General features: G+C 39.2%; 2 pseudogenes; one reads left to right on the forward strand and one right to left on the reverse strand.

Moving 5' to 3' along the window:
* Positions 1 to 3,881: 3,881 nt before the first annotated feature.
* Positions 3,882 to 22,620, reverse strand: LOC139178376 (craniofacial development protein 2-like; annotated as a pseudogene).
* Positions 22,621 to 22,949: 329 nt separating this feature from the next.
* LOC139178344 (craniofacial development protein 2-like) lies at positions 22,950 to 23,757 on the forward strand (annotated as a pseudogene).
* Positions 23,758 to 57,878: the final 34,121 nt, after the last annotated feature.

Here is a 57,878-nt window from a genome sequence, read left to right on the forward strand (position 1 = left end):
TATCTGATTTATAATATTGTTTTAGCTTTAGACATACAGCAAAGTGATTTAGCTGTATGTGCATGCGTGTGTGTTTATATATTCTTTTTAAAATTCTTTTTCATTAGGGAGTATTACAGGGTATTGCATTTAGTTTCCTGTGAGAAACAGTAAATCATTGTTATTTATCTATTTTATATTTGGTAGTGTATGAGGAGCGCAGGGAGCTGCGACGGCACACATAGTGCGGCTGAGAGGAGCTACCCCACATCTGAGGTCAGAGGCAGAAGCTGGGAGGACCCCATGCCCAAGGGGCGGCAGCCAAGAGGAGTTATCCCGCATCCGAGATCAGGGGCCACAGCCGAGAGTGCCAGGCTGTGACAGCACAGGAGCAGCCGAGAGGAGGTACTCCGTGTCCGAGGTCAGGAGCCATGGCCGGGAGGAGCTACCCCATCTCCAAGGAGCAGTGGCTGTGTGGGGAGGGCCTAGAGGAGCTACTCCACGTTCAAGGTCAGGAGGGGAAGCAGTGAGGACATAACCCTCGTCCAAGGTAAGGAGCAGCGGCTGCGCTTTGCTGGACCAGCTGTGAAGAGATACCCCATGTCCAAGGTAAGAGAAACCCAAGTAAGATGGTAAGTGTTGCAAGAGGGCATCAGAGGGCAGACACACTGAAACCAAAATGACAGAAAACTAGTCAATCTAATCAGACTAGGACCAGAGCCTTGTCTAACGCAATGAAACTAAGCCATGCCCTGTGTAGCCACCCAAGATGGGCGGGCATGGTGGAGAGGTATGACACGATGTGGACCACTGGAGAAAGGAAAGGCAAACCACTTCAGTATTCTTGCCTTGAGAATGCCATGAACAGTATGAAAAGGAAAAATGAGGGATACTGAAAGAGGAACTCCCCAGGTCAGTAGGGGCCCAGTATGCTACAGGAGATCAGTGGAGAAATAACTCCAGAAAGAATGAAGGGATGAAGCCAAAGCAAAAACAATACCCAGTTGTGGATGTGACTGGTGATAGAAGCAAGGTCCAATGCTGTAAAGAGCAATATTGCATAGAAACCTGGGATGACAGGTCCATGAATCAAGGCAAATTGGAAGTGGTCAAGCGAGATGGCAAGAGTGAACATTGACATTCTAGGAATCAGCGAACTAAAATGGACTGGAATGGGTGAATTTAACTCAGATGACCATTATATCTATTTCTGTGGGCAGGAATCCCTTAGAAGAAATGGAGTAGCATCATGGTCAAAAAAAAAGTCCATAATGCAGTACTTGGATGCAATCTCAAAAATGACAGGATGATCTCTGTTCATTTCCAAGGGAAACCATTCAATATCACAGTAATGCAAGTCTATGCCCCAACCAGTAATGTTGAAGAAGCTGAAGTTGAACGGTAATATGAAGACCTACAAGGCCTTTTAGAACTAACACCCCAAAAAGATGTCCTTTTCATTATGGGGGACTGGAATGCAAAAGCAGGAAATCAAGAAATACCTGGAGTAACAGGCAAATTTGGCCTTGGAATATGGAATGAAGCAGGGCAAAGACTAATAGAGTTCTGCCAAGAGAACACACTGGTCATAGCAACACCCACTTCCAACAACACAAGAGAAGACTCTACACATGGACATTACCAGATGGTCAACACCGAAATCAGATTGATTATATTCTTTCCAGCCAAAGATGGATAAGCTCTATACAGTTAACAAAAACAAGACCAGGAGCAGACTGTGGCTCAGATCATGAACTCCTTATTGCCAAATTCAGACATAAATTGAAGAAAGTAGGGAAAACCACTAGACCATTCAGGCATGACCTAAATCAAATCCCGTATGATGATACAGTGGAAGTGAGAAATAGATTTAAGGGTCGAGATCTGATAGATAGAGTGCCTGATGAACTATGGACGGAGGTTTGTGACATTGTACAGGAGACAGGGATCAAGACCATCCCCATGGAAAAGAAATGCAAAAAAACAAAATGGCTCTCTGAGGAGGCCTTACAAATAGCAGTGAAAAGAAGAGAAGTGAAAAGCAAAGGAGAAAAGGAAAGATATAAGCACGTGAATGCAGAGTTCCAAAGAATAGTAAGAAGAGATAAGAAAGCCTTCCTCAGCGATCAATGCAAGGAAATAGAGGGAAACAACAGAATGGGAAAGACTAGAGATCTCTTCAAGAAAATTAGAGATACCAAGGGAATATTTCATGCAAAGATGGGCTCGATAAAAGACAGAAATAGTATGGACCTAACAGAAGCAGAAGATATTAAGAAGAGGTGGCAAGAATACACAGAAGAACTGTACAAAAAAGATCCTCATGACAAAGATAATCACAATGGTGTGATCACTCACCTAGAGCCAGATATCCTGGAATGTGAAGTCAAGTGGGCCTTAGAAAGCATCACTACAAACAAAGCTAGTGGAGGTGATGGGATTCCAGTTGAGCTCTTTCAAATCTTGGAAGATGATGCTGTGAAAGTGCTGCACTCAATATGCCAGCCAAATTGGAAAACTCAGCAGCGGCCACAGGACTGGAAAAGGTCAGTTTTCATTCCAATCCCAAAGAAAGGCAATGCCAGAGAATGCTCAAACTACTGCACAATTCCACTCATCTCACACGCTAGTAAAGTAATGCTCAAAATTCTCCAAGCCAGGCTTCAGCAATACATGAACTGTGAATTTCCATATGTTCAAGCTGGTTTTAGAAAAAGCAGAGGAACCAGAGATCAAATTGCCAATATCCTCTGGATCACTGAAAAAGCAAGAGTTCCAGAAAAACATCTATTTCTGCTTTATTGACTATGCCAAAGTCTTTGACTGTGTGGATCACAATAAATTGTGGAAAATTCTGAAAGAGATGGCAATACCATACCACCTGAAGGTCCGTCTAGTCAAGGTTATGGTTTTTCCAGTGGTCATGTATGGATGTGAGAGTTGGACTGTGAAGAAAGCTGAGTGCCCAAGAATTGATGCTTTTGAACTGTGGTTTTGGAAAAGACTCTTGAGAGTCCCCTGGACTGCAAGGAGATTAAACCAGTCCATTCTGAAGAAGATCACCCCTGGGTGTTCTTTGGAAGGAATGATTCTAAAGCTGAAAACTCCAGTACTTTGGCCACCTGATGCAAAGAGCTGACTCACTGAAAAAGACTCTGATGCTGGGAGGGATTGGAGACAGGACTAGAAGGGGACGACAGAGGATGAGATGGCTGGATGGCATCACTGACTCGATGGATGTGAGTCTAAGTGAACTCTGGGAGTTTGTGATGGACAGGGAGACCTGGCGTGCTGTAATTCATGGGGTCACAAAAAGTCAGAGACGACTGAGCGACTGAACTGACTGACTGACTGATGAGGAGCCTGGTAGGCTGCAGTCCATGCGGTCGCTAAGAGTTGCATACGATGAGGAACTTCACTTTCACTTTTTACTTTCATGCATTGGAGAAGAAAATGGCAACCCACTCCAGTGTTCTTGCCTGGAGAATCCTAGGGACAGGGGAGCCTGGTGGGCTGCCATCTATGGGGTCGCACAGAGTCGGATATGACTGATGTTACTTAGCAGCAGCACTGTATGCTTATTAATCCTATACTCCTAATTTATCCCTTCTCCCACTTCTACTTTGGTAACTGTGTTTTTTCTCTATGGAAGACATGTTTATGATAGTGAAAGATAAGAAAGATACGTTTTCATTAAGGTTAAAGGAGAGTAATTTTTCTGAAAGGAGAATGATTTGTTGTTTCAGAATGATATATAGAAGGGCAAGACAAAATTAAACGGATTATTTTTAATTTTTAAATGGTTTATGGGAAAGGAATTTTGGAAAATGAATCATCTTGTGTGGTCAGAACTGGCTAAGATTGGAAGAATCTTACAAGGTTTGTAAAACTCTGTCTTAGAATTAATAATACAATGATGCAAAACTAGAATTTGGTTCTCTTTCTCTCCTAAAACAAGCAAAAACAAAATTAGATTAGTAGTATGAATTCTAAGAAAAGTTTGTGCCTTACCTATTAATTTTTTTGCCAAGGAAACCAATATTTTGTATATGAAAATAACTTTATGTGCTTCAAATTGTCTTTAAAACATCTTTGGCTACTTATGAAAACTGACTTCTCATTATTAAAATAGATTTTTATAGCTTTATAATCTTATATATTTTGCTGTGAAAGATTTTAATTGTCACTAGGGATAAACTTATTGTTTCACAATGCCTGGTGATCCTATTTAGTGAAGTTTTCAACCTTATGACATTTTTTTACAATTTCCCAAAATCGAATTTTAAATGGAGTCTTTTTGACCTCAGACTAACTTCGAGAATGTACAAAAAGGCCCCTGGAAAATCTTAAAGTATTTATCTCTTATCTTGTAAAAGATGCCAAAGTTATTTGGTTCTTTTTTCGTATGTTATATTATGTAGACTACATTGTCAAATCAGAAATCATAAACTTTTCAATATTCTTTTTGTCAGAATACTATGTTACAATGTTCCATGCCACAGAAATAGCTAATATCCCTTATCAAGTAAACTATATCAGAACTTTAACCATGGTCATTCTTTTTGAAACTTTGCTTTTTAAAAAATGTGTATTTTCTGAACTAAAAGAAATTTCTCTCAAGCTATTCTTAAAAGTATAGCAACTTGGTAAAATATCCTTGTGTGATATGCAGTTGTTTTTTATCTCTATCCGTCTAGATTTTGATTCTTGTATTTGTGGCACTGTGGTAATTTGCATATGTTCAATAAAAATACCTTTTAATTGTAACAGGACATAGTTGGAAACATTGATTATATTAAAAGACTTCAGAATTTTATATTTGAGAATGATATGCATCGAATCAGATATTGCCCGAGAGCTTTAAGGAACTAAGATTGACTTTAAGAAGCTAGTAGTTGAAAGTCCCCTTTTCAACCCTTTTTATTTGGCCTGGGAAGAAGAAAAATATAGGGGAAAATATCAGTTGATGGTTGTAAGGTTAAGATAGTGATGCAGATGCTGTACCAGATGTAGTTTTATTGATATAGCAAATTCACACATACTCTGATATCCAGCATATCGCTATTGATCTGACAAATGGTTACCTCACCATACTGTCCACTAGGAGCAGTTTCTTTGGTGTGGCAAGGTCAGAAATACACCTTCACTGTCCTAACTTAGGAATATATCAACGCTCTAGTCTTGTGTCACAGTTTGCAGAGATGTTCATCACTTCTCCCTTCCACAAGATGTCACAATTCCATTGATGCATGACATTATGACATTATGACATTATGCTGATTGGACCTAGCAACTAAACTTAGTAGTAATACATTTGCATATCATAGGATGGAGAATAAATTCAAATAAAATTCAGGAAGCAACTTCAGTGACATTTATAGGAATCCAAAAGTGTAGGGCACGTCCATAAATCCCTTTTAAGGTGAAGGGTAAATTGTTGTGTCTGGTCCACCCCAAAACTAGGAGCCACAACACGTAGTGGGAGTTTTGTGTTTTGGAGGCAATATGTTTCTTGTGTTAGAGTGTTAGTCTGTCCCGTGTATCACATGACCAGAAAGATACTAGTTTTGAGTGGGACTCAGACAAGAGAATTTGAACAAACTCCAGGAGATAGTGAAAGACAGGGGATTGTGGCATGCTGCAACCCATGGTGTCTCAAAGAGGTGGACGTGACATAGTGACTGAACAACAACAAACAAAAGAAGGCTCTCTTACCAGTATCCTGTCCAAACCACTCTGTCTCTTGGACAACATAATCCAGCAGCTCTAGTGGTTCTTAAAGTTTCATTTTTTCACAAGGATGCTATTTGAAGGCATTGAAAGCCCCCAGAGGTATATCTCAGAACAGGTCTTTAGGATTTTAGAGCAAGTTTCTGCTCACATTCACCAATAATTGGGATTTTTCAAGGACTGCCAGAATATGCAAGATAGAATTCATAAGTGCATATTATAGTTTTACACTGAAACATAACTTTTACCTCTTGTCACCACCTCTTCTGTGAGAGAGAATCATAGACTAATATGTTTGCAGAATTAAGTTCAGTCTTATTGAAAATGGTCAATTATTTGCTTAAGAAGAGGAAGATTAGTGATTGACCACAAGGTGTCTTGAATTTGCTGAAACTTTTCATAAAGGAATCACAGACTGGACTTTTAAAAGCCTGTGGAGAATCTGAAGCCAATCCAAAAATTTGCCACTAGGTTTTAACTTGTAATGCTTAATAGATTTAGGTGAATTTCTTTATTTTATCCGTTCTGTTCAGTCACTCAGTCATGTCTGACTCTTTGCGACCCCATGAATCGCAGCACGCCAGGCCTCCCTGTCCATCACCAACTACGGGAGTTCACTCAGACTCACGTCCATCGAGTCAGTGATGCCATCCAGCCACCTCATCCTCTGCCGTCCCCTTCTTCTCCTGCCCCCAATCCCTCCCAGCATCAGAGTCTTTTCCAATGAGTCAACTCTCCACATGAGGTGGCCAAAGTACTGGAGTTTCAGCTTCAGCATCATTCCTTCCAAAGAAATCCCAGGGCTGATCTCCTTCAGAATGGACTGGTTGGATCTCCTTGCAGTCCAAGGAACTCTTAAGAGTCTTCTCCAACACCACAGTTCAAAAGCGTCAATTCTTCAGTGCTCAGCTTTCTTCACAGTCCAACTCACATCCATACATGACCACAGGAAAAACCATAGCCTTGACTAGATGGACCTTGGTTGGCAAAATAATGTCTCTGTTTTGAATATGCTATCTAGGTTGGTCATAACTTTTCTTCCAAACAGTAAGCATCTTTTAATTTCATGGCTGCAGTCACCATCTGTAGTGATTTTGGAGCCCCCCCAAATAAAGTCTGACACTGTTTCCACTGTTTCCCCATCTATTTCCCATGAAGTGATGGGACCAGATGCCAAGATCTTCGTTTTCTGAATGTTGAGCTTTAAGCCAACTTTTTCACTCTCCACTTTCACTTTCATCAAGAGGCTTTTGAGTTCCTCTTCACTTTCTGCCATAAGGGTGGTGTCATCTGCATATCTGAGGTTATTGATATATCTCCTGGCAATCTTGATTCCAGCTTGTGCTTCTTCCAGCCCGGCGTTTCTCATGATGTACTCTGCATATAAGTTAAATAAGCCGGGTGACAATATACAGTCTTGATGTACTCCTTTTCCTATTTGGAACCAGTCTGGTGTTCAATGTCCAGTTCTAACTGTTGCTTCTTGACCTGCATATAGGTTTCTCAAGAGGCAGGTCAGGTGGTATGGTATTGCCATCTCTTTCAGAATTTTCCACAATTTATTGTGATCCACACAGTCAAAGGCTTTGGCATAGTCAATAAAGCAGAAATAGATGTTTTTTTCTGGAACTCTCTTGCTTTTTTGATGATCCAGTGAATATTGGCAATTTGTTCTCTGGTTCCTCTGCCTTTTCTAAAACCAGCTTGAACATCAGGAAGTTCACGGTTCACGTATTGCTGAAGCCTGGCTTGGAAATTTTGAGCATTACTTTACTAGCGTGTGAGATGAGTGGAATTGTGCGGTAGTTTGGGCATTCTCTGGAATTGTCTTTCTTTGGGATTGGAATGAAAACTGACCTTTTCCAGTCCTGTGGCCACTGCTGAGTTTTCCAAATTTGCTGGCATATTGAGTGCAGCACTTTCACAGCATCATCTGTCAGGATTTGAAAGAGCTCAACTGGAATTCCATCACCCCCACTAGCTTTGTTTGTAGTGATGCTTTCTAAGGCCCACTTGACTTCACATTCCAGGATGTCTGGCTCTAGGTGAGTGATTACACCATTGTGATTATCTTTGTTGTGAAGATCTTTTTTGTACAGTTCTGTGTATTCTTGCCACCTCTTCTTAATATCTTCTGTTTCTGTTAGCTCCATACCATTTCTATCTTTTATCGAGCCCATCTTTGCATGAAATGTTCCCTTGGTGTCTCTAATTTTCTTGAAGAGATCTCTAGTCTTTCCCATTCTGTTGTTTTCCTCTATTTCTTTGCATTGATTGCTGAGGAAGGCTTTCTTATCTCTTCTTACTATTCTTTGTAACTGCATTCAGATACTTATATCTTTCCTTTTCTCCTTTGCTTTTCGCTTCTCTTCTTTCACAGCTATGTAAGGCCTCCTCAGACAGCCATTTTGCTTTTTTGCATTTCTTTTCCATGGGGGTGGTCTTGATCCCTGTCTCCTGTACAATGTCACAAACCTCCGTCCATAGTTCATCAGGCACTCTATCTATCAGATCTCGACCCTTAAATCTATTTCTCACTTCCACTGTATAATCATAAGGGATTTGATTTAGGTCAGACCTGAATGGTCTAGTGGTTTTCCCTACTTTCTTCAATTTATGTCTGAATTTGGCAATAAGGAGTTCATGATCTGAGCCACAGTCAGCTCCTGGTCTTGTTTTTGCTGACTGTATAGAGCTTATCCATCTTTGGCTGCAAAGAATATAATCAATCTGATTTCGGTGTTAACCATCTGGTAATGTCCATGCGTAGAGTCTTCTCTTGTGTTGATGGAAGAGGGTGTTTGCTATGAACAGTGCATTTTCTTGGCAAAACTCTATTAGTCTTTGCCCTGCTTCATTCCATATTCCAAGGCCAAATTTGCCTGTTACTCCAGGTGTTTCTTGACTTTCTGCTTTTGCATTCCAGTCCCCTATAATGAAAAGGACATCTTTTTGGGGTGTTAGTTCTAAAAGGTCTTGTAGGTCTTCATAGAACCGTTCAGCTTCTTCAGCATTACTGGTTGGAGCCTAGACTTGGATTACTGTGATATTGAATGGTTTGCCTTGGAAACGAACAGAGATCATTCTGTCGTTTTTGAGATTGCATCAAAATACTGCATTTCGGACTCTTTTGTTGACCATAATGGCCACTCCATTTCTTCTAAGGGATTCCTGCCTGCAGTAGTAGATATAATAATCATCTGAGTTAAATTCACCCATTCCAGTGCATTTTAGTTTGCTGATTCCTAGAATGTCGACGTTCTCTCTTGCCATCTCTTGTTTGACCACTTCCAATTTGCCTTGATTCATGGACCTGACATTCCAGGTTCCTATGCAATATTGCTCTTTACAGCATCGGACCTTGCTTCTATCACTAGTCACATCCACAACTGGGTATTGTATTTGCTTTGGCTACATCCTTTCATTCTTTCTGGAGTTATTTCTCCACTGATCTCCTGTAGCATATTGGGCACCAACTGACCTGGGGAGTTCTCTTTCAGTATCGTATCATTTGCCTTTTCATACTGTTCATGGGGTTCTCAAGGCAAGAATACTGAAGTAGTTTGCCATTCCCTTCTCCAGTGGACCACATTCTGTCAGGTCTCTCCACCATGACCTGCGCGTCTTTGGTGGACCCACAGGGCATGGCTTTGTTTCATTGAGTTAGACAAGGCTGTGGTCCTAGTGTCATTAGATTGACTAGATTTCTGTGATTATGGTTTCAGTGTGTCTGCCCTCTGATGCCCTCTTGCAACACCTACCGTCTTACTTGGGTTTCTCTTACCTTGGACTTGGGGTATCTCTTCACGGCTGCTCCAGAAAATCACAGCCGCTGCTCCTTACCTTGGACATTCCCCAAAATATTCTGAGGTACCAGATGTGCTATCAAGTGACCTTTTTTAATGACATATAAGTTAGGAAACCCCATAAGCCAATTACAGGTCATATTTTCCAAGGGAGACTTTCTAAAAATTGTCCTTAAATTCAACCTTAGTTTTTTAAATGCCAGTCCAGGTTCAATGCACGATACTGGATGCTTGGGGCTAGTGCACTGGGACGACCCAGAAGGATGGTATGGGGAGGGAGGAGGGAGGAGGGTCAGGATGGGGAGCACATGTATACCTGTGATGGATTCATTTTGATATTTGGCACAACTAATACAATTATGTAAAGTTTAAAAATAAAATAAAATTAAAAAAAAAAAGCCTTAGTTATAATTAACCAGTGTTTCCAAATGTATCCTCCTGCAAGAAAAAATTGTCGTTGAACTTATCCCAATAACTATATTATCATAAATATAAGAATACTGATTGAGATTTTAGAATTTGGGGAATAGAGATAAAAAATAAATATTCTATCTTTGTACACAAAGCCATAATTTACCAAATTGCAGAAAGTTACACATATTAATAGCTTGAGAGAAAAGGATATTTTTCAATCTCATAAACAAAACTAAAGTAACTATGGAAGTTTTCCTCCCAAATGTCCAAAACATTATAATTTTCCTTGTCAGTTCATTCATTCACATGGAATTAATTCTTATTCTGTGTGATTGGTGGTTTGCAGTTTTAGTGACATTAATGTCTTCATGCTTCTGAATATTATTACTCAGTCCAGTGGTATGGATTCAAATTTGGTCACATTAGGCCAACATGGAGGATTCTTGCCTGTAGTTAACTTTAAAAACTTTTACAAAAGAATCAAAGCAAAACATTGACTATCTGTAACTGTTAAGTGACTTAAAATGGCCACTATTAAATTTCTTATGACAGCTTGTTGTATAAAGACAACTAGTTATTTAGGTAGTATGCAGCATTTTAACATAACTGGACAATGAGGGTTTTGACAGATTTCTATGAAATTTATACAATTTCTGGAATACCTGTATCAGGAACATTTATCCACCTCATATAAACTAAGAAATTTATTACCTCTATTATTTGATAGCATTTCCCACATAGTTTAACATACTAAGTAACCAAATTCTTTTTAGCATCTCCCTTTTATAAAGTAAGAAACAAATCCTTTAAAACTTGCCAATGGCACTCTGGGGAATCTCACATCAGTTTGAAGTAAAAAGTCTCCCTTTTAATATTGATTTTGAGACGTTGTCAATATTATCAAAAGGTTTGAACACTTCATTAAATAGTATCACAGGAAACTGTGAAAGTGTACTTAGTTACATATTTAACCAAAGTGACAAATAACCAGAGGAAATGCAGGAAATGGCATAGTTGTAAAAAAATGTAGCTCCCTAAATGTTGAGAAAGCTCTATTTTCTTAAGCAATCAAAGGAATTATAAAGACAATATGAAGGAGACAAAATAAATTTAAGTCACAAAATCTTGGTTTGCCAGGCACAATAAGTAAAAGGTAAAGGAAAGCATTTTTTTCAATTTCTTCTCAATGTAGACCTGAAATCTAAGAAAACTTAATTTCTGTAACAGAACTAAATTCTTATTTCATTCACATCAATGTAGTATTATTCTTAAGGCTAAGTTTAAAAAAACATAAATAAATCCATTCATCATTAGCCAGATTTGATCATAGATTATAAAATTCCTTTTCAGGACTTTTCCCACAGTCTTTCTACAACATTTTTAAAATACCCATTCCATTTTAATCTTCTGTGTTCCTCTTTCATATTCTGGAATATTAACTAGTCACTCTGCTTTAGGATAAAATTACTCATTGTTTTCCTCAGTGAAAGCACATCTTTCATCCCACTTCTTGTCAAAAACAAATCTTGCTTTCCATGCCTACAGAGTTTTGGTTTTTCTTTACCATATTAGTCCTATAGTTTCATTTATTTTTTTTTTTTTGATTGAGGTAACATTGCTTTATTACATTCTATAAGTTTCACATGTACAACATTAGATTTCTACTGTGTAGAAATACCTACTACAGGATGCTCACCACCAAAACTTTGGTTCCCATCCATCATCATACAGTTCTCCATGCTCATCATAGAAATGGGCCCCTAATTTCCTTTTTTTGTGTTGTCCTTGTCTGGTTGTGGTATCAGGATAATATGGGCCTTGTAAAATGAGTTAGGAAGTATTCTCTCCTCTTCAATTTTTTGGAAGACTTTGAGAAGTATTGAATCCTCTTTGATGGCTTAATAGAATTCACCTGGGAAGCTGTCTTGCCCTGGACTTTTGTTTGGGGGAGGTTTTTTATTACTGTTTCAATCTCTTTACTAGAGTTTGGTCTATTCACATTTTCTATTTCTTCATGATTTAGTCTTGGAACATTGTATGATTCTAAGATTTGTCCATTTCTTCTAGGTTGTCCAGTTATTGGAATACAGATAATTATAATATTCTTTTATAATTCTTTGTGTTTCTGTGGTACCCATTCTTATTTCTCCTCTTTCGTCTCTGCCTTTATCAGAGTCTTACCTCTTTTTTTCTGAGGCTAGCTAAAAGTTTGTCAATTTTATTTATCTTTTCAAACAGCTCTTAGTTTCATTGATCTTTACTATTATATTTTTAGTCTATTTCATTTATTTCTACTCTGATCTTTGTTATTTCCTTCCTGTTACTGACTTTGGGCTGCATTTATTCTTTCCTGGTTCCTTTAGGTGTGAGGTTGGATTATTTATTTGGATTTGTCTTGTTTCTTGAGGTAAGCCTGTATTGTTTAAACTTCCCTCTTAGTGCCCCTTTTGCTGCATCCCATAGGTTTTGGCATGTCGTATTTTCATCTTCAGTATTTTTAATTTCTCCTCTGATTTCTGTGTTGACCTCATAGTTATTCAGTTGCATATTGTTTAGTAGCACATTGTTCAGTTTCCACATATTTGTGATTTTTCCAGTTTTCTTCTTGTTGATTTCTACATCGTTGTAGAAGTTTCATTCTATGTTATCAGAAAAGACTTTCGATAAGATTTCACTCTTCTTAAGTGTATTGAGACTTGTTTGTATCTCAACACATTTTTTGAGAAAATTCCATATGTACTTGAGAAGAGTGTTTATTCTGCTGCACTTGGATGAGATGTTCTGTACACAGAAACCACCAAAAACTGGAAAACAGAAACACAAGGAAAAAGAAACAACGGCGATATCAAACAACCAGAAAATAAGAGATGAAATGGCAACAATAAGTCTTCATTTATCAATAATCATCCTAAATGTAAATGGTTCACCAATCAAAAGACATAGAGTGGCTGGATGGATTAAAAAATAAGATCTAACTATATGCTGCCTCCAGGAGACTTACCTCAGCTCTAAAGAAAAACAGGCTCACAGTGAAGGGATGAAAGATGATACTCCAAGCAAATGGCAGCCAAAAGAAAGTGAGTGTAATCACTTGTATCAGACAAAGTGGGAGCCAAAGGCGCTCAGTTGCGTCCGACTCTTTGTGATTCCATAGACTATACAATCCATGGAATTCTCCAGGCCAGAATATTGGAGTCGGTAGCCTTTTCCTTCTTCGAGGGATCTTCCCGGCCCAGAGATTGAAGCCAGGTCTCCAGCATTTCGCGCGGATTCTTTACCAGCTGAGCCACAAAGGAAGCCCAAGAATACTGGAGTGGGTAGCTTATCCTTTCTCCAGTGGATCTTCCCGACCCAGGAATCGAACCGTGGTCTCCTGCATTGCAGGGAAATTCTTCACCAACTGAGCTATCAGGGAAGCCCTAAAAGGCCTATTTTATCTATCAGACAAAATAGATAAAAGAAAAAAAGGTAACAGTGGGACTTTCCTGGTGGTCCAGTGGCCAAGACTCCGAGATCTCAATGGAGGAGGCTTGGGTTTGATCCCTTGTCAGGGAACTAGATCCCACATATCACAACTAAAAGCCCACGTGCTGCAACCAAGACCTGGTGCAGCCAAATAAACCAAAAAAAAAAAAAAAAAAAAGAAAGAAAAACAAAGGTAACAAGAGACAAAGATGGACATTATATAATGATAAAAGGAACAATCATTAAAAACATTTTTCAATATATGTACATGCAACTTTGGAGCACCAAAATATATAAAACAATTATTAACAGACCTAAAGGAAGAAACTGATAGCAACACAATAATAGCTGGGGACTTTTAACACCCAAATTCCATCAATGGATAGATAGATCATTCAGATAGAAAGTCAGCAAGGAAACAGCAGCCTTAAATGAAACATTAGATTAGATGTTTCATAGATTTGTATAGTTTCATTTATATATGTTGAGACTTTCTCAACACTGGTCATGTTCTTTTATATAGAGAACTAGGAAGTAAACAGTTGTCAACTTTGGCCAAATAGTATCATTCTGTAGTAAATTTATATCATTTCATAATTTTCTAGAGGCATATGCTCTTTTGCATGTAATTAATTCTTTATTTTAAAAGTTTGGCTTATATATTCAGGAAATCATCACTGCTCTCAAGACAATGACTATACTATTAATACTCTCTTCCCCTTCAAAGTTTCACTGTGACCCTTGACAACCCCTCCTCTTTGGTCTTCTCTGACATCTCATCCCCAAGCAACCACTGATATGCTTTCCGTCACTATAGACTTTTTTGCATTTTCTAAAATTATATAATAGGATCACATACTGCGTACTTTTTTGTATGCTTGATACATAGCATTGATAGCTTACAGTGAACGATGTTGGATTCATGATCTTCAAAGAAGATTTAGCTTCAGGACCAGGGACCAGCCTTGATTGCTTAAGAGCTTTTGTGTAGCAGACTTTTATTAAAGTATAAAAAGGGACAAAGAGAGCTTCTGACATAGACATCAGAAGGGGGACAGAGAGTGCCCCCCTCGCTAGTGTTAGCAAGAGAGTTATATAATTTTCTAATAGGTTATTACAATAAATCAAAGGAATGTCTCAAGGTTGTAAAGATCTTACTAGACTCACTCCCATAGTTTACATTTTAAGATAACAGGATTAGCCAGAAGGTTTCCAGGAAGGAGAAACCATCCTCAAGCAGGATACATTATTGTTATATAATCCTTAGTACAGAGTTTAAGCTGAGTTGTTTGATGTGTAATTATCAGTTCTGGGCTTAAAGAAAAAAAAAATGTTTTATGTGACTAAGACTAAGGAATGTAGAGAGAGAGAAAAAAAAAAAAGATGTTTGTCCTCTCCTCTTCCTTGAGAATTCCAGACCCCTTTCTTCTCTTTGGGGATCCTGGACTTATCAAACTGCCTAGGAACTGACTCTCTCAGCATAGCCATTCACTTAGCATAACCATTCTGATATTCTTCCATCCATGTGACTTTTTCAAAGTCACAATTATCTTTCTTAAATTTTATGGGCTATAGTTGATTTAAAGTAATGTTTTAGATTTTGGTATACAGCACAGCAAAACAATTATATAAGTAAATATATCCACTCCTCTTTCTTAAAGACTCATTTCTGATACTGGCCATTAAAGAATATTGAGTAAAGTTCCCTGTGCTATGCAGCAGGCGCTTATTAGTTATTTATTTTATATATAATACTGTATTTATGTCAATCCTAATCTCCCAATTAGTCCCCTTCTTTCCTGTGATGACCATAAGTTTGTTTTCTACAACTGTGACTCTACTTCTGTTTTGTAAATAAGTTAATTTGCACATTCTTCTCAGATTCCACATATAAGCAATGTCATACGATATCTGTCTTTCTGTGTCTGACTTATTTCACTCAGTATGACAATCTCTAGGTCTATCCATGTTGCTGCAAATGCCATTATTTACTTCTTTATGGCTCAGTAATATTTCATTGTATATACATGCCACGTTTTCTTTACCAATTCTTCTGTTTTGTTTTTTTAATTACTGGAGTGTAGTTGCTTAACAATTTTGTGTTAATTTCTGCTGTACAGCAAAGGGAATGAGATATTCTATCCATATAACACCTCTTTTTTGGATTTCCTTTCCATTTAGGTCACCAATGAATATTGAATAGAGTTCTCCATTTCTGTGTCTCTATGTCTGCTCTGCATATAAGCTCATCTATACCATTTTTTTTCTATATTCCACTTCTATGTGTTAACATATATGTTTTTCTCTTTCTGACTTACTTTGCTTTGTATGACACTCTCTATGTTCATCCATATGTCTATCAATGACCCAGTTCCATTCCATTTTATAGTTTAGCAATATCCCATTCTGTTGTTGGAAGAGGGTGTTTGCTATGACCAGTGAGTTCTCTTGGCAAAACTCTACTAGCCTTTGCCCTGCTTCATTCTGTATTCCAAGGCCAACTTTGCCTGTTACTTCCAGGTGTATCTTGACTTCCTGCTTTTGCATTCCAGTTCCCTGTAATGAAAAGGACATCTTTTTTGGGGTGTTAGTTCTAAAAGGTCTTGTAGGTCTTCATAGAACCGTTCAGCTTCTTCAGCATTACTGGTTGGGGCCTAGGCTTGGATCACCGTGATATTGAATGGTTTGCCTTGGAAATGAGCAGATATCATTCTGTCACTTTTGATATTGCACCCAAGTACTGCATTTCAGACTTTTTTGTTGACCGTAATGGCTACTCCATTTCTTCTAAGGGATTCCTGCCCACAGTAGTAGATATAATGGTCATCTGAGTTAAATTCACCCATTCCAGTCCATTTTAGTTCGCTGATTCCTAGAATGTCGATGTTCACTCTTGCCATCTCCTGTTTGACCACTTCCAATTTGCCTTGATTCATGGACCTAACATTCCAGGTTCCTATGCAATATTGCTCTTTACAGCATCGGACCTTGCTTCTATCACCAGTCACATCCACAACTTGGTATTGTTTTTGCTTTGGCTTCATCCCTTCATTCTTTCTGGAGTTATTTCTCCACTGATCTCCTGTAGCATATTGGGCACCTACCAACCTGGGGAGTTCCTCTTTCAGTATCTTATCATTTTGCCTTTTCATACTGTTCATGGGGTTCTCAAGGCAAGAATACTGAAGTGGTTTGCCATTCCCTTCTCCAGTGGACTACATTCTGTCAGACCTCTCCACCATGACCTCTCTGTCTTGGGTGGCCCTACTCCATTTCATTGAGTTAGACAAGGCTGTGGTCTGTGTGATCAAACTGGCTAGTTTTCTGTGACTATGGTTTCAGTGTGTCTGCCCTCTGATGCCCTCTCGCAACATCTACCATCTTACTTGGATTTCTCTTACCTTGAACATCGGGTATCTCTTCACGGCCGCTCCAGCAAAGCACAGCTGCTGCTCCTTACATTGGATGAGGTCACCCCTCCTGACCTTGAACGTGGAGTAGCTCCTCTCCGCCCTCCTGTGCCTGTGCAGCCGCTGCTCCTTGGACGTGGGGTTGCTCCTCTCAGCTGCCTCCCCGACCTTGGACGTGGGTAGCTCTTCTCGGCCTCGGCCCCTTAAGAATACACAGAAGAACTGTACAAAAAAAATCTTCATGACCAAGATAATCATGATGGTGTGATCACTCACCTAGAGCCAGACATTCTGGAATGTGAAGTCAACTGAGCCTTAGAAAGCATCACTACGAACAAAGCTAGTGGAGGTGATGGAATTCCAGTTGAGCTCTTTCAAATCCTGACAGATGATGCTGTGAAAGTGCTGCACTCAATATGCCAGCAAATTTGGAAAACCCAGCAATGGCCACAGGACTGGAAAAGGTCAGTTTTCATGCCAATCCCAAAGAAAGGCAATGCCAAAGAATGTTCAAAGTATTGTACAATTACACTCATCTCACACACCAGTACAGTAATGCTCAAAATTCCCCAAGCCAGGCTTCAGCAATACGTGAACCATGAATTTCCAGATGTTCAAGCTGCTTTTAGGAAAGGCAGAGGAACCAGAGATCAAATTGCCAACATCCTCTGGATCATGGAAAAACCAAGAGAGTTCCAGAAAAAACATCTATTTCTGCTTTATTGACTATGCCAAAGCCTTTGACTGTGTGGATCACAATAAAGTGTGGAAAATTCTGAAAGAGATGGGAATACCAGACCACCTAACATGCCTCTTGACAAACCTCTATGCAGGTCACGAAGCAACAGTTAGAACTGGGCATGGAACAACAGACTGGTTCCAAATAGGAAAAGGAGTACATCAAGGCTGTATATTGTCACCCTGCTTATTTAATTTATATGCAGAGTACGTCATGAGAAATGCTGAGCTGGAGGAAGCACAAGCTGGAATCAAGGTTTCCGGAAGAAATATCTATAACTTCAGATATGCAGATGACACCACCCTTATGGCAGAAAGTGAAGAAGAACTAAAGAGTCTCTTGATGAAAGTGAAAGAGGAGAGTGAAAAAGTTGGCTTAAAGCTCAACATTCAGAAAACTAAGATCATGGCATCTGGTCCCATCAGTTTATGGCAAATAGATGGGGAAACAGTGGAAACAGTGTCACACTTTATTTTTCTGGGCTCCAAAATCACTACAGATGGTGACTGCAGCCATGAAATTAAAAGACGCTTACTCCTTGGAAGGAAAGTTACGACCAACCTAGATAGCATATTGAAAAGCAGAGACATTACTTTGCCACCAAAGGTCCGTCTAGTCAAGGCTATGGTTTTTGCAGTGGTCATGTATGGATGTTAGAGTTGGACTATGAAGAAAGCTGAGCACCGAGGAATTGATGCTTTTGAACTGTGATGTTGGAGAAGAGTCTTGAGATTCCCTTGGACTGCAAAGAGATCCAACCAGTCCATCCTAAAGGAGATCAGTCCTGAATGTTCATTGGAAGGACTGATGTTGAAGCTGAAACTCCAGTACTTTGGTCACCTGATGCAAAGAGCTGACTCATTTGAAAAGACCCTGATGCTGGGAAAGATTGAGGGTAGGAGGAGAAGGGGACGACAGAGGATGAGATGGTTGGATGGCATCACCTACTTGATGGACATGGGTTTGGGTGAACTCCGGGTGTTGGTGATGGACAGGGAGGCCTGGTGTGCTGCAGTTCATGGGATCCCAAAGAGCTGGACATGACTGAGCGACTGAACTGAACTGAACTGATGGCTTTAGGAAGTGTTCTCATTTCATTCTTTTACACATAGCTGTACAGTTTCTCCAAAACCACCTTTTGAAGAAGCTTTCTTTTCTCCATTATATAATCTTGCCCCCATTGTCAAAGATAAAGTATCCATAGGTGCAAGGGTTTATCTCTGGACCTAATAGATTGTTTCATTTGTCTATATTTCTTTTTTTATGCCAGTACCATACTTTTTTGATTACTGAAGCTTTGTAGTGTATAATAAAGTTAATTTCTAAAACCGCATTTTTCTATCTCAAGATTGCTTTGGCTATTCAGTCTATTGTGCTGCCATACAAATTGTAAAATATTTTGCTGTAGTTCTGTGAAAAATGATACTGGTAATTTAATGGGGATTGCATTGAATCTGTAGATTTCTTTGAGTAGTGTAGTCATTTTCAAAATATTGGTTCCTCCGATCCAAAGGCATGGCATATCTCTCCATCTGTTTATGTCATCTTTGATTTTTTGCATCAGTGTCTCATAAGTTTCTTCACACAGGTCTTTTGCCTCTCTAGGTACATTAATTTTTAGGTATTTTAACATTTTGGTTGTAGTGGCAAATGGAATTATGTCCTTGATTTAACTTTCTGACCTTTCATTATTAGTGTGTAGTAATACAAGGTATTTCTGTGTATTAATTTTATATTCTGCGACTTTACTAAATTAGTTGATTAGCTGTAGCAATTTTCTGTGGGCAAATTTAAGGTATTCTTTGTAAAGCTGGTATTTGTCCTCTTAGAAGATGTTGCAATTACCCCTACCATTGAGCTTTTAGGCTGCCAATAGAGCCTTCAGAATCTAGGGATAGGCGGCCTCAGGCCAAACCCATCAACAGAAAATTGTATTAAAATTTTATGAACATGGCCCCGCCTACCAAAGCAAGACCGAGTTTTCCAGACAGGTAGTTCCTTCCATCAGGAAACTTACACAAGCCTCTTATCCACATCCATCAGAGAGCAGACAGAAGGAAAATGACAATCACAGAAAATTAACCAAAATGATCACATGGACCACAGCTTTGTATAACTCAGTGAAACTATGAACCATGACATGTAGGGCCACCCAAGATGGATGGCTCATGGTGGAGAGTTCTGACAAAACGTGGTCCACTGGAGAAAGAAATGGCAAACCACTTCAGCATTCTTTCCTTGAGAACTCCCTGAACAGTATGAAAAGGCAAAATCATATGACACTGGAAAATGAAGCCCCCAGGTCAGTAGGTGCCCAATATGCTACTGGAAAAGGGGGAGAATTAGCTCCAGGAGGAATGAAGAGGCTGAGCCAAAGCAGAAACAGTGTGCAGTTCTGGATATGTCTGGTGGTGAAAGTAAATTCTGAAGCTGTGAAAAAACAATATTGCATAGGAACCTGGAATGTTAGGTCCATGAATCAAGGTAAATTGGAAGTGATCAAACAGGAAATGGCAAGAGTGAACATAGATATTTAAGGAACCAGTGAACTTAAATGGGCAAGAATGGGCAATTTTAATTCAGATGATGATTTTATCTACTACTGTGGGCAAGAATACCTTAGAAGAAATGGAGCAGCCCTTATGGTCAATAAAAGTTGGAAATGCAGTACTTGGGTGCAGTCACAAAAAAACAACAGAATGATCTCTGTTTCCAAGGCAAATCATTCAACATCACAATAATCCAAGTATATGCCCCAATCACTAATGCCAAATAAGATGAAGCTGAATGGTTCTAGAAAGACCTACAAGACCTTCTAGAACTAACACCAAAAAAAGAAGATGTCTGTTTCATCATACGGAACTGGAATGCAAAAATATGGCATCAAGAGATACCTGGAGTAACAGGCAAATTTGGCCTTGTAGTACAAAATGAAATTGTGCAAATACTAACAGTGTTTTGCCCAGAGAACCCATGGGTCATAGCAAACACCCACTTCCAACAACAACAGAGATGACTCTACACATGGATGTCACCAGGTGGTCAATTGTGAAATCAGATTGATTATATTTCATTTTATCCAGAAACAAGACCTGGATTTGACCATAGCCCAGACCATGAGCTCCTTATTGCAAAATTCAGACTTAAATTGAAGAAAATACAGAAAACCAATAGCCCATTCAGTCATGACCTAAATCAAACCCATTATGATTACACAGTGAAAGTAAAAAACAGATTCAAGGGATTAGATCTGATAGACAAAGGACCTGAAAAAGTTTGTAACTTTTTCAGACAGAAAGTTTGTAACACTGTACAGGAGGCAGTGAACAAAACCATCCCCCCAAAAAAGAAATACAATGCAAAATGATTGTCTGAGGACGCTGGAAAAATAGTTGAGAAAAGAAGAGAAGTGAAAAGCAAAGAAGAAAGGGAAAGATACCCATCTGAATGCAGAGTTCCAAAAAATAGGAGGAGAGATAAAAAAGCGTTCTTATTACTCAGCCATTAAAAAGAATACATTTGAATCAGTTCTAATGAGGTGGATGAAACTGGAGCCTATTATACAGAGTGAAGTAAGCCAGAAAGAAAAACACCAGTACAGTATACTAGCGCATATATATGGAATTTAGAAAGATGGTAACAATAACCCTGTTTACGAGACAGCAAAAGAGACACTGATGTATAGAACAGTCTTTTGGACTCTGTGGGAGAGGGAGAGGGTGGGATGATTTGGGAGAATGGCATTGAAATACGTATAATATCATATATGAAACGAGTCGTCAGTCCAGGTTCGGTGCATGATACTGGATGCTTGGGGCTGGTGCACTGGGACGACCCAGAGGGATGGTATGGGGAGGGAGGAAGGAAGAGGGTTCAGGATGGGGAACACATGTATACCTGTGGCAGATACATTTCGATATTTGGCAAAACCAATACAATATTGTAAAGTTTAAAAATAAAATAAAATTTTTAAAAAAAGAAAAGAAAACAATGCAAAGAAATAGAGGAAAACAATAGAATGGGAAAGACTAGAGATCTCTTCAAGAAAATTAAAGATACCAAGGGAACATTTCATGCAAATATGGACACAACAAAGGTATGGACCTAACAGAAGCAGAGGATATTAAGAAGGCATGAAAGAAGACACAAAAGACCTGTAAGGAAAAAAAGCTCTTAATGACCTGGATAACTACAAGGGTATGATCACTCATCTAGAGCCAGACATCCTGGAGTGTGAAGTCAAATGGGCCTTAAGGAAGCATTACTATGAACAAAGCTAGTGAAGTGAAGGAATTCAAGCCAAGCTGTTTCAAATCCTAAAAGATGAGGCTGTTAATGTGCAGCATGCCATATGCCAGCAAATTTGGAAAACTCAGCAGTGGCAACAGGACTGGAAAAGGTCAGTTTTCATTCCAACTCTAAACAAAGGCAATGCCCAAAAATATTCAAACCACTGTAAATTGTGCTCATTTCACATGTTAGCAAGATAATGCTCAAAATCCTTCAAGCTAGGCTTCAACAGTATGTCAACCAAGAAATTCCATATGTACAAGCTAGATTTAGAAAAGACAGAGTAACCAGAAATTAAATTAACAACATTGGCTGGATCATAGAAAAAGCATGGGAATTCCAGAAAAAAAAAAAAAAAAAAAAAACTTCTGCTTCATTGACTATTCTAAAGTTTTTGTGTAAATCATAGCAAACTATGGAAAATTATTAAAGAGATGAGAATACCAGACCACATTACCTGCCTCCTGAGGAATCTGTATGCAGGTCAAGTAGCCTCATTTACAACGGGACATGGAACAACAGACTGTTTCAAAATTGAAAAAGGAGTACGCGAAGGCTGTATGTTGGCATCCTGCTTATTTAATTATATGCAGAGTACATCATGCGACATGCTGGGCTGGATGAAACACAGGCTAGAGTCATGTTTTCCAGGAGAAATATCAATAATACCACATACTCGCTTTGCTGGAGCAGCCGTGAAGAGATATCCCACGCCCAAGGTAAGAGAACCCGAGTAAGACCGTAGGTGTTGCAAGAGCGCATCAGAGGGCAAACACACTGAAATCATACTCACAGAAAACTAGTCAATCTAATCACACTAGGACCACAGCCTTGTCTAATTCAATGAAATTAAGCCATGCCCGTGGGGCAACCCAAGATGGACAGGTCATGGTGGAGAGATCTGACAGAATGTGGTCTACTGGAGAAGGGAATGGCAAATCACTTCATTATTCTTGCCTTGAGAACCCCATGAACAGTATGAAAAGGCAAAATGATAGGATACTGAAAGAGAAACTCCCCAGGTCAGTAGGTGCCCAATATGCTACAGGAGATCAGTGGAGAAATAACTCCAGAAAGGATGAAGGGATGGAGCCAAAGCAAAAAGAATATCCAGCTGTAGATGTGACTGGTGATAGAAGCAAGGTCCGATGCTATAAAGAGCAATATTGCATAGAAATCTGGAATGTCAGGTCCATGAATCAAGGCAAATTGGAACTGGTCAAACAACAAATGGCAAGAGTGAACGTCGACATTCTAGGAATCAGCGAACCGAAATGGACTGGAATGGGTGAATTTAACTCAGATGACCATTATATCTACTACTGAGGGCAGGAATCCCTCAGAAGAAATGGAGTGGCCATCATGGTCAACAAAAGAGTCCAAAATGCAGTACTTGGATGCAATCTCAAAAACGACAGAATGATCTCTGTTCATTTCCAAGGCAAACCATTCAATATCACAGTAATCCAAGTCTATTCCCCAACCAGTAACGCTGAAGAAGCTGAAGTTGAACGGTTCTATGAAGACCTACAAGACCTTTTAGAACTAACACACAAAAAAAGATGTCCTTTTCATTATAGAGGACTGGAATGCAAAAGTAGGAAGTCAAGAAACACCTGGAGTAACAGGCAAATTTGGCCTTGGAATACGGAATGAAGCAGGGCAAAGACTAATAGAGTTTTGCCAAGAAAATGCACTGGTCATAACAAACACCCTCTTCCAACAACACAAGAAAAGACTCTATACACGGACATCATCAGATGGTTAACACCGAAATCAGATTGATTATATTCTTTGCAGCCAAAGATGGATAAGCTCTATACGGTCAGCAAAAACAAGACCAGGAGCTGACTGTGGCTCAGATCATGAGCTCCTTATTGCCAAATTCAGACATAAATTGAAGAAAGTAGGGAAAACCACTAGACCATTTAGGTCTGACCTAAATCAAATCCCTTATGATTATAAAGTGGAAGTGAGAAATAGATTTAAGGGTCGAGATCTGATAGATAGAGTGCCTGATGAACTATGGACGGAGGTTTGTGACATTGTACAGGAGACAGGGATCAAGACCACCCCCATGGAAAAGAAATGCAAAAAAGCAAAATGGCTGTCTGGGGAGGCCTTACAAATAGCTGTGAAAAGAAGACAGTGAAAAGCAAAGGAGAAAAGGAAAGATATAAACATCTGAATGCAGAGTTCCAAAGAACAGCAAGAAGAGATAAGAAAGCCTTCTTCAGCAATCAATGCAAAGAAATAGAGGAAAACAACAGAATGGGAAAGACTAGGGATCTCTTCAAGAAAAGCAGAGATAGCAAAGGAACATTTCATGCAAAGATGGGCTCGATAAAGGACAGAAATGTTATGGGTCTAACGGAAGCAGAAGATATTAAGAAGAGATGGCGAGAATACACAGAACTGTACAAAAAAGATCTTCACGACCCAGATAAACACAATGGTGTAATCACTCACCTAGAGCCAGACATCCTGGAATGTGAAGTCAAGTGGGCCTTAGAAAGCATCACTACGAACAAAGCTAGTGGGGGTGATGAAATTCAAGTTGAGCTCTTTCAAATCCTGAAAGATGATGCTGTGAAAGTGCTGCACTCAATATGCCAGCAAATTTGGAAAACTCAGCAGCGACCACAGGACTGGAAAAGGTCAGTTTTCATTCCAATCCCAAAGAAAGGCAATGCCAAACAATGCTCAAACTACTTCACAATTGCACTCATCTCACACACTAGTAAAGTAATGCTCAAAATTTCCAAGCCAGGCTTCAGCAATTATGTGAAACGTGAACTTCCTGGTGTTCAAGCTGGTTTTAGAAAAGGCAGAGGAACCAGAGATCAAATTGCCAACATCTGCTGGATCATGGAAAAAGCAAGTGAGTTCCAGAAAAGCATCTATTTCTGCTTTATTGACTATGCCAAAGCCTTTGACTGTGTGGATCACAATAAACTGTGGAAAATTCTGAAAGAGATGGGAATACCAGACCACCTGATCTGCCTCTTGAGAAATCTGTATGCAGGTCAGGAAGCAACAGTTAGAACTGGACATGCAACAACAGACTGGTTCCAAATAGGAAACTGAGTACGTCAAGGCTGTATATTGTCACCCTGCTTATTTAACTTATATGCAGAGTACATCATGAGAAACGCTGGACTGGAAGAAATACAAGCTGGAATCAAGATTGCTGGGAGAAATGTCAATAACCTCAGATATGCAGATGACACCACCGTTATGGCAGAAAGTCAAGAGGAACTCAAAAGCCTCTTGATGAAAGTGAAAGTGGAGAGTGAAAAAGTTGGCTTAAAGCTCAACATTCAGAAAATGAAGATCATGGCATCCGGTCCCATCACTTCATGGGAAATAGATGGGGAAATAGTGGAAACAGTGTCAGACTTTATTTTGGGGTGCTCCAAAATCACTACAGATGGTGACTGCAGCCATGAAATTCAAAGACGCTTACTCCTTGGAAGGAAAGTTATGACCAACCTAGATAGCATATTCAAAAGCAGAGACATTACTTTGCCAACAAAGGTTCGTCTAGTCAAGGCTATGGTTTTTCCTGTGGTCATGTATGGATACGAGAGTTGGACTGTGAAGAAGGCTGAGCGCTGAAGAATTGATGCTTTTGAAATGTGGTTTTGGTGTGCTGCAGTCCACAGGGTCACAAAGAGTTGGGTATGACTTAGCAACTGAACTGAACTGACCTATCACTTAGATACTATAAAAACCAAATGTGAGATACCATAAATATCAAGGAATAAAGAATATCAACTGATTCATTCAGAGTGATGAACCTGTGTTCTGGGCATTCCAATTAGAAATTAAAAAAAGAAACAAGAGTCAAATAGACAAGCACCATTTCTAAATACCAATTTATCACAACTTCTATGAGTCTGTCTCTTAAAATGCAAAATGTGATTAAAGATTACTTGAGATCATATATATCAACATTTTTAAAAAGGATGGATATGTAACAGTATGGTATGTGTTTCAAAAAATCATTATTATTTGCTCTTGATGCAAATAAACACATAAAAAAATGATGGCATTATGTACATGAAAATGTATGTTTGCATTTTCCCAAGTATGCTGAATTCTACAATAGGATTCAGAAATAGACAGCATTTCTCTGTGCTAACTGCTTTAAGAAAGAAATTATTTAACAGCTTTGGGAACAGAAGGTAAATAGCCTAAATAAATAAATTTTCTTCATTTCGAAGCTGTAAACATCAGCCTGTAAGGGAACCACCCATTACCTTCTAAACTTGTTTAAAATATACTAATTTTTTTCAATCTATGCAGAGAAATAAAATGACAAGTTGATATTAAAAAAAAATGAAATGTGGTTTTGGAGAAGACTCTTGAGAGTCCTTTGGACTGCAAGGAGATCCAACCAGTCCGGACACGACTGATCTGATCTGATGTGATCACGTATTCAGATGACACAGACCAAATACCAAAAAGTGAAGAAGAGCTGAAGAGCCTCTTGATCAACATAAACGTGGAGAGTGATAAAAAGTGGTTCAAAACTCAGCATTCCAGAAATGACATCGTGGCATCTGGTCCCATCACTTCATGGCAAATAAATGGGGAAGAATTGGAAATAGTAACAGATTTTATTTTCTTGGCCTCCAAAATTACTGTGAACAGTGACTGCAGCCAAGAAAATAAAAGACACTTGCTCCTTGGAAGAAAAACCATGACAAACCTAGACAGTGTATTAAAAAGCAGACATCTCTTTGACAACAAATAATCATATAGTCAAAGCTGTGGCTTTCCCAGTAGTCATGTATGGATGTGAAAGTTGTACCATAAAGAAGGCTGAGCACTGAAGAGTTGAGTTGCTTTTGAACTGTGGCGCTGGAGAAGACTCTTGAGTGTCCCTTGGACAGCAAGGAGATCAAACCAGTCAATCCCAAAGGAAATCATGTCTGGATATTCATCGGAAGGACTGATGGTGAAGCTAAAGCTCCAGGACTTTGACCACCTGATGCAAAGAGTCGACGTGGAAAAGACCTTAATGCTGGGAAAGATTGAGGGCAGGATGAGAAGGGGTTCACAGAGAATGAAACGGTTGAATGGCGTCATCAGCTTAATGGACATGAGTTTGAGCAAGCTCCAGGAGATAGTTAAGAACAGAGATGCCTGCTGTCCTGCAGTCCATGGAGTCATTAATAGTCGGACTTGACTGAGAGACTAAAACAGACAACAATGTATCATATAATGTCATCTGCAAAAAGTGAGAGTTTTATTTCTTCTTTTTCGATTTGTATTCATATTTTTCTTCTGTTTTGCTGTGCTGAGGACTTCCACAAATATATTGAATAATAGTAGCAAGAATGTTTACCCTTGTCTTGTTTCTGACCTTAGAGAAAATGCTTTCAGTTTTTTACCATTGAGAATAATGTTTGCCGTAGGTTTATTGTGTATGTCTTTTTTTTAATTTAAATTTATTTATTTTAATTAGGGGCTAATTACTTTACAATATTGCATTGGTTTTGCCATACATCAACATGAATCCACCACAGGTGTACACGTGTTCCATATCCTGAACCCCGCTCCCACGTCCCTCCCCATACCATCCCTCTGGGTCATCCCAGTGCACCAGCCCCAAGCATCCTGTATCATGCATTGAACCTGGACTGGTGATTCGTTTCTTATATGATATTATACATGTTTCAAAGCCATTCTCCCAAATCATCCCCCCCGCCCCCATCCCACCGAGTCCAAAAGATTGTTCTATACATCTGTGTCTCTTTTGCTGTCTTGCACACAGGGTTATCGTTACCATCTTTCTAAATTTCATATATATGTGTTAGTATACTGTATTAGTGTTTTTCTTTCTGCCTTACTTCACTCTAGTGAAGTAATCTGCTCCAGTTTCATCCACCTCATTAGAACTGATTCAAATGTATTCTTTTTAATGGCTAAGTAATACTTCATTGTATATATGTACCACAGCTTTCTTATCCATTCATCTGCTGATGGATATCTAGGTTGCTTTGTGTATGTCTTTTATGATACTGAGTTAGGGTCCTTCTATACCCATTTTTTGATAGCTTTTTATTTTAAATGGGCCTTGAGATTTATTGAAAGCTTTTTCTCCATCTGTTGAGCTTTTCATATGATTTTTATCTTTCAGTTTGCTAATGTGGTATATCACAATGATTTATTTGCATATATTTATAAACCCTTCCTCCCTGAGATAAGCCCCACTTGATCACAGTGCATGACCATTTTAATGTGTTGTGGATTCTGTTTAGTAGCATTTTGGAGGGAATTTCATCTATATTCATCAGTGATTTTAGCCTGTGATTTCTTTTTTGTGTGTGATATCTTTGTCTGGTTTTGGTATCATGGTGATGATGGCCAGGTAGAATCTGTTTGCAAGTGACCCCTTCCTCTGGAACTTTTCAGAAAAAGTTTGAGAAGGATAGGTATTAGATCTAAATGTTTGATAGAATTTACTTGTGAAGCCATGTACCACTGGCTTTTATTTTTGGAAGATTTTTGCAACAGTTTGTTTCAATTTCAGTATTTGATTTTCTGTTCATATGCTCTATTTCTTTCTGGTTCATTATTGGAAGGTTGTAGTTTTCCAAGAAGTTTCCCACTTCTTCCAAGGTTGTCCATTTTATTTGCATATAGTTCCTTGCAGTAAGCAACTATTTGCCACACTTATGATCCTTTTGTATTGTTGTTTCAATTTCTCTTTTTTCATTTCTAATTTTGTTGATTTTAGATTCTCTGTTTTTTCCTTGCTGAGTCTGGCTAATGATCTGTCAATTTTGTTTATTTTCTCAAAGATCCACCTTTTAGTTTTATTGATTTTGGTATTGATTTCATTTCTTTTTAATTTGTTTCTGTCCTCATCTTTATCACTTTCTTTGTAACTTTGTTTTCTTTTTCATAGTTGCTTTAGGTGTAATATTACATCTAAACACCTAATTGTTTATTTGATGTTTTTCTCTTTTCTAGAGGTAGGCTTTTACTGCTATAAACTTTCCTCTTAATACTGCTTTGATGACCCCATATGTTTTATGTTGTCCTGTTTCTGTTGTCATTTATTTTTAGTTTTGTTTTAATTTCTTCTTTGAGTTATTCAGTGACCTCTTGGTTATTTAGAAGCATGTCATTTAGCCTCCATATTTTTGTATTTTTTACAGTTTTACCCCTGTGATTAATATCTAATCTCATAATGTTGTGGTCAGAAATGATGTTTAATACCATTTCAATTTTCTTAAATTTACCAAGGCTTGATTTGTGACCTAAGCTGTGATCTATCTTGGAGATTCATCCATGTGCACCTTTGGAAGATAGAGTTTATTCTGCTGCTTTTGACTGGAAATGCCCTCCACGTATCAGTAAGGTCCATCTGGTCTAAGTGCCATGTAAGACTTTCAATTCCTTATTATTTTTCTGTCTTGATGATCTATCCATTCATATGAATGGGGTGTTAAAGTCCCCCACTATTATTGTGTTACTGACAGTTTTCCCTTTTATTGCTGGTCGCATTTGCCTTGTGTATTGAGCTGCTTTTATATTGGGTGCATATTTATTCATTTATTCTACTTTGTTTCCCTCTAGTGTATTTCTAATTTCAGTTATTGTGTTGTTCATCACTGATCGCCTGTTCTTTCAATCTTCTATGTCCTTGTTAAACATTTATTGTATCTTCTTGATCCGTGCCTCCATTCTATTTATCTATGCCTCCATTGTATTTCAAAGATTTTGGATTATCTTTCCTATCATTACTCTGAATACTTTTTCATGTATACTGCCTACTTTTTCTTCATTTGTTTGTTTGTGTGGGTTTTTACCTTGTTCCTTCATTACTGTGTGTTTCTCTGTCTTCCCTTTCATCTAACTTACTGTGCTTGTGTTCTGATTTTCACTGACTGCAGAGTCATAGTTCCTCTTACAAACAGAGTCTGCTCCCAGTGGATGGTATTGGATCAGTGCTTTGGCTAGCCTTCCTGTCGGTGGGGACTTTCCCTGTTTTCTAGTACCAGAGCTTACTGGACATTGGTGGGATCCAAAAAAACATGGACAGACATGTACCCTAATGTATTGTACCCTAATACAAATGGTTAAAGTTGTCTTAAAGCTAAACAGACAAAAACATAAAATGAAACTCACACACTCACATTCATGAAGAGAAAGAAAAAAAAAAGAGAGAGAAAACAGTAAAGAAGACAGCAAACTAATAATCCCTAAATAAAAACAAACACTACAAAAAAAAAAAAAAAACTACAAACTAAACTAGCAAAAAATGAAACCAAAAGAAAATCAAACACAGAAAGTAAACTGTAAAAGGCAAAGAAAGCATAAAACAGGCAAACAAATATGATCATAGAAAAAAATGTAAAAACAAAAGACAGATGAAAACAAAAGGAAAAATACAAAACAGCAAAGAAGTAAAGAAAAAAGAAAAATGTAAAATATAATTTTAAAAGATAAGGCAAAACAAGGGACAAAAATAAAAGGAAAATGCAGTAAATATAAAAGTACAATAGAAATAGGAAAAAATAAAATGAAAACATTTAAAGTAAAAGAATAAAAAACTGAATAAAAAATAAGTGAACAACAATAGAACAAAAAAGAATATGTATATTTTTGAGAGAGAGGGAGAGAGTTGTAATAGGAAGAAAATTTTCTTGTGGCCTCATCTGTCACTCTCTTTGCCCCCACCGTGAGCTCCAGCCAATCTGCCTATCTAGGAAGACCTCCAGTATTTCTTGGAAGGTCCCTGGATCTGCTGTTGACACTGTGGGGTCAGCTCAAATTCGGACCTGGACTTATTCTAGCTTGTACTTGTATCCAAATTCCACAGTTGCCCCCAAAGTTCACAGCCTCAAATGTGGGAACACTTCTTGTCTGTTCAGATATTCCACAGATGCAGGGTTTACCAAGCCAACTGTGGGGATTTAATCTTTTGCTCTTTCAGCGGCATGTGAAAATTCCCTTCCTCTTCGGTCACATAGCCCTTGGTCACATAGCTTTGGTTTTGGACTCTCACTTCCCTTTGTATGCTGCCCTCCTGCACCTGTTCCCTGCCCAGACAGGAGGTGGTAAAAGCATAGGCTAAGCTTGCTCACTCAGCCTGGGGAGAGGTAGGGATGTTTGAGGAGTTCCTCACACAACTGGAATGTGTAAGGAGTTCCTGCAGCAGCAGAGGCTGCAAAGGAAGTTGCTACAGCCTGAGGCAACTGTGCATTTTCCCAGAGGAGTTGGCCCTTCATTGCAGTGTCAGGCTGCACAGATTTCCTGGAAGCCATGTACAATGACCTGCACTTGCTCATAGCTTGGTGGCAGTGGTAGCAGCCATATCACCCACTTCTGTGGTTGGAGATAGAAGCTGAGACTTGCACCACCTCTGGAGCTCACATAGGCAGTGCCTTGCCAGCTGTGAGCACATGGTGTTAGAAGCTACTTTCCTGGCCTGTACCTCCCCCTCACCACGCTTCAACAAGGATCCCTTGTCTCTCTGACAAGCCCAGGGTTCTTTCTGGACTGATTGAGCTGCATCCCCTCAAACCATCTTCATAGCAGTCAACCCTAGTTTTCTCCAAAGCTTGAGCCTCAACACCTATCGCACACCCATACCAATGGGCATGCAGACAAGTGTCATAGTCTGGGACCTGCTGGTCTCTAGATGGTCCTTCCTGTTCCCACCATTGAGTGGGGTGTTCTAGTGTTCAGAAACTTTTTCTCCCTCACAGTTCCCTTCCAGAGGTACAGGTCCTGTCCCGATTCCTTTGTCTATTTTTTTTTTTTCTTATTCATATTGGAGATTAGCTTGCCCTTTTGGAAGTCTGAGGTCTTCTACCAGCATTCAGTAGGTATTGTTCCATATGTAGATATATTTTGTTGTATTTGTGTGGTGGAAGGTGATCACCATGAGTCCTCTGCTATTTTGAAGGTCCCTTCAGGGATTGTTTCCTTAATTTCTATTTCTGATCTCTCATTGTTATTGTATGAAAGTGAAAGTGAAGTCACTCAGTCATGTCCGACTCTTTGTGACCCCATGGACTGTAGCCTAGCAGGTTCCTCACCCCATGGGATTCTCCAGGCAAGAGTACTGGAGTGGGTTGCCATTTCCTTCTCCAGGGGATCTTCCCGACTCAGGGATCGAACCCGGGTCTCCTGCATTCCTTTAACCTCTGAGCCACCAGGGAAGCCCGAGTTATTGTATAGGAATGCTATATATTTCTGCGTATTGAGTTTATATCCAACAACTTTACCAATTCATTGATGAGCTCTTATAATTTTTGATAGCTTCTTTAAGATCTTTTTTAATGTACAGTATCATGTCCTCTGCAAGCAGTGACAGTTTTACATTTTCTTTTCCAATTGATATTTGTGTTATTTCTTTTTCTTCTATGATTGCTGCAGCTAAAAATTCCAAAACTATATTGAATAAAAGTGGCAAGAGTGAATATCTTTGTTTTCATTGTTCCTAATCTCAGAGGAAATCCTTTCAGTTTTTCACTTTTGAAAATAATGTTTCCTGTGAGTTTGTCATATATACTCTTTATTATTTTGAGGTAGATTTATGTTCACTTTCTGAAGATTTTTTGTCATAAATGGGTGCCGAATTTTTTTCAAAAATTTTTTCTGTATCTATTGAGGAAATCGTATGATTTTTATTCTCAATTTGTTGATGAGAATAACCTCAACCGCATTGATTGATTTGCAGATATTGAAAAATCCTTGCATCCCTGGGATAAATTCCACTTTATCATGACACATGAACTGTTTAGTGTGTTGGTAGATTGAGTTTGCTAGTATTTTGTTGAGAATACTGAGGTCTATGTTGATCAGTGATACTGGCCTGTAATCTTTTTTGTGTTATCTTTGTCTTGTTTGGGTGTCAGGGTGATGTTGCCCTTGAAAAATGAGCTTGGGAGTGTCCTTTCCTCTCCATGTTTTTGGGAGTTTCAAAAATGTAGATTTTAACCTCTCAATAAATATTTGGTAGAATTCATCTGTGAAGTCATATGGTCCTGGACTTTTGTCTGTTGAGAGTTTTTGAATCACAGTTTCAATTTCAGTACTTACAATTAGTCTATTCATATGTTCTGTTACCTCCTAGTTCAGTCTTGGAAGGTTGTACTTTTCTAAGAATTTGTCCATTTCTTCCAAGTTGTCCATTTTATTGGTGTGTAGTTTCATGTAGTACTCCCTTATGATTCTTTTGATATCTGTGGCATGTGTTATAACTTGTGTTTTTTCATTTCTAATTTTAATGTTGGAGTCTTCTCCTTTGTTTATCTGGTTGAGTCTGGCTAAAGTTTATCAATTTGTTTATCTTTGCAGGGAACAAGCTTTTAGTTTCATTGCTCTTTAGTATTGTTTTCTTCATCTCTATTTCATTTATATTTGCTCTGATCTTTATGATATCTTTCCTTCTACTAACTTTGGGTTTTGTTTGTTCTTTTTCTAGTTGCTTTAGGTATAAGTTTGCATTGTTTATTTGATTTTTTTGTTTCTTAAGGTAAGAATTTACTGTTAAAAACTTCCCTCTTAGGACTGTTTTTGCAGCATCCCATAGGCTTTGGATCATTGTATTTTTCTTGTAATGTGTCCCAAGGTTTTTTTTTTTGTTTTTTTTTTTTATAATGATTTATCATTTATTATTATTATTATTATTATTTTAACTTTACAAGACTGTATTGGTTTTGCCATACATCAACATGAATCCGCCACAGGTGTACACGTTTTCCCCATCCTGAACTCCCCTCCAACCTCCCTCCCCAGACCATCCCTCTGTGTCATCCCAGTGCACCAGCCCCAAGCATCCTGTACCCTGCATCAAACCTGGACTGGCGATTCATTTCTTACATGATATTATACATGTTTCAATGCCATTCTCCCAAATCATCCCACCCTCTCCCTCTCTCACAGAGTCCAGAAGATTGTTCTATACATCTGTGTCTTGTTTGCTGTCTCGCATACAGGGTTATCATTACCATCTTTCTAAATTCCATATATATGTGTTACTATACTGTATTGGTGTTTTTCTTTCTGGCTTACTTCACTCTGCATAATAGGCTCCAGTTTCATCCACCTCATTAGAACTGATTCAAATGTATTCTTTTCAATGGCTGAGTAATACTCCATTATGTATATGTACCATGGCTTTCTTATCCATTCATCTTCTGATGGATATCTAGGTTGCTCCCAAGTCCTGGCTATTATAAACAGTGCTGCGATGAACATTGGGGTACACGTGTCTCTTTCAATTCTGGTTTGCTCGGTGTGTATGCCCAGCAGTGGGATTGCTGGGTCATAAGGCAGTTCTATTTCCAGTTTTTTAAGGAATCTCCACACTGTTCTCCATAGTGGCTGTACTAGTTTGCATTCCCACCAACAGTGCAAGAGGGTTCCCTTTTCTGCACAGCCTTTCCAGCATTTATTGCCTGTAGACTTTTGGATCGCAGCCATTCTGACTGGCATGAAATGGTACCTCATTGTGGTTTTGATTTGCATTTCTCTGATAATGAGTGATGTTGAGCATCTTTTCATGTGTTTGTTAGCCATCTGTATGTCTTCTTTGGAGAAATGTCTATTTAGTTCTTTGGCCCATTTTTTAATTGGGTCATTTGTTTTTCTGGAACTGAGCTGTAGGAGTTGCTTGTATATTTTTGAGATTAGTTGTTTGTCAGTTGCTTCATTTGCTATTATTTTCTCCCATTCTGAAGGCTGTCTTTTCACCTTGCTTATAGTTTCCTTTGTTATGCAGAAGCTTTTAATTTTAGTTAGGTCCCATTTGTTTATTTTTGCTTTTATTTCCAGTATTCTGGGAGGTGGGTCATAGAGGATCCTGCTGTGATTTATGTCAGAGAGTGTTTTGCCTATGTTCTCCTCTAAGAGTTTTATAGTTTCTGGTCTTACGTTTAGATCTTTAATCCATTTTGAGTTTATTTTTGTGTATGGTGTTAGAAAGTGTTCTAGTTTCATTCTTTTACAAGTGGTTGACCAGTTTTCCCAGCACCACTTGTTAAAGAGATTGTCTTTTCTCCATTGTATATTCTTGCCTCCTTTGTCAAAGATAAGGTGTCCATAGGTGTGTGGATTTATCTCTGGGCTCTCTATTTTGTTCCATTGATCTATATTTCTGTCTTTGTGCCAGTACCATACTGTCTTGATGACTGTGGCTTTGTAGTAGAGCCTGAGGTCAGGCAAGTTGATTCCTCCAGTTCCATTCTTCTTTCTCAAGATTGCTTTGGCTATTCGAGGTTTTTTGCATTTCCAATCAAGGTATTTTTAAATTTCCTCTTTTATTTCTTCAGTAAGAAGAAATAAGCAATAATCCATTGGTTACTTAATAACATATTGTTTAACCTCCATATGTTTGTGTTTTTTACAGTTTTTCTCTTGTAAATGATTTCTAATCTTATAGCACTGTGGTCAAAAAAGATGGTCAGTATGATTCCAGTTTTCTTAAGTTTGTGACCCAGAGTGTGATCTGTCCTGAAGAATGTTCCATGTTCAGTTAAGAAAATGTATTCTTCTGCTTTCAGATGGAATGTCCTATAAATATCAAGTAAGGCTATCTGGTCTAATATGTCATTTAAGGTTTGTGTTTCCTTATTAATTTTATATTTGAATGATCTGTTCATTGGTGTAAGTGAGTGTTCAAACTCCCCAATATTATTGTGCTATGGTGGATTTCCCCTTTTATGGCTGGCAGTGTTTACTTTATATATTGAGGTGTTCCTATATATATTTTAAATTGTTATAACTTCTTGGATTGATACCTTGGTCATTATATAATGGCATTCCTTGTCTCTTATAACAGTCTTTATTTTAAAGCCTATTCTGTCAAATATGAATATTGCTGTTCCAGAGTTACTTTGATTTCCATTTGCATGGAATATCATTTTTCATCCCCTCATTTTCAGTTATCATGCAGGTCTCTTTTGGGGAGCATATATACAATCTTATTTTTGCATCCATTCAGCCAGCCTATATCTTTTACTTGGAGCACTGAATCTAGTTATATTTAAGATAGTTATTGACATGTATCTTCCTACTGCCATTTTCTTGATGGTTTGGTTTTAAATTTGTAGGCCTTTTTTCTTACATTTCTCTTTTACTTTCTTCTCTTGTGGTTTGATGACCATCATTAGTGTTATGTTTGTGTAGCTGTTTCTTTTTTGTGTTTCTGTCTGTTGTAGTTTCTTGTTTGTTTGCTTGTATTTCTCATTTCCCCTGCCTAGAGCATTTCCTTTAGCATTTGTTGTAATGTTGGTTTTGTGGTGCTGAATTCTTTTAGCTTTTGCTTTGTACGATTTTGTTTCTCTTTTAGATCTGAATGAGACTCTTTCTGGGTAGATTATTATTGCTTTTACATGTTCCCCTTTCATCACTTTAAATATATTATGCCATTCCCTTCTGACCTGCAGAGATTCTGCTGAAAAATCAGCTGATAAACTTACAGGGGCTCACTTGTATGTTATTTATTGCTTTTCCCTTGTTGGTTTTTTTTTTTTTCCCCTTATGTTTAAGTTTTGTTAGTTTGATTAATACATGCACTGACATGTTCCTCCTTGGGTTTATCCTGGAATAGACTCTTGGGCTTCCTGGACTTGGGTGACTATTTCCTTTCCCATGTTATGGAAGTTATCAACTATAATCTCTTCAAATGTTTTCTGAGGCCCTTTCTCTATTTTTCTCCTTCTGGGACCCCTATAACTTGAATGTTGATGATTTTAATGCTGTCCCAGTGGTCTCTTAAATTGTCCTCATTTCTTTTCATTTTTTTTTTTTTCTTCATTCCATTGCACAGCAGCAGTCACCACCATCCTGTCCTCCAGGTCATTTATCAGTTTTTCTGCCTGAGTTATTCTGCTATTGATCCCTTCTAGTGTATTTTACATTTCAGTTATTGTAGTGTTCATCACAGTTTTTTCCTAAGTTCATCTAATTCTTTGTTATGCATTTCTTGCATCTTCTCTATTTGTGCCTCTGTTCTTCTTCTGAGATCTTGGTTCATCTTTACTATTACTACTTTGAATTCCTTTTCAGGTAGACTGTCTATCTTCTCTTCATTTAGTTGCACTTGTAGGTTTTTATCTTGCTCCTTCATCTGTCATCTCATTTTGTCTTACTTTCTGTGGTCTCCTATCTGCTGACTGCAGGATTGTAGATCCTCTTGGTTTTGGTTTCTGCTCACTGCTTGGTAAATTTGGTCCGGAGGTTTGTGGTGTTATTGCCTCATTAGGAGGTTTGACTGGTGTGGTGAGCAGAGCATTCCTAGGATTTTGAGTGGAGCCTCCATTTTTCTCTGTGGTTGTCACTGCCTTGTCAAGGGTAGAATCAGCTCCCTCAGTGATGGAGTAGAAATCCCCAGTTCTGTTTCTTAGCTCTGTTTCTGATCTGCAGTGCAAGGAAGGCAGTATTAAAGCACTCCTACTGGGAGAGAAGCCACAAAGTATATCTCCTCAGGGGCTATTCATCTGTGAATGTGCTCTGTTATGTCCCTTTTTGCCAGTTCTGCATCCTCACAAAGTATATGGCTGTTGGCACTTCTGTCTTGGCTCCACCTTAACTGTGTGTATGTGGGCAGTTTACCCCATGACTTTCTGGCATCAGACCACCAGCACAGACCCACTGAGGCTATGTTCCAGTACTGCAATAGTTGTACACCTGGATATGCTATAGAACTATGGAGGCAGCTCTTTCTCTGGCCCAGGCCCCACCACAAAGCTCATTGCTGCTAAACCCAGAGTTGTCCCAGCTCTAGGAGCACTTGTTGTTCTTTTGGATGTTTAGAAGACACTGAATTAAGGAAGCCATCACCAGAGGGCTATCTCTGAAGTTTGTGCAGCTATGAGGAGGTATTTTAGCTCTTTTTCCTTAGTCACATGGCCTTGGGGACTCAACTGTGTTTTCAGCCCCACTTCTCTGTGTGGTCCTCCCACCAGAGTCTGTTCCAGACGTTCCTGGAACACACAAGCCTGTTAGGCAAGAAAGGGGAGAAGCAGTGATAAGGCCAAGTGCTCAGGTGGTGTGGGGGCTGGACAGTGGTGATGACGGTGAGGGTGTGCAAGCTGAGTCCAGTTGGAGCCCTCCATGTGCCTGTGGTGGCAGAGGCTGGTCCATGTGGAGAAGTCCCAATGGCAGCCCTGCCCTTTGTGTGTCACCCAACAATGGCATTTGGCTTTTATGACGGTCTGAGCTTCCTCTCTGAGTATTCCTGATTGTAGAACTCCTTACTCCCATCCCCTCAGGCTGTCTCCTCACAGCCAACTGCAGTGCCCTTCATGGTCTTGCTCTCCAGTATCCACATTCCAGCCCCCAGCCCCCATGTGTACGGGTGGACCCCTGTCTCAAGCTGGGACCTGCAGGTCTGTGGCATGGGCCATTTGTGTAGTTCTTACTCTGTCCTGCCTGCCTGCACAAGACTGGTTGCTATGTTCTCTAGGCCCCCAAAGCTCTCCTTCTGCCCCAACTAACCTCCCTTCCAGTAAGGGAAGGGGCTTCTCCCTTTTCTCTTGTTGCTATTTTTTTTTTTTTTTTTTGTCCTTTACATTTGATAGTTTAATTATAATGTGTCTCAGGGTAGCCCTGTTTGAGATCATGTGAACCTCATGAGTCTGGATATTCATTTATCTCTCCAGTTTGGGGGAAATTTCAGCCACTACTGCATTAAATATACTTTTTCTGTCCCTTTCTCTTCTCTTTCTATAATTCCCAAAATGCAAATACCATTTCTTGTCATCATGATCCATAATTTCTGTAGGCCTTTGTCTTTCATTTTTATTCTTTTTTGTTTTTGCTTTTCTGACTGGATAATTTCCAGTGTCCTACCCTCCAGGTTGCTGATTTTTCTCATGAGTCTGCTTTTGAAACTCTTTATTGAATTCTTTCAGTTAGAACTAACATGGAACAACAGACTGGTTCCAAATAGGAAAAGGAGTACATCAAGGCTGTATATTGTCACCCTGCTTATTTAACTTATATGCAGAGTACATCATGAGAAACGCTGGGCTGAAAGAAGCACAAGCTGGAATCAAGATTGCTGGGATAAATATCAATAACGTCAGATATGCAGATGACACGACCCTTATGGCAGAAAGTGAAGAGGAACTAAAAAGCCTCTTGATGAAGGTGAAAGAGGAGAGTGAAAAAGTTGGCTTAAAGCTCAACATTCAGAAAATGAAGATCATGGCATCTGGTCCCATCACTTCATGGGAAATAGATGGGGAAACAGTGGAAACAGTGTCAGACTTTATTTTCGGGGGCTCCAAAATCACTGCAGATGGTGACTGCAGCCATGAAGTTAAAAGATGTTTACTCCTTGGAAGGAAGGTTATGACCAACCTAGATAGCACATTCAAAAGCAGAGACATTACTTTGCCAACAAAGGTCCATCTAGTCAAGGCTATGGTTTTTCCTGCTGTCATGTATGGATGTGAGAGTTGGACTGTGAAGAAGGCTGAGTACTGAAGAATTGATGCTTTTGAAGTGTGGTGTTGGAGAAGACTCTTGAGAGTCCCTTGGACTGGAAGGAGATCCAACCAGTCCATTCTGAAGGAGATCAGCCCTGGGATTTCTTTGGAAAGAATGATGCTAAAGCTGAAACTCCAGTCCTTTGGCCACTTCATGCGAAGAGTTGACTCATTGGAAATACTCTGATGCTGGAAGAGATTGGGCGCAGGAGGAGCAGGGGACGACAGAGGATGAGATGGCTTGATGGCATCACTAAATCGATGGACGTGAGTCTGAGTGAACTCCCGGAGTTGGTGATGGACAGGGAGGCCTGGCGTGCTGCGATTCATGGGGTCGCAAAGAGTCGGACATGACTGAGTGACTGAACTGAACTGATTGAATTCTTCAGTTATTATATTTTTAATTCTAGGATTTGTATTGTTTTCTTTTGAGGGTTGCTGTTTCTTTGTTGGACTTCTCATTTTGTTCATTATTTCTTTCCCTAATTTCATTTAGTTTTCTGTGTTTTCTTATAGTTCACTAAGCTCCCTTAAGAAGGTTATTCTGAATTATTTGTCTAACAGTTAATGTTTTCCATTTCCTTATGTTCAGTTATTAGAGCTTTACTAGTTTCCCTTGATATGTTATATTTATCTGATTCTTCATGATTCTTGATTTCTTACATTGTATCTGTGCATTTGAGTAATCAGGGTCCTCTTCCAGGTCTTACAGATTTGCTTTGACAGAGGCATTGCTTCACCAGTCATCTCAGTCTCGGTTTCTATATGTGTCTGTTGGTAATGTCATGGGCAGGTGGGTCTTGCAATTATGGCATATTTGGGGATGAAGCAAAGCTCTGAGGATGGGGATGGGGATGTGTCACTGAATGAGAACAGTGGATATGACTGGCCAGCTTGGTTCTGTACCCAAATAAGGCCGTAGAATAGATCTTCATGTGCTGGATTCTTTGGTAAGGCTTACTGGCCGGGACTTGATACTATATTCAGTAGTCAAACAAATTACAAATTAGCTTCCCTGCTCTGGCAGGACAGCAACACAAAACCCAGGCCCCATACAGATCATTATTTGGGGACTCAAATCAGATCAGAGTGTGCACTGAATGTCTTGGTCAGGTGAGGCTGATGGTTTTACTCTGCAGAGTGGGGAAGTCCATAGGGTATGCTCTGTTCAAAGAGCACCATGTGGAAGGATGTTGAATATTGTAGGTAGCTTCGCTTGTTCTCTGTTTAAATTCTCTCATCAGAGAGGCTGAAGGCTGTATTCTAAAATGAGTGGGGCTATGGATTAGAGTGACTGCCTGACCAGGGGGAGAAGCAGCTCTAAATCCAGGTTCTATTTTATCTTAACTAAAGCAATCTTTCTCCCCAAGTTTCCTGATCAAACGTAACAGTGGTTTTTCTCTGTAAACTATAGGCCCCACCTGCTCTCCTCTTTGCTTGACTGCCACATGGTTGCACAGCTTTCAAGGCTTGTTACCAGCCCTGTTGGTCATATGGGGGAAAAAGACACTCTCCACAGGCTATGTCACAGCTTCCTTGCCTGGGCAGAAGGAGGAGAGGCTGCCTTATGCTACTCTCATTTTCCCATTTAGGCTACCTAGTTAGGAGAAACTGGCAGTTCCCCTTAGCCTTGGCTATGAACTCATCTCCCTACCTATTTCAAGCTTCATACTCATTACTGGCTTTGCTCTGGGGACAGTAAATCCTGCCTACTCACCTCTTGACCTGACCACCATGGAGCCATATTTCTACCAGGAGTTGTCACTAGCCCTTCTTGTTAGATGAGGCTAGAAAATAATCTTGAACAGCAGTTGGGCTGTGATTTCGCTCCTTTCCTGAACATGTACAAGTGAAGCTCTAGGTCTGGCAAAATTTCTCGTTTGATCTGAATCAGGCAGATCTGCACCCTGCTAAGTTTCCTGGTCAGAGTATTCCCCTGATTTGCTTCTGCAGATGAGCAAAGCCACGGATTGGGATTACTACTTGGACATGGAAAGTGTGAACTCAGTCTGACAACAACTGTGTGCTGGCTGTTTCAATCCCTTACCCTCTTCTCCATCACAGCCAGATTTCCAATAGTTGAGCCCCATGGATCCCCCTGCAATCCCTATGTTGCAAGATCAGAGTAAAAGATCCCATAAGGTGACCCACAATGCTGGGGACGTTTGACTGTGCCTTGGGGTTCTCTTTTCTTAACAGAGAAACTGGAGGTTCAGTAGAAACCTCTTCGTGTGCTGTGCTGGGATAGGGTAAGGGTAGAATGGTCATTGTGTAGACCAAGACATATGTAGAGTCTGTCTTTGTTTCTGTGGAGCAAAAGAGTGCCTCAGATTTATCACTATATTAAATTCTCCCAGTGATATCTTGTTCTTAAATAGTTGTTACCCTTCTTCTTACTTCCCATGTGGCTTAGGGATTAAAGTGTCTGTCTGCCAATGCAAGAACCTCAGGAGACATGGGTTCAATCCCTGGGCTGGGAAGACCCCCTAGAAGAGGAAATGGCAACCCACTCCGGTACTCTTGCCTGGAGAATCCCCATGGACATAGGAACCTGGCAGGCTACAGTCCATGGGGTCACAAAGAGTTGGTCACAAAGAGCATGCACACACAATTTCTTCTGAGGGGTAACAAAGTGAGGAACAATGTTTGTCACTATTGTTACAGAATTGAACTTGGGGCATTCATTCATGTGCCAACACACACACACACACACACACACACACACAATCTACTGACATTGGATTATAGTAAACAAAAAGTACAGAATGTATTGCAAGGTACCCAATGTGAGGCTGAGAAAGGAAAATGGTCAGCTCATGCTCAAAACACCTGAACTTCCCCATGGCTTTCAGGGAATTGTTAAAAAATTAAAATGAAGGAGAAGACTGCAGAATTTGTGATCAGCTCATGAACATTCTTCTGATTGGTTGGTGGTGAGGTAACTGGGTGATATTTCAAGAGTCAGCATCATCAGCCTTCTGATTCCAAACAATTTGGAGTCTACCTGCTTGTGGTCAGCATGCAGTTAACTTCATCCATGTGGTGAAGGTTTTACTATATGTAAAACAACTCAAGAATATGGCTCAGAACATTATCTATAATCCTTGAGGAGGAACTAAAGATCTTTGGTTTTGTTTTATGGCTAAAGTATTATTATTTTGCCTTGCTTGACTATTTTCATTTCTTTCTCCATTATCTCACCCTCTGATTAAATTTGCTCTTTGGAACTCAGGGAAGGCCTAGGAGGTTAAAGCATTTCTAGAAATAAGAGACAGGAGACACAGGAGTTCTACCCCCAGCAAGGCCCCACAGTGCCCTGCTCAATTTCACCATTTTCCAATTGATTATTGAAATCCTTCTCTCCAGAGGTCACTCTTTTTTTTTCCCCCCAGAGGTCACGCTTTAGTGACCATCCACATGGACACAAATATCTTTAGATTATTTGTGTCAACTAAGAGTAATCTATCCACAAGCCTCTTCCCCTAATTTTATTGTCACCAATTTTACAACCATGGTTCTTTCAAGATCCTATCAAGACGTACTGTTGGCCATAGCCCATGAATCCATATATAATTGAATGTATGGGCATTTCTATATCCAAGAAAAAAGAATGATCTGGAGTCCTGCCTATATTTCTCCCACAGGAAGACTTCCTTTTACTGATGTTCTTCATGATGTCCCAGAAATGGGCCTAGGTGCTACAGCTCTCCACTTTTGAGTGCTGTTTACATGTGGTAAAGGACTATCTGTAGACCTGATGCATGTCTTTTCACTCTCTGTCAACTGATCAGAGTTACCCTCCATTATGAGACAGGTATAAATTGGGAGAGATAAAATGATGTGTAGCCAGATGAAAAACTTTAAACACTTAGTCCATTTCATGGAATTACTCATGATCTCAATACATACCCTGACCTGATCATGTGTACCACATTTTTTACATGATGTATGATTTTAGTGTGCTCCCAACTTAATGACTTGGTCACTCAGATAACAGTTCATGATGGGGAACTCCAGTTGCATGGTAATTTGATTGCTCACTGTCAAGCATTCAATTCCTGGTAGGCCCAGTAACAGTGAAATTCTTTCTCTCTGTTCAACATGTCTAATTATTAGAGAAATGAAAATCAAAATTAAAATGATGTATCACTACATGCCAGTCAGAATGGCCATCATTAAAAATCTATAAACAATAAATGCTGGAGAGAGTTGGAAAAAAGAGAACCCTCCTACAGAGTTGTTGGGAATTGTAATTGTGTAACTGGTGTAGCCACTATGGAAGAACAGTATGGAGATTCCTTTAAAAACTGAAAATAGAGCTGCCATATGATCTAGCAATCCCAATTCTGGGCATATATATGGACAAAACTATAATTCAAAAGATGCATGCACACCTATGTTCATAGCAGGATTATTAGAATAGCCAAGACATGGAAGCAACGTAAATGTCCATCAAAAAATGAATGGATTAAATAAAATGTGACATATAAATATATACAAACACATGATGAAATACTACTCAGCCATAAAAAAGAATTAAATAATGCCATTTGCAGTAACCTAGAGATTGTGATGTTAAGTGAAGTAAGTCACAAAGGAAAAGACAAATACCATATGAAGTCACTTATATGTGGAATCTAAAATATGACACAAATATCCTTATTTTTGAAACAGAAATGAACTTAATGGTATAAATAAGAGAAATGTGGTTGCCATGGGGAAAACAGGGTGGTGTACGAATGGATTAGCTCTTGGAGATTAGCAGACGCAAACATTTTTAAATAGAATGGATAAACAAGGATATTGTGTAACATAAGGAATTATATATAAATGCCTTATAATTAACCTAGGCAGAACATTAAAATGCATAAACATCACTTTACTAACAAAAGTCCATATAGTCAAAGCTATGATTTTTCCAGTTCAGTGCAGTTCAATCGCTCAGTCGTGTCTGACTCTTTGCGACCCCATGAATCGCAGCACACCAGGCCTCCCTGTCCATCACCATCTCCAGGAGTTCACTCAGACTCACGTCCATCGAGTCAGTGATGCCATCCAGCCATCTCATCCTCTGTCGTCCCCTTCTCCTCCTGCCCCCAATCCCTCCCAGCATCAGAGTCTTTTCCAAAGAGTCAACTCTTCGCATGAGGTGGCCAAAGTACAGGAGTTTCAGCTTTAGCATCATTCCTTCCAAAGAAATCCCAGGGCTGATCTTCAGAATGGACTGGTTGGATCTCCTTGCAGTCCAAGGGACTCTCAAGAGTCTTCTCCAACACCACAGTTCAAAAGCATCAATTCTTCGGCGCTCAGCTTTCTTTCTTTCTTTCTTTTTTTAATTTTATTTTATTTTTAAACTTTACATAATTGTATTAGTTTTGCCAAATATCAAAATGAATCCATCACAGGTATACATGTGCTCCCCATCCTGAACCCTCCTCCCTCCTCCCTCCCCATACCATCCCTCTGGGTCGTCCCAGTGCACTAGCCCTAAGCATCCAGTACTGTGCATTGAACCTGGACTGGCATCTCATTTCATACATGATATTTTACATGTTTCAATGCCATTCTCCCAAATCTTCCCACCCTCTCCCTCTCCCACAGAGTCCATAAGACTGTTCCATACATCAGTGTCTCTTTTGCTGTCTCATACACAGGGTTATTGTTAGCATCTTTCTAAATTCCATATATATATATATATATATATATATATCACAGTCCAAATCTCACATCCATACATGACCACAGGAAAAACCATAGCCTTGACTAGACGGGCTTTTGTTGGCAAAGTAATGTCACTGCTTTTCAATATGCTATCTAGGTTGGTCATAACTTTCCTTCCAAGGAGTAAGCGTCTTAATTTCATGGCTGCAGTCACCATCTGCAGTGATTTGGGAGCCCCCCAAAATAAAGTCTGACACTGTTTCCACTGTTTTCCCATCTATTTCCCATGAAGTGATGGGACCGGATGCCATGATCTTCATTTTCTGAATGTTGAGCTTTAAGCCAACTTTTTAATTCTCCACTTTCACTTTCATCAAGAGGCTTTTGAGTTCCTCTTCACTTTCTGCCATAAGGGTGGTGTCATCTGCATATCTGAGGTTATTGATATATCTCCTGGCAGTCTTGATTCCAGCTTGTGCTTCTTCCAGCCCAGCGTTTCTCATGATGTACTCTGCATATAAGTTAAATAAACAGGGTGACAATATACAGCCTTGAAGTACTCCTTTTCCTATTTGGAACCAGTCAAAGCTATGATTTTTCCAGTAGTCATGTACAAATGTGAAAGTTAGACCATAAAGAAGGCTGAGCACCAAAGAACTGATGCTTTTGAATTGTGGTATTGGAGAAGACTCTTGAGGGTCCCTTGGACATAAAGGAGTTAAGACCAGTCAATCCTAAGGGAAATCAACCCTGGATATTCGTTGGAAGAACTAATGCTGAAGTTGAAGCTTCAATAATTTGGTCACCTGATTCAAAGAGCCAACTCATTGGAAAAGACCCGGATGCTGGGAAAGATTGATGGCAAGAGGAGAAGGGGATGACAGAAGATAGCATAATTGGTTGGCATTTCACCAACTCAATGGACATGAGTTTGAGCAAACTCAGAGAGATAGTGAAGGACAGGGAAGCCTGGTGTGCTGTACTTCATGGGGTCACAAAGAGCTGGACATGACCTGGTGACTGAACAACAGCAACAATAAACCATAATGGAAAAGAATATAAAGAAAGAAAGAAAAAGTTATTTATCTTAATTACAGTAAATATTTGTAGATGAGATCAGTGTCTTGTCCAAAACCTAAAACATATGTGGAGTAAAAAAAGCTCTAAAAAATAAAATGTCAATGAAACTTCTAGAACCATTGTGAAGTGGCTCAGTTGTGTCCGACTCTTTGTGACCCCATGGACTGTAGACTACCAGGCTCCTCCATCCATGGGATTTTCCAGGCAAGAATACTGGAGTGGGTTGACATTTCCTTCTCCAGGGGATCTTCCTGACCCAGGGATCGAACCCAGGTCTCCCACATTGTAGGCAGACGCCTTACCATCTGAGCCACCAGGGAAGTCCTAGAACCATTGGGCCTGCTGAAATAAATGGCCAGCATGACAGAATAGCTTGCATCCCACGCTGGGCCTCCTGCAGAGTTTTCTCTTGTTCTAGCCCCCAGTTAAAACTAGTAACCTTTCAGGTCACTGTCACATATAACAATCTTCTACTACAGATTCTATGTTCCCTTTACCTTAGAAAGCATCTCAGTCATAGTTATTTACCTTGTAGTGTGATACAAAGTTTGATTTCTGAATACTGTGGTTCATTACTAGTTCTGCTTGGATAGAGTTATAGCTTACATTGACCTTAATCACAGGGAATGATATAGTAAATGTATATTCTGCATTCCAAACATATTTTTCTTCTGTCATGTAGTAGTTTTCTAATATCCCTCTGATAAAAAGTAAAGTTGCTCAGTCGTGTCCGACTCTTTGCAACCCTATGGACTGTAGCCTACCAGGCTCCTCAGTCCATGGAATTTCCCAGGCAAGAGTACTGGAGTGGGTTGCCATTTCATTCTCCAGGGGATTTTCCCAACCCAGGGATCGAACCCAGGTCTCCTGCACTGCAAGCAGACACTTTACCATCTGAGCCACAGATTATGAACATAAAATATGAAGCATCCTCCTGAAAATTGTTCAAGGACTATCTGTGCACTCTCTTGTAACATCCTTAGCTAGAACTCTGCTAAGTCAACTTAGCAAGGGTCTCTAATCCTCCAAGCTGGAATCAAGATTGCCAGGAGATATATCAATAACCTCAGATATGCAGATGACACCACTCTTATGGCAGAAAGTGAAGAGGAACTCAAAAGCCTCTTGATGAAAGTGAAAGTGGAGAGTGAAAAAGTTGGCTTAAAGCTCAACATTCAGAAAATGAAGATCATGGCATCCGGTCCCATCACTTCATGGGAAATAGATGGGAAAACAGTGGAAACAGTGTCAGACTTTATTTTGGGGGGCTCCCAAATCACTGCAGATGGTGACTGCAGCCATGAAATTAAAAGACGCTTACTCCTTGGAAGGAAAGTTATGACCAACCTAGATAGCATATTGAAAAGCAGAGACATTACTTTGCCAACATAAGTCCCTCTAGTCAAGGCTATGGTTTTTCCTGTGGTCATGTATGGATGTGGGAGCTGGACTGTGAAGAAGGCTGATGAGCATCGAAGAATTGATGCTTTTGAACTGTGGTGTTGGAGAAGACTCTTGAGAGTCCCTTGGACTGGAAGGACATCCAACCAGTCCATTCTGAAGGAGATCAGCCCTGGGATTTCTTTGGAAGGAATGATGCTAAAGCTGAAACTCCAGTACTTTGCCCACCTCATGCAAAGAGTTGACTCATTGGAAAAGAATCTGATGCTGGGGGAGGGATTGGAGGCAGGAGGAGAAGGGGACGACAGAGGATGAGATGGCTGGATAGCATCACTGACTCGATGGACATGAGTCTGGGTGAACTCCGGGAGTTGGTGATGGACAGGGAGGCTTGGCATGCTGCAATTCATGGGATCACAAAGAGTCGGACACGACTGAACGACTGATCTGATCTCATCTGATCTAATCCTCCATGTATGTTTACTTTCTGTATCTAATCACGATCCACCAGGTGATGTCTGGGAAACCTAACATGACTTGATCAAGAATTAAACTAACAAAAATACTCTTACATCCCATGATTTTTCCTAGTAATTTTTCTTCTGCTACTCCCTTTGGCTTCTTTTCTATGAATTCCTACTTGCACAATTATATCCTCAGAATTTAACTTGGTTCAATACTGAGAACTCTCTTATCCTATAGTTCAAGTAAGTCTGTTTTTACTAACCTATTGTTTAGTTTAGGGCTTTCTCTGGCAGTAATCAGAATAAATCACTCTAGCCGGCACACAAATCCCCTTCCTGCTTATTAATTCAGAAGTATGAGGAGCCCACTGTAGCTAGGTGGGCTCCCATTCAAATGAATCACTTCCATCCAACTTCCATTCAAATGAATCACTTTTTTGTCTCCTGATGGAAGGATTCCATCTTCTGAAGCTACGATCTCTAGGCAGCAGAGCACAAATTTGAGGGACAGGAAGCAAATATTGTGCTACTATCATTTCCATGTCAGATTCCTAGACCTGTGGTCCTGGATATAAGAGAAACAGCACCATATGTTGTAAACTGATTTAGAACATGTACAACTGCCTGGAGAACCTTACTAGAGCCCTGCAATCTATGCCTACCTAATTGACTAAGTAGTTGAATCTTCTAAAGGCCTATCTACCATTCTATCAATCAACTGCTTCAGAATGGTGGGGAACATGTTATGACCAGAAAATTCTACGTGCATCGACCTTTTGCTGCACTTCTTTTGATTAGAAGTGAGTTTCTTGATTGTAAACAATGCTATGCAGAGTATCATGACAACAGATAAGGCATTCTATAAATTCATAGATGGTTGTTTTATTTGAATCATTGCATGAAGGGATGGCAAACCTATATCCAGAAGAAGTGTATATTTCATAATAGAAAATGAAGCAACTGACAAACAACTAATCTCAAAAATATACAAGCAACTCCTACAGCTCAACTCCAGAAAAATAAATGACCCAATCAAAAAATGGGCCAAAGAACTAAACAGACATTTCTCCAAAGAAGACATACAGATGGCTAACAAACACATGAAGAGATGCTCAACATTACTCATTATCAGTAGCAGAAGCGGACGACAGAGGATGAGATGGCTGGATGGCATCACTGATTCGATGGACGTGAGTCTGAGTGAACTCCGGGAGTTGGTGATGGACAGGGAGGCCTGGCGTGCTGCGATTTATGGGGTCGCAAAGAGTTGGACATGACTCAGCGACTGAACTGAACTGAAGTATAGACCTTGAGAACAAGTACAAGCTGTAACAAGGAACTATCTGACACTGAACAGATGAACTGATCCACACTACCCACAACAGCTCTAGTGAAATTCCCGAATATAATTTTACTATTATCACTTCTTAATTAAAACAGTTAAAATAAAGTTTAATTTTTAACTTTCATTTTTATAGCCTACTATTACTTTTACTACTAACACCCCAAAAAGATGTCGTTTTCATTATAGGGGACTGGAATACAAAAGTAGGAAGTCAAGAAACACCTGGAGTAACAGGAAAATTTGGCCTTGGAGTACAGAATGAAATAGGGCCAAAGGTTAATAGAGTTTTACCAAAAGAATGCGCTGGACATAGCAAACAACCTCTGCCAACAACACAGGAGAAGACTACACAGGGACATCACCAGACGGCCAGCACTGAAATCAGATTGATTATATTCTTTGCAGTCAACGATGGAGAAGCTCTATACAGTCAGCAAAAACAACACTGGGAGCTGACTGTGGCTCAGATCATGAACTCCTTATTGCCAAATTCAGACTTAAATTGAAGAAAGAAGGGAAAACCACTGGACCATTCAGGTATGACCTAAATCAAATCCCTAACAATTATACAGTGGAAGTGAGAAATACATTTAAGGGCCTAGATCTGATACAGTGCCTGATGAACTATGGATGAAGATTCATGACATTGTACAGGAGGCAGGGATCAAGACCATCCTCAAGAAAAAGTAATGCAAAAGAGCCAAATGGCTGTCTGAGGAGGTCTTACCCATACCTGTGAAAAGAAGAGAAGTGAAAAGCAAAGGAGAAAAGGAAAGATATACTCATTTGAATGCAGAGTTCCAAAGAATAACAAGGAGATAAGAATGTCTTCCTCAGCGATCAGTGCAAAAAACTAGAAGAAAGCAATAGAATGGGAAAGACTAGAGATCTCTTCAAGAAAATTAGAGATACCAAGGGAACATTTCATGCAAAGATGGGCTTAATAAAGGACAGAAATCGTATGGACCTAACAGAAGCAGAAGATATTGAGAAGAGGTGCCAAGAATATACAGAAGAACAGTACTAGAAAGATCTTCATGACCCAGATAATCACGATGGTGTGATCACTCACCTAGAGCCAGACATCCTGGAATGTGAAGTCAAGTGGGCCTTAGGAAGCATCAGTATGAACAAAGCTAGTGGAGGTGATGGAATTCCAGTTGAGCTATTTCAAATCCTGAAAGATGATGCTGTGAAAGTGCTGCACTCAATATGCCAGCCAATTTGGAAAACTCAGCAGTGGCCACAGGACTGGAAAGGCCAGTTTTCAATCCAGTCCCAAAGAAACGCGGTGCCAAAGAATGCTCAAACTACCACACAATTACACTTACCTCACAGGCTAGTAAAGTAATGCTCAAAATTCTCCAAGCCAGACTTCAAGAATACGTGAACTGTGAACTTCCAGATGTTCAAGCTGGATTTAGAAAAGCAGAGGAATCAGAGATCAAATTGCCAACATCTGCTGGATCATTGAAAAAGCAAGAGAGTTTCAGAAAAACATCTATTTCTGCTTTATTGACTATGCCTAAGCCTTTGATTGTGTGGATCACAACAAGCTGTGCAAAATTCTTAAAGAGATGGGAATTCCAGACTACCTGACCTGCTTCTTGAGAAATCCGTATGCTGGTCAGGAGGCACAAGTTAGAACTGGACATGGAACAACAGACTGATTCCAATACAAAAAGGAGTATGTCAAGGCTGTACATAGTCACCCTGCTTATTTAACTTATATGCAGTGTACATCATGAGAAACCCTGGGCTAGATGAAGCACAAGGTGCAATCCAGATTGCCAGGAGATGCAGCTATGCAGATGACACTACCCTTATGGCAGAAAGGGAAAAAGAACTGAAGGATCTCTTAATGAAAGTGAAAGAGGAGAGTGAAAAAGTTGGCTTAAAACTGAACATTCAGAAAACTAAGATCATGGCCTCCGGTCCCATCACTTCATGGCAAATAGATGGGGAAACAGTGGGAAAAAATGGCTGATTTTTGTTTTTCTGGGCTCCAAAATCACTGCAGATGGTGATTGCAGCCATGAAATTCAAAGACGCTTACTCCTTAGAAGGAAGGTTATGACCAACCTAGACAGCATTTTAAAAAGCAAAGAATTACTTTTCCAACAAAGTCCTTCTCGTCAAGGCTGTGGTTTTTCCTGTAGTTAAGTATGTATGTGAGAGTTGGACTATAAAGAAAGCTGAGCACTGAAGAATTGATGCTTTTTAACTGTGGTGTTGGAGAAGACTCTTGAGAATCTCTTGGACTGCAAGGAGATCCAACCAGTCTATCCTAAAGGAAATCAGTTGAATATTCTTTGGAAGGACTGATGTTGAAGCTGAAACTCCAATAGTTTGGCCACCTGATGTGAAGAACTGACTCATTTGAAAAGACCCTCATCCTGGGAAGGATTGGTGGCAGGAGGAGAAGGGGATGACAGAGGATGAGATGGTTGGATGTCATCACCGACTCAATGGACATGACTTGGGTAAAGTCTGGGAGTTGTTGATGGGCAGCGAGTCATGGCATGCTTCAGAACATGGGATCACAAAGAGTTGGACATGACCGAGTGACTGAACTGAATTGACTCATTTTTAAAAACAAAATCCATATATATATATATATATATATATATATATATATATATATATATATGATTCATCTTGTTTTGTATTTTTAATATTGTATTTTCAAAGTCTAACCTCTATTATAGGTTTTTAATCTTTGCTTTTTAATATTTGTTATCAATTTTGTACCTTTAAGGATCTAATTCGTTATCCATTTTCACTTAGGGATTCAATTATGGCTTGGTTTCTTTCTCCCCTTATGACTCCCCATTTTCTCCTCCTTGTCACCACTATCTCCCTCCTTCCTCTTCTATTCTCTATAAAACCCTATGAATCTCTCTGGGTGGTCCTGGGTGTTGAGAATTGTTTCACCATTAACCTAGGGATTTTATCTTCTGTAATGTATGGATGGAGAAATTTTGAGGTTACTGTAAGAGAAAGAACAAAAGGCAGAGGCAGGAGTCTTAACTCCAGAAATTTAGAACATCAGATAACTCTTGACTCTAGTGAATATTAATAGACAAGAGCTCACCCCAACAATCTCCATACCTACACTGAAACCAAGTTCCAGGCAAGAGCCAGCAATTCCAGTGCAAGACACCCACACTAATCTCCAGCAAAACAGGAGCACAACCCTGAACATTAAAAGAAGGGCTGCCCAGTCCATGCCAAATTCATGGACACACAAAAACTTACTACTGGATGCTTCATTGCACTCAAGGGACAAGAGATTCAGCATCACCGACCAGAACACAGACAAAAGTTCTCCCAACCAGGAAACCTTGACAAGCCACTAGTCCAACCCCACCTACAGGGAGAAGGCTCCATAATTAAAAGGAAGCACAACCTTCCAGCCTTCAGAAAGGGCACCCCAAACACAGAAATCTAAACAAAATGAAAAGTCATATAAATATTCAGCAAGTGAAGGAACATGATGAAAGCCCACCAAACCAAACAAAAGGGAGGATATATGGAGTCTACCTGAAAAAGAGGTCAGAATAATGATAGTAAAGATGAGCCAAAATCTTGAAACCAAAATGGAGTTACAGAAAAATAGACTAGATACAAGGATTGAGAAGATGCAAGAAATGTTTAACAAGGATCTAGAAGAAATAAGAAGAGTCAATAAATAATGAACAATGCAACAACTGAGATTAAAAGCACTCTGGAGGAAACCAACAGTAGAATAACTGAGAGGATCAGTGAGGTCGAAGATAGAACGGTGGAAATAAATGAAGCAGAAAGGAAAAAAAGAAAAAAAGAATGAAAAGAAATGAGGACAACTCATACACCTCTGGGACAATGTTAAATGCCAAAAATTCGGATCATAGGAGTCCCAGAAGAAGAAGACACAAAGAAAGGGCATGAAAAAATACTTGAGGAGATAATAGTGGAAAATTTCCCTAAAATGGGGAAGGGAATAACCACCCAAGTCCAAGAAACCCAGAGAGTTTCAAACAGGGTAAACCCAAGTTGAAACACCCCAAGACATATATTAATCAAGCAAACAAAGATCAAACACAAACAGCAAATATTACAGTCAGCAAAGGAAAAGCAACAAATAACACCCAAGGGGATTCCCATAAGGATAACAGCTGATCTTTCAATAGAAACTCTTCAGGCCCAAAGGGAATGGCAGGACATACTTAAAGTGATGAAAGAGAAAAACCTATATTCCAGATTACTATACCCAGCAAGGATCTCATTCAGATACAAAGGAAAAATCAAAAGCTTTACAGACAAGCAAAAGATGAGATAATTCAGCACCACCAAACCAGTTCTTCAACAAATGCTAAAGGATCTTCTCTAGACAGGAAACACAGAAAAGGTTCATAAAAATGAACCCAAAACAGCAAAGTAAATTGTAACAGGATCATACTTATCAATAATTATCTCAAATGTAAATAGGTTAAATGCTCCATCAAAAGACAAAGAGTGGCCAAATATATAAAAAAAACAAGACCCTTATATATGCTGTCTACAAGAGACCCACCTCAAAACCAGGGACACATACAGACTGAAAGTGAAGGGCTGGAAAAAGATATTTCATGCAAATGAAGACAAAAAGAAAGCAGGAGTAGGAGTGTCAATACTTATATCAGATGAAATAGACTTTGAAATAAAGACTCCAGTAAGAGAAAAAGACACTACGTTATGATCAAAGTCAAAGGATCAATCCAAGAAGAAGATATAACAGTTATAAATATATATATGCACCCAACATTTGAGCACCTCAATACGTAAGGGAAATGCTAACAAGTATGAAAGGGTAAAACAATAATAGTGGGGGACTTTAATACCCCACTCACACCTATGGATGCTGCTGCTACTGCTAAGTCGCTTGAGTCGTGTCTGACTCTGTGTGACCCCATAGACAGCGGCCCACCAGGCTCCCCAGTCCCTGGGATTCTCCAGGCAAGAACACTGGAGTGGGTTGTCATTTCCTTCTCCAATGCATGAAAGGGAAAAGTGAAAGTGAAGTCGCTCAGTCGTGTCCGACTCTTTGTGACCCCATGGTCTGCAGCCTACCAGGCTCCTCCGTCCATGGGATTTTCCAGGCAAGAGTACTGGAGTGGGGTGCCACTGCCTTCTCCACACACCGATGGATAGATCAACCAAACAGAAAATTAGCAAGGAAACACAAGCTGTAAATGATACAATGGAACAGTTAGACCTAATTGATATCTATAGGGCATTTTACCCCAAAACAATGGAATTCGCCTTTTTCTCAAGTGCACATGGAATATTTTCCAAGATAGATCACATCCTGTGCTATAAATCTAGCCTTGGTAAATTTTTAAAAATAGAGATCATTTCAAGCATCATTTCTGATCAAAAGATTAAATGTCAACTGTAAAAAGAAAAACTGTTAAATATACAAACATATGGAGGCTAAACAACACACTTCTAATTAACCAACAGTTCATGGAAGAAACCAAAATATGCATAAGAAACAAATGAAAATGAAAACACAACAAACCAAAACCTATGGGATTTAGTAAAAGCAGTGCTAAAAGGGAAGTTCATAGCAATACAAGCTTACCTCAAGAAACAGGAGGAACATCAAATAAACCACCTAACTTTACACCTAAGGCAACTAGAGAAAGAAGAAAAAAAGAACCCCAAAGTTACAGAAGGAAAGAAATCATAAAAATCAGAGCAGAAATAAATGAAAAGTAAACTATAGAAAAAAATCAATAAAACTAAAATCTGGTTCTTTGAGAAGATAAATAAAATAGAGAGATCGTTAGCCAGACTCAAGAAGAAAAGAGAGAAGAATCAAATCAATACAATTAGAAATAAAATTGGAGAAATCACAACAAAAACAGAAATACAAAGGATCATAAGAGACTACTATCAGCAACTATATGCCAATAAAATGGACTAATTGGAAGGAATGGACAAATTCTTAGAAAAGTATAACCTTCCAAAACTGAACCAGGAAGAAATAGAAAATCTTAACAGATCCATCACAAACATGGAAATGGAAACTGTAATCAAAAAAATCTTCCAACAATCAAAAGCCCAGGACAATATGTCTTCACATGTGAATTCCACCAAAAATTTACAGAAAAGCTAACTTAACACCTATCCTACTGAACCTCTTTCAGAAAATTGCAAAGGAAGATAAACTTCCAAACGGCTTCCATGAGGGCACGATCACCCTAATAACAATACCAGACAAATATGCCAAAAAAAAAAAAAAAAGAAAGAAAGAAAAAGAAAATGACAGGCCAATATCACTGATCGAACATAGATACAACAATCTTCAACAAAATTCTAGCAAACAGAATCCAACAACATATTAAAAAGATCAAAAATCATGACCAAGTGGGCTTTTCCCAAGGATGCAAAATTCTTCAACACTTGCAAATCAAATACCATGTTAACAAATTGAAAGATAAAAGCCATATAGTTATCTCAGCAAATGCAGAGAAAGCCTTTGAAGAAATTCAACACCAATTTATGATAAAAACTCTCCAAAATGCAGGCATAGAAGCAACATACCACAACATAATAAAAGCCATATATGACAAACACACAGTAAACATTATCCTCAATGGCAAAATATTGCAAGCATTTCCTCTAAAATCAGGAACAATACAAGGGTGCCCACTCTCACCACTACTATTCAACATAGTTTTGGAAGTCATAGTCACAGTAATCAGAGAAGAAAAAGAAATAAAAGGAATACAGATTGGAAAAGAAGAAGTAAAACTCTCACTGTTTGCAGATGACGTGATCCTCTACATAGAAAACCCTAAAGACACCACCAGAAAATTGATAGAGCTAGTCAATGAATATAGTAAAGTTTCAGGATATAAAATTAACATAGAGAAATCCCTTGTATTCCTATACACTAACAATGAGGAAACAGAAAAAGAAATTACAGAAACAATCTCATTCATGATTGCAATGAGAAGAACAAAATACTTAGGAATAAATTTACCTAAAGAAACAAAAGACCTATATATAGAAAACCATAAAACACTGAAGAAAAAAAAAATCAAGGTTGATAAAAACAAATGAAGAAATGTTCATGGATCAGAAAAATCAATATAGTGAAAATGAGTATACTACCCAAAGCAAGCTATAGATTCAATGCAATCCCTATCAGGCTACCAATGGTATTTTTCACAGAACTAGAACAAATAATTTCACAATCTGTATGGAAACACCAAAAACCTCAAATAGCCAAAGCAATCTTTAGAAAGAATGGAACTGGAATAATCAACCTTCCTGATTTCAGACTATAGTAAAAAGTACAGTCATCATGACAATATGGTACTGGCACAAAGACAGAAATATAGATCAATGGAACAAAATAGAAAGCCCAGAGATAAGGCCACACGCCTACGGACACCTTATCTCTGAGAAAGGAGGCAAAAATATACAATGGAGAAAAGACATTCTCTTTAACAAGTGGTGCTGGGAAAACTGGTCAACCACTGGTAAAAGAATGAAACCAGAATACTTTCTAACACCATACCAAAAAAAAAAAAAAACCCTCAAAATGGATTAAAGATCTAAGTGTAAGACCAGAAAGTATAAAGCTCCTAGAGGAAAACTTAGGTAGGACACACTCTGACATAAATCACAGCAGTATGTTCTATGATCCACCTCCCAGAGTAATGGAAATATAAACAAAAATAAACAAATGGGGCCTAATTAAACTTAAAACCCTTTGCACAATGAAGGAAACTATAAGCAAGGTGAAAAAGCAGCCTTCAGAATGGGAGAAAATAATAGCAAATGAAACAGCTGACAAAGAATTAATCTCAAAAGTATACAAGCAGCTCATGCAGCTCAATACCAGAAAAATAAATGACCCAATCAAAAAGTGGCCCAAAGAACTAAACAGACATTTCTCTAGAGAAGATTTACAGATGGCCACAGGAATGGAAAAGGTCAGTTTTTATTCCAATCCCAAAGAAAGGCAATGCCAAAGAATGCTCAAACTACCGCACAATTGCACTCATCTCACAGGCTAGTAAAGTAATGCGCAAAATTCTCCAAGCCAAGCTTCATCAATACATGAACTGTGAACTGCCTGATGTTCAAGCTGCTTTTAGAAAAGGCAGAGGAACCAGAGATCAAATTGGCAACACCCGCTGGATCATGGAAAAAGCAAGAGAGTTCCAGAAAAACATCTATTTCTGCTTTATTGACTATGCCAAAGCCTTTGACTGTGCGGATCACAATAAACTGTGGAAAATTCTGAAAGAGATGGGAATACCAGACCACCTGATCTTCCTCTTGAGAAATTTGTATGCAGGTCAGGAAGCAACAGTTAGAACTGGACATAGAACAACAGACTGGTTCCAAATAGGAAAAGGAGTACTTCAAGGCTGTGTATTGTCACCCTGCTTATTTAACTTATATGCAGAGTACATCATGAGAAACGCTGGACTGGAAGAAGCACAAGCTGGAATCAAGATTGCTGGGAGAAATATCAATAACCTCAGATATGCAGATGACACCACCCTTATGGCAGAAAGTGAAGAGGAACTCAAAAGCCTCTTGATGAAAGTGAAAGTGGAGAGTGAAAAAGTTGGCTTAAAGCTCA

Source organism: Bos indicus, chromosome 21 (genome assembly GCF_029378745.1).
Source record: "Bos indicus isolate NIAB-ARS_2022 breed Sahiwal x Tharparkar chromosome 21, NIAB-ARS_B.indTharparkar_mat_pri_1.0, whole genome shotgun sequence".
Classification (NCBI taxonomy): Eukaryota; Metazoa; Chordata; class Mammalia; order Artiodactyla; family Bovidae; genus Bos; species Bos indicus.